Below are 71445 nucleotides of genomic sequence, written 5' to 3'. Positions count from 1 at the left end.
CTTCTCAACTTGTACTTCATTAGCAACACGAGGATGAACTGGACGAAGACTTTGCTCTTGCTAATCATTGTCATCATTGGAAGGATTTTCTTCAGGCTGAGCATTGTCTTCAGGTTGATTTGAAGCTGCTGCTCCTGTCCGCCCCTTGATTTATCACCGCTTTGGTCTTGAAATGATAAGTTCCTCTTCAGGCTATGCTTCAGTAGGCATGATTTCTCCAGTTCCCATTAGCTTGATAGATTCATTTGGTGGAGCTTCGTCTAGTGTACTTGGCAGGAGTTCTCTTTGTGAACCATTGGTTTCATCAAACCGTACGTCCACAGTTTCGACGATTTTGTAAAGATAGAGATTGAAGACTCTGTAAGAGTGTGAGTCCTTTCCGTATCCGAGCATGAAGCCTTCGTGAGCTTTTGGTGCAAATTTTGACTTGTGATGGGGATCCTTGATCCAGCACCTTGCTCCAAATACTCTGAAGTAACTGACATTTGGCTTCTTGCCAGTGAGGAGTTCATAGGATGTTTTGTTCAGAAGCTTATGGATGTAAACCCGGTTGATGATGTGACATGCTGTATCAATAGCTTCGGCCTAGAACCTTCTTGGTGTCTTGTATTCGTCGAGCACCGTTCGAGCCATCTCGATGAGGGTTCTGTTCTTGCGCTCTACGATGCCATTCTGCTGAGGTGTGTAAGGGGCAGAGAACTCATGAGTGATTCCCATTGTATCCAGATAAAGGTCAAGTCCGGTGTTCTTGAACTCAGTGCCGTTGTCACTTCTGATATGCTTGATCTTGACTCCATAATTTTTCATGGCTCGATTCGCAAACCGTCTGAAGACATCTTGCACTTCAGTCTTGTAGAGTACTATGTGTACCCAAGTGTATCTTGAGTAATCATCAACAATGACGAAGCCATAGAGACAGGCTGTGGCAGTGAGCGTCGAATAATGAGCAGGGCCAAATAAGTCCATGTGAAGCAGCTCGAAAGGTTGAGATGTCGTCATGATTGTCTTCGTGGGGTGCTTGGCCCTAGTGATCTTCCCAGCTTCGCAGGCACCACACAAGTGATCCTTCTTGAACTTGACGTCCTCGATGCCTATGACATGCTTCTTCTTGGCGAGTGTATGTAAGTTCCTCATGCCAGCATGCCCTAGCCTCCGATGCCATAGCCAGCATTCAGAAGCTTTTGTGAGGAGACATCTTGCAAGTTGTGGTCCTGCGGAGAAATCTACTACGTACAGATCACCTTTCCGGTACCCTTCAAAGACTAGAGACTTGTCAGATTCCATTAGTACAAGGCATCGATATTTTCCAAATAGCACAATCATGTTTAAGTCACAAAGCATTGAGACAGACATTAAGTTGAAACCAAGGGATTCAACAAGCATGACTTTATCCATGTGCTGATCCCTCGAGATTGCAACTCTACCTAGACCCAATACCTTGCTTTTACCAGTGTCAGCAAAAGTGATATGACTTTTATCAGATGGACGTAAAGTTGAGTCCATGAGAAGACTTCGATCACCAGTCATATGATTAGTGCATCCGCTGTCCATAATCCATTCTGAAGCAGGAAGTGTCATAAAGTGTGATATTTCAGCTCAAACCCATCAACCATCATACTGACCCTATGCCATGTTTCTACTGCAGCAATTGGCTATCCTATGGAGTGTCAAGGCGCAGCGGAACCTCTTTGTGGCCCTCATCACCAAACTGGCAAAGACAAAGGAAAGCCCCACCGTTGGTCGGTGTCGCTAAGCACTAGAGTTGGGCCTTTTGCAGTTTCTTTTGCACCAGTTTTGCAACCATGTAGTGTTTGTTAGCAAGGGGGTCTTTTGGTGACGATGATCCTGTACAAACCTCTAGTGTTGGCTCTGGTGTCCTTTTTTATTGTTGCTTTGAGTCAACCCAATAGAGATTGAGCAACCAGTAGCCATCTTCTCAGGGCTCTGGATGAGTTATGGAAGCAATATGTTGCTGGAGCACCATGACATTTTGTTTCAAGGTTGCTTTACCTTGCTGTACAGGATTGTTGTAACTTTCAGAGCCGCAAAATGGTAGCAGCATTGTTATGGACATGTGGATAAATGTGACAGTGAATGTATGTATAAGGTTGATGAGAAATATTGTTTGCTATGTGTTTGAAAGACGCAATAAAAACAAATGTTGATGATCTAAATTAATAAAAGACTTGTTGATCACGTATGTTTCTAGTTTGTCCTTTGATTGAGGTTCCATTCATGCCTATGGATATAATTCTTGTGAAATATAAGAGAAAAGACATTGGCCTGAACACTAGCAACATAAAAATTAATAAACTCAGAAATAATAGAGCCCTTTGTTTGAGGATCCATTCGTATGGATGGAAGGATTGATATGTTACCGGATCCAATTGCTTGTAGTGAACTCTAGCTAAGCTTGTGCTAGCTTCTTGTATAATTCTTGCGAAATATATAAGAGAAAAAAGATTGGCTTGAATGTTATTAGAAACATAGAAAAGAATAAACTGACAAACAAGCGAGCCCGTCTTTTTTCGACACACTCAAACAAACCTGAATAGATAGCTTGTTGTTTATCAAAAAAGAAAAGAATAGATAGCTTGTTGGCAGGTTTGGAACGTTTGCTATTAAAAATGAGAGGAAGTTGAAGAAGCGATTGTAAAAGCTGTGAGTGAGAAACCCGTGCCCCGTGATAATTGCCTTGCCTTTCCTAGAAACATAAATGAACACATCATAATCATGGCATTTCATTAAAACGCCCTAGGGATGCCCATCAGGGGTCTGGATTGCGCCACCTCACTGATCCTCGGCCTCCTTGTTCCCTTCTCCTCACCATGCCTTGTTCTAAGTAGCTATGTCTCTATATATAGTAGAAAGAGTCCAGCATCCGCGTGCAGGGTGCGTGTGCGACTTGGACTTGGGGCTTGGGCGAAGGAGCGGAGAGGGCGAAGAAAAAGATGTGACCTTTGTGATTCCGCACGGCGTTGTGACCCTGTGAGGATTGATTTTTGTCCTTGTGGATAGGTAGCAACATCGACCACGAAGGAAGGAAGGAAGGAAAGGAGGAAGGAAAAGCAGCTTGCCCTGGATGGGTTGGCGTCCGTCTTGGTCAGCAGCGACGTATGGATTCCAAGCGTGCGGTTGGTTCTCCCGGCGGCGTTCCGCGGCAAGGAAGGAAGGTACGTGGGAGGAGAGAAGAAATCAAGATGCGGTTGTCTTTAATTTAATATAGTATAATTTTTGCGGCGGTGCAAGGCGTGCATGCAGCCGTGGGTGGAGAGCCGGCCGGCGGCGACCTCGCCGGGAAGGACAAAGGCCATCACCGCCATGGCCGATTAGAGTGGATGCCGTCCGGCGTCCGTCCGGTGAGGAGGAGGAAGAAGAAAGAACAGAAGGCCGCGCTGAGTCACTCGGGGTCCTCGTCTCGTGACATGATTTGTGCCCGAGTCAACAAGACAAGTACGAGTATGCGTGCGTTTCAGCGATTTTTTGTTTGAGAGAGAGAGAGACACGATGGTCAAGGGACGCGAGCCAGCCGACCGAGGGAATATCTTCCTTTTGGCCAAACGAAACGGCAGGAAATCAATCAACAAACCCCCATCTTTCTGCGAATCAACCTGTGGTTGAGTTGGTTAGGTGGACAGTGGTATCCCCAACACATCAGGATTCAAATCCTGGTGCTCGCATTATTCCTGGAAATCTCAAGATGATATGCCGGCTCAGTCTCTCGGAGGTGCTCATAGGGGTAGAGTGTGCGTGTGTGCGTTCATAGGGGTGAGTGTATGCGCGTGTATATGAGCGCTTGCGTTCATAGGGGATTAGCTCAGGCAGGTTCACGTACAGGATCGGAGTCTCAGGTTAGTTACACACATAGGAAATCAATCAAACTACAAGTTTAGACAGCTTTGCATGGCAAGCTACATGTGTGTATTTTGCTGCTGGCAAAAACGAACGAGAAGCTAGAAAACCAACAGTCGAGCACCATTTTCCCATCTTCCCTGCATCCTCTAGCTGTTGCAGTAGCTACCCCGGGTGCTCCAAATCTCCTTGAACAGTTTAAACCTTATCTAGTTGCATCTCCGAATCCAACAGCAGATGTCTCAGCTGGTGGAGAGACAAGCTCTCAAACAACTTCTTCCTCATGGTTCCTCATGATCCGTCGAAATCTTACATAGCAGATCGATACAACAATATGTCCACATCTTACATAGCCCATCGAACACTTGGACAAACAAACAACGACAGGCAAAACAGAGAAATAGATAGATATAAGTGGGCAGTGGGTATCCGTATCATACTTCATAACATTCACGCCTGAGCAATATCAAACATATATCCCTCTCACGGAATAACCTTGTTGCTTCGAAGAATAGCTGACCAAGCAATGGTAATCTCCACCTCAGATCCGTTGAGGTCACATATATGCTGACTTATGCCACAATACTGAGGCCTGAGCTTGACATGAGCTTGCGCGGCAATATCGCCAGACTCTGAGTAGGCTTGTATGACAACTTTCAGGGTTTCCTCCAATTCTTCGGAATACTGCCTCACAGGCTTTAGTTCAACGGAAACTACATGCCTTGACAGATCAAGGTATCCGTCTTCTTCGCCAATTGGAATATTCCCACCATCACAGTCATGAGAATTGAGCAACACAACATGGGTTGACGGACGATCAATAACTTCCGTGACTATGCCTTGGCTATCCATGACTAGGACTTCGTCGGGTGGTGAGGAGCAAGCAACTCGGCCTCCATGAATGAAAGGGGTTGTACTGCCTTTAACAAAGCCACCAACACGCAAAAAAGTTGCTTGGACTGATTGACGGTATAGTTGTTGAAGGCTTAACTCTATTGTGCAAAGACAGTTCTTCAAGGTAAGAGCGTATAAACCATTATCGGTATGATAGCCACTGTACTGGCATCGTTTAGTGATCAACACTCTGTCTTCAGGCTCTGTTGGGCCTTTAAGTTTTAGTTGGACTTCGAGGTTAACAGGGTCCTTAGCCAAAATTGCACGAGTTGGGCCAGTCAAGCTCAAGAAGGGTTTCTGCAGGCATCATCATTACACATGCTTAATTGCAACCGAACCAATGGATCAACAAACTAAGACGTATGAGACAATGAGGAGATAAAAGCAAATTTAATACAACACGGCAGGCGCTTACATCTTGGGTGATCTCTTGGAAGTTCCCCCTTTCCCTCAAAAAGAGAATATTGCGTCTACGATCCACATTGTCTCGTGCGGCGACGACGCCGTACACTTTAAGTGGCCATTCCAGGAGTGGCCATCTCAGGTCCAAATCGATGTTGGCAATTTTGAAAGAAAAGATCTGCAAGGTAGTCCCGTAGGTAGCAAGATGGTGTGCCATCTGTCTGGGCGTGCAGTGTGTAAAGTGCATGGGGCTCACTAGGGCTGCACAGTTTTGTCAACAAAAATAAGTTAGCGTACATCGATCCTAATAAACCATGAATCGGTACTTGCTACAAGGAAGGAGGGAATCTGCTGGTTGGCAATTAGAGAAGGAACAAACAAACACTGCTGTGTGATTAATTATATAGGAGTCAAGGAGTGTTGGCCATATCTTACTCGTGAATTCAAAGTGTTCAACTAAAGATGTCAAGCCTTGACAGTAGCCCTCGAAGTCACTCACGTCGAACTCCATCTCCCTCCTTGCCTTCTCCTTATTATCCATCTTCTCATACTCCTGCCTGAACTTGAGCCTCTTCTCCCTCTCCTCTGAAGAAGTCAGCACCTTCTCATAAGGGTACTTGTGCCGGAAAGGGGCCAGTTCCGATTTGAGCTTGGACATGTCACGCCGCATATCAGCTAGCCGCTGTAAGATGCCGTCGATCCCCGACTGCGGCACCTTGTCTTCCTCATCTTTTGGCGTCTCCTTGGTGGTGGTGGTGCTGCTGCAGTTAAGTGGGGCTGATGGTATGATCCTGTAATTCATAAAAGCGACCATCTCTTCCATCTGCGCACAGAGGTCCTTGATCTCCTGCTCGGAGACGATCGAGTTTGATTTGCCTAGGTCCATCTCCACCTCCCCTCCCCCGGGGTCGTCTTGTTCTCGATCTGCTGATTTGATTTACCTGCGTTCATCTTGTCCTTCTGAAGCTCCTCGTGCACAACCTCGCCACACTTGAATTCGGTGATCTCATGCTCACCGCGTACCTCATCCGAATCCACCCGCTCGCCGATCTTGCCGTCCCTGGCAGCCATGGCCTCAGTCTGATCCTCAGCGTCAATTGAACTCGTACCCGAACCGCCCAGCTTGTGGATTTTGGATGGCGGAGGGCTTACCGGACAAGGCCTCCCCTCCACCACGTCTCCCCCACCGCCGTCCGACGCCGTGGTTATTGTGGTGGTGGGGATGGGGGTGTTGACTGTTGAGATCGCTATACTCGCCGCCGCCTCAGGCCTTTTTTTTAGCATCACCTGGCAGTAGTAGGATACGGCCCGGCCCAGAAGATCCGGCCGCATCCATCGGCTCCACTGGAGAGGATACTGATGGTTACTCAAAAAAAACAAAAATGGAGGATACTGATGTCTCACAAAAAAAACTAGAGGATTGTTCCGTCAAAAAAAACTAGAGGTTAGTGAGTACTACTAACTAGTACTTTGCTCCCAACCTTCACTTTTTTTCTCTCAAAAGAAAATTTCACTTTTTATAACCACAGACAAATGGAAAGAGAAAGGAAGCCTCTAGGTTCCATCACCTTTTTTTTACCCTCAAAAAAATACAAATACTAAAAAGAAACTTGTAGATTTTGCATCACGGCGATGATTTCGCTTCCTCTCTCCAACTCCTTTTAATGCAGGTCTTTGTTTCGACTTCGATTGGTTTTCCTCCACGTCTAGATCACTCATGGGACATTTCAAGAGTTTTAGGGCCTGAGGTCAAAGAGAAATAAGCCCTTTATCTGGTGGCACGATCGGCTTTGCATCGTTCAATGTACTACAATGGCGTCGACTAAGGTTGATACATTGGTGTGTATGCTGATGTTATGTAAACATGGTGGCCACCATGTGAGTTGTCGATCGGTTCGTTGCTCCATAGGTTTGTCAGAAAATTGGTCATGTGGAGCTGGAACATTATGCAACATGATTCATAGATGCGGTCCATCAGATGATCGAGAACCGAGAAACTCGTCACAACTTCAAGATGATCCTCTTAAGTACTTGTGGGCACTTCATAGTACTAATTGTTGTGCTTTTATCTTTTATTTGTAGTTTTACTTCATTTGGGTCATATGTTGTGTTTGAATTTGAATATTTGAATTTGGAAACATTGAGGAGACATCAGATCTGCCTTCTTGGCTTGAGGGCGTCAAGGGCATTGCACGCCTCCTCCCCCTTAATGGCAGTGGCGGATCAGGGCGGAGAATGGGGCAGTGGCCACCATGCATGTTCACATGCACGACATCAGCATACACACAGGTATCATCCTTAGTCGAATCCATTGTAGCAAATCGAACGGTGCAAAGCCGGTCGTGCCATATGACCCGACTCTGCACTTTTTTATTTTTCATGTTTCCTGTTTTGATAAAGGGCCCCCTGTATTTCTATTACGCCTCAGGCCCTAAAACCTGCCCCTGGAATGATCTAGACGCGGAGAAAACCAGCGATGCTACAGGGACGGGTTTTTTTACGGATTGAAAGCTACGGACAGCGGTGTCATTATCTGTTTGGGAAGGGGGGGCACCTAAATTCAGGGAAAAGGAGTGAATTGCGAGATCACATAGTCCTGGCCATCTCCGGCCCGGCCCTGTTGACCCACCTAGGCCTGGCCCTAAAATCCAGGGCCTAGGCCCGATTTGGGCTTGCCCGTGGGCCGGGCTTGGGCCTGAGTTTTGAGCCCACCAGCAGGGCCTGGATGGGCTTGGGCTTGGCATATTGGCCTTTTAAGGAAGAGGCCCGGTCCACGGCCCTAAGCCCTAAGGCACGAACAGCCCTAGAGTTCGTACTAAAATAACACCATATGAAAACACATCAATCTGTTGGGGAACGTTGCAGAAAATTAAAAAATTTCTACGGTTTCACCAAGATCCATCTATGAGTTCATCTAAGCAATGAGTGAAGGGAGAGATGCATCTACATACCACTTTGTAGATCGCGAGCGGAAGCGTTCAAAAGAACGGGGTTGAGGTAGTCGTTCTCGTCGTGATCCTATCACCGGAGATCCTAGCGCCGAACGGACGGCACCTCCGCGTTCAACACACGTACGGTCAGCGTGACGTCTCCTCCGTCTTGATCCAGCAAGGGGGAAGGAGAGGTTGAGGAAGATGGCTCCAACAGCAGCACGACGGCGTGGTGGTGGTGGAGCAGCAGTACTCCGGCAGGGCTTCGCCAAGCACGTGACGGAGGAGGAGAGGTGTTGGGGAGGGGAGCGGCTGCGCCTTGGATGTGTCCCGCAGCCCTCCCCTCGCCCCTCTATTTATAGGGGAAGGGAGAAGGGGGGCTGGCCCCTCTAGATGAGATCTAGAGGGGGGGCGGCAGCCAAGGGGAGGAGGCTTGCCCCCCAAGCAAGGGAGGGCGCCCCCCTTTAGGGTTTCCCCCAACCCTAGGCGCATGGGCCCTAAGGGGGAGTGGCGCCCCAGCCCACTTTGGGCTGGTTCCCTTCCTCATACAGCCCATAAGGCCCTCCGGGAGAGGTGGCCCCTCCCGGTGGACCCCCGGAACCCCTCCGGTGGCCCCGGTACAATACCGATATGCCCCCGTACCTTTCCGGTGACCGTATGACAACTTCCCATATATAAATCTTTACCTCCGGACTATTCCGGAACTCCTCGTGATGTCCGGGATCTCATCCGGGACTCCGAACAACATTCGGTAATCACATATAAGCCTTCCTAATAACCCTAGCGTCACCGAACCTTAAGTGTGTAGACCCTACGGGTTCGGGAGATATGCAGACATGACCGAGACTCCTCTCCGGCCAATAACCAACAGCGGGATCTGGATACCCATGTTGGCTCCCACATACTCCTCGATGATCTCATCGGATGAACCACGATGTCGAGGATTCAATCAACCCCGTATACAATTCCCTTTGTCAATCGGTATGTTACTTGCCCGAGACTCGATCGTCGGTATCCCAATACCTCGTTTAGTCTCGTTACCGGCAAGTCACTTTACTCGTGCCGTAATGCTTGATCCCGTGACCAAACACTTTGATTACATTGAGCTCATTATGATGATGCATTACCGAGTGGGCCCAGTGATACCTCTCCGTCATACGGAGTGACAAATCCCAGTCTCGATCCATGTCAACCCAACAGACACTTTCGGAGATACCTGTAGTGCACCTTTATAGTCACCCAGTTACGTTATGACGTTTGGTACACCCAAAGCACTCCTACGGTATCCGGGAGTTACACGATCTCATGGTCAAAGGAAAAGATACTTGACATTGGAAAAAGCTCTAGCAAAACGAACTACACGATCTTGTGCTATGCTTAGAATTGGGTCTTGTCCATCACATCATTCTCCTAATGATGTGATCCCGTTATCAACGACATCCAATGTCCATAGTCAGGAAACCATGACTATCTGTTGATTAACGAGCTAGTCAACTAGAGGCTTACTAGGGACATATTATGGTCTATGTATTCACACGTGTATTATGATTTCCGGATAATACAGTTATAGCATGAATAAAAGACAATTATCATGAACAAGGAAATATAATAATAATCCTTTTATTACTGCCTCTAGGGCATATTTCCAACAGTTTCCCACTTGCACTAGAGTCAATAATCTAGTTACATTGTGATGAATCGAACACCCATAGATTTCTGGTGTTGATCATGTTTTGCTCGCGAGAGAGGTTTAGTCAACGGATCTGCGACATTCAGATCCGTGTGCACTTTGCAAATTTCTATGTCTCCATCTTGAACATTTTCACGAATGGAGTTGAAGCGACGCTTGATGTGCCTGGTCTTCTTGTGAAACCTGGGCTCCTTGGCGAGTGCAATAGCTCCAGTGTTGTCACAGAAGAGTTTGATCGGCCCCGACGCATTGGGTATGACTCCTAGGTCGGTGATGAACTCCTTCACCCAAATTGCTTCATGCGCTGCCTCCGAGGCTGCCATGTATTCCGCTTCACATGTAGATCCCGCCACGACGCTCTGCTTGCAGCTGCACCAGCTTACTGCTCCACCATTCAACATATACACGTATCCGGTTTGTGACTTAGAGTCATCCAGATCTGTGTCGAAGCTAGCATCGACGTAACCCTTTACGACGAGCTCTTCGTCACCTCCATAAACGAGAAACATGTCCTTTGTCCTTTTCAGGTACTTCAGGATATTCTTGACCGCTGTCCAGTGTTCCTTGCCGGGATTACTTTGGTACCTTCCTACCAAACTTACGGCAAGGTTTACATCAGATCTGGTACACAGCATGGCATACATAATAGATCCTATGGCTGAAGCATAGGGGATGACACTCATCTCTTCTTTATCTTTTGCTGTGGTCGGGCATTGAGCCGAGCTCAATCTCACACCTTGCAAAACAGGCAAGAACCCTTTCTTGGACTGATCCATTTTGAACTTCTTCAAAATCTTATCAAGGTATGTGCTTTGTGAAAGACCTATGAGGCGTCTCGATCTATCCCTATAGATCTTGATGCCTAATATATAAGCAGCTTCTCCAAGGTCCTTCATTGAAAAACTCTTATTCAAGTAGGCCTTAATGCTGTCCAAAAGTTCTATATCATTTCCCATCAAAAGTATGTCATCTACATATAATATGAGAAATGCTACAGAGCTCCCACTCACTTTCTTGTAAACGCAGGCTTCTCCATAAGTCTGCATAAACCCAAACGCTTTGATCATCTCATCAAAGCGAATGTTCCAACTCCGAGACGCTTGCACCGGCCCATAAATGGATCGCTGGAGCTTGCATACCTTGTTAGGATTCTCAGGGTCGACAAAACCTTCTGGCTGCATCATATACAGTTCTTCCTTGAGATAGCCATTAAGGAATGCCGTTTTGACGTCCATTTGCCATATCTCATAATCATAGTATGCGGCAATTGCTAACATGATTCGGACGGACTTTAGCTTCGCTACGGGAGAGAACGTCTCATCGTAGTCAACCCCTTGAACTTGCCGATAACCCTTAGCGACAAGTCGAGCTTTATAGATGGTAACATTACCATCCGCGTCCGTCTTTTTCTTAAAGATCCATTTGTTTTCTATCGCTCGCCGATCACCGGGCAAGTCTGTCAAAGTCCACACTTTGTTTTCAAACATGGATCCTATCTCGGATTTCATGGCTTCAAGCCATTTGTTGGAATCTGGGCCCGCCATCGCTTCTTCATAGTTCGAAGGTTCACCGTTGTCTAACAACATGATTTCCAGGACAGGGTTGCCGTACCACTCTGGTGCGGAACGTGTCCTTGTGGACCTACGAAGTTCAGTAGTAACTTGATCTGAAGTTTCATGATCATCATCATTAACCTCCTCTCTAAACGGTGGAGGCACCACAGAAACATTTTCTTGAGCTGCGCTACTCTCCTGTTCAATAGGTAATACTTCATCAAGTTCCACTTTCCTCCCACTTACTTCTTTCGAGAGAAATTCTTTCTCCAGAAAGGATCCGTTCTTGGCAACAAAGATCTTGCCTTCGGATCTTAGGTAGAAGGTATACCCAATGGTTTCCTTAGGGGTATCCTATGAAGACGCATTTTTCCGACTTGGGTTCGAGCTTTTCAGGTTGAAGTTTCTTGACATAAGCATCGCATCCCCAAACTTTTAGAAACGACAGCTTAGGTTTCTTCCCAAACCATAATTCATACGGTGTCGTCTCAATGGATTTAGACGGAGCCCTATTTAAAGTGAATGTAGCTGTCTCTAGAGCGTATCCCCAAAATGATAGCGGTAAATCGGCAAGAGACATCATAGACCGCACCATATCCAATAGAGTGCGATTACGACGTTCGGACACACCGTTACGCTGAGGTGTTCCAGGCGGCGTGAGTTGTGAAACGATTCCACATTTCCTTAAGTGTGTACCAATTTCGTGACTTAAATATTCTCCCCCACGATCTGATTGTAGGAACTTTATCTTTCGGTCACGTTGATTCTCTACCTCATTCTGAAATTCCTTGAACTTTTCAAAGGTCTCAGACTTGTGTTTCATTAAGTAGACATACCCACATCTACTCAAGTCATCAGTGAGAGTGAGAACATAACGATATCCTCCGCGAGCCTCAACGCTCATTGGACCGCACACATCAGTATGTATGATTTCCAACAAGTTGGTTGCTCGCTCCATTGTTCCGAAGAACGGAGTCTTAGTCATCTTGCCCATGAGGCATGGCTCGCATGTGTCAAACGATTCATAATCTAGAGACTCTAAAAGTCCATCAGCATGGAGCTTCTTCATGCGCTTGACACCAATGTGACCAAGGCGGCAGTGCCACAAGTATGTGGGACTATCGTTATCAACTTTACATCTTTTGGTATTCACACTATGAATATGTGTAACATCACGTTCGAGATTCATTAAGAATAAACCATTGACCATCGGAGCATGACCATAAAACATATCTCTCATATAAATAGAACAACCATTATTCTCGGATTTAAATGAGTAGCCATCTCGTATTAAACGAGATCCTGATACAATTCATGCTCAAACTTGGCACTAAATAACAATTATTGAGGTTTAAAACTAATCCCGTAGGTAAATGTAGAGGTAGCGTGCCGACGGCGATCACATCGACCTTGGAACCATTCCCGACGCGCATCGTCACCTCGTCCTTCGCCAGTCTCCGTTTATTCCGCAGCTCCTGCTGTGAGTTACAAATATGAGCAACGGCACCGGTATCAAATACCCAGGAGTTACTACGAGTACTGGTAAGGTACACATCAATTACATGTATATCAAATATACCTTTAGTGTTGCCGGCCTTCTTGTCTGCTAAGTATTTGGGGCAGTTCCACTTCCAGTGACCCTTCCCTTTGCAATAAAAGCACTCAGTCTCAGGCTTGGGTCCATTCTTTGACTTCTTCCCGGCAACTTGCTTACTGGGCGCGGCAACATCCTTGCTGTCCTTCTTAAAGTTCTTCTTACCCTTGCCTTTCTTGAACTTGGTGGTTTTATTGACCATCAACACTTGATGTTCCTTTTTGATTTCTACCTTCGCTGACTTCAGCATAGCAAATACCTCAGGAATGGTCTTTTCCATCCCCTGCATATTGTAGTTCATCACAAAGCTCTTGTAGCTAGGTGGAAGCGACTGAAGGATTCTGTCAATGACCGCCTCGTCTGGGAGGTTAATGTCCAGCTGGGACAAGCGGTTGTGCAACCCAGACATCTTGAGTATGTGCTCACTGACAGAACTATTTTCCTCCATCTTACAACTGTAGAACTTGTCGGAGACTTCATATCTCTCGACCCGGGCATGAGCTTGGAAAACCATTTTCAGCTCTTGGAACATCTCATATGCTCCGTGTTGCTCAAAACGCTTTTGGAGCCCCGGTTCTAAGCTGTAAAGCATGCCGCACTGAACGAGGGAGTAATCATCAGCATGCTGCTGCCAAGCGTTCATAACGTCTTGGTTCTCTGGGACGGGAGCATCACCTAGCGGTGCTTCTAGGACATATTGTTTCCTGGCAGCTATGAGGATGATCCTCAGGTTCCGGACCCAGTCCGTATAGTTGCTGCCATCATCTTTCAGCTTGGTTTTCTCTAGGAACGCGTTGAAGTTTAGGTTGACATTAGCGTTGGCCATTTGATCTACAAGACATGTTTGCAAAGGTTTTAGACTAAGTTCATGATAATTAAGTTCATCTAATCAAATTATTTAATGAACTCCCACTCAGATTAGACATCCCTCTAGTCATCTAAGTGTTACACGATCCGAGTCGACTAGGCCGTGTCCGATCATCACGTGAGACGGACTAGTCATCGTCGGTGAACATCTCCATGTTGATCGTATCTTCCATACGACTCGTGTTCGACCTTTCGGTCTCTGTGTTCCGAGGCCATGTCTGTACATGCTAGGCTCGTCAAGTTAACCCTAAGTGTTTTGCATGTGTAAAACTGTCTTACACCCGTTGTATGTGAACGTAAGAATCTATCACACCCGATCATCACGTGGTGCTTCGAAATGACGAACTTTAGCAACGACGCACAGTTAGGGGGAACACTTTCTTGAAATTGTTATGAGGGGTCATCTTATTTACTACCGTCGTTCTAAGTAAACAAGATGCAAAAACATGATAAACATCACATGCAATCAAATAATAATAGTGACATGATATGGCCAATATCATATAGCTCCTTTGATCTCCATCTTGGGGCTCCATGATCATCTTGTCACCGGCATGACACCATGATCTCCATCATCGTGTCTCCATGAAGTTGCTCGCCAACTATTACTTCTACTACTATGGCTAACACGTTTAGCAATAAAGTAAAGTAATTTACATGGCGTTTCCAATGACACGCAGGTCATACAAAAAATAATGACAACTCCTATGGCTCCTGCCGGTTGTCATACTCATCGACATGCAAGTCGTGATTCCTATTACATGAACATGATCTCATACATCACATATATATCATTCATCATTCATCACAACTTTGGCCATATCATATCACAAAGCACTTCCTGCAAAAACAAGTTAGACGTCCTCTAATTGTTGTTGCAAGTTTTACGTGGCTGCAATAGGGTTCTAGCAAGAACGTTTACTTACCTACGTGAAAGCCACAACGTGATTTGTCAACTTCTATTTACCCTTCATAAGGACCCTTTTCGTAGAATCCGCTCCAACTAGAGTGGGAGAGACAGACACCCGCCAGCCACCTTATGCAACTAGTGCATGTCAGTCGGTGGAACCGGTCTCACGTAAGCGTACGTGTAAGGTTGGTCCGGGCCGCTTTATCCCACAATACCGCTGAAGCAAAATAAGACTAGTAGCGGCAAGAAAGTTGACAACATCTACGCCCACAACAAATTGTGTTCTACTCGTGCAAAGAGAACTACGCATAGACCTAGCTCATGATGCCACTGTTGGGGAACGTTGCAGAAAATTAAAAATTTTCTATGGTTTCACCAAGATCCATCTATGAGTTCATCTAAGAAACGAGTGAAGGGAGAGATGCATCTACATACCACTTTGTAGATCGTGAGCGGAAGCGTTCAAAAGAACGGGGTTGAGGTAGTCGTTCTCGTCGTGATCCTATCACCGGAGATCCTAGCGCCGAACGGATGGCACCTCCGCGTTCAACACACGTACGGTCAGCGTGACGTCTCCTCCGTCTTGATCCAGCAAGGGGGAAGGAGAGGTTGAGGAAGATGGCTCCAACAGCAGCACGACGGCGTGGTGGTGGTGGAGCAGCAGTACTCCGGCAGGGCTTCGCCAAGCACGTGACGGAGGAGGAGAGGTGTTGGGGAGGGGAGGGGCTGCGCCTTGGATGTGTCCCGCAGCCCTCCCCTCGCCCCTCTATTTATAGGGGAAGGGAGAAGGGGGGCCGGCCCCTCTAGATGAGATCTAGAGGGGGGGCGGCGGCCAAGGGGAGGAGGCTTGCCCCCCAAGCAAGGGGGGGCGCCCCCCTTTAGGGTTTCCCCCAACCCTAGGCGCATGGGCCCTAAGGGGGAGTGGCGCCCCAGCCCACTTTGGGCTGGTTCCCTTCCTCATACAGCCCATAAGGCCCTCCGGGAGAGGTGGCCCCTCCCGGTGGACCCCCGGAACCCCTCCGGTGGCCCCGGTACAATACCGATATGCCCCTGTACCTTTCCGGTGACCGTATGACAACTTCCCATATATAAATCTTTACCTCCGGACTATTCCGGAACTCCTCGTGACGTCCGGGATCTCATCTCGGACTCCGAACAACATTCGGTAATCACATATAAGCCTTCCTAATAACCCTAGCATCACCGAACCTTAAGTGTGTAGACCCTACGGGTTCGGGAGATATGCAGACATGACCGAGACTCCTCTCCGGCCAATAACCAACAGCGGGATCTGGATACCCTGGCTCCCACATACTCCTCGATGATCTCATCGGATGAACCACGATGTCGAGGATTCAATCAACCCCGTATACAATTCCCTTTGTCAATCGGTATGTTACTTGCCCGAGACTCGATCATCGGTATCCCAATACCTCGTTCAGTCTCGTTACCGGCAAGTCACTTTACTCGTACCGTAATGCATGATCCCGTGACCAAACACTTTTATTACATTGAGCTCATTATGATGATGCATTACCGAGTGGGCCTAGTGATACCTCTCCATCATACGGAGTGACAAATCCCAGTCTCGATCCGTGTCAACCCAACAGACACTTTCGGAGATACCTGTAGTGCACCTTTATAGTCACCCAGTTACGTTATGACGTTTGGTACACCCAAAGCACTCCTACGGTATCCGGGAGTTACACGATCTCATGGTCAAAGGAAAAGATACTTGACATTGGAAAAAGCTCTAGCAAAATGAACTACACGATCTTGTGCTATGCTTAGAATTGGGTCTTGTCCATCACATCATTCTCCTAATGACGTGATCCCGTTATCAACGACATCCAATGTCCATAGTCAGGAAACCATGACTATCTGTTGATTAACGAGCTAGTCAACTAGAGGCTTACTAGGGACATATTATGGTCTATGTATTCACACGTGTATTACGATTTCCGGATAATACAGTTATAGCATGAATAAAAGACAATTATCATGGACAAGGAAATATAATAATAATCCTTTTATTACTGCCTCTAGGGCATATTTCCAACACAATCAACCCTAATGTCACCTATATACTCCAATGTCATCACAAGTTTCCGTGTGTCAATTATATGATATGCATCAAACAACTTCAGATTCATACTATTCAATCCAACACAAAGAACTTCAAAGAGTGCCCCAGGATTTCTACCGGAGAAACAAGGACGAAAACGTGCATCAACCCCTATGCATAGATTACCCCAATGTCACCTCGGGAATCCACGAGTTGAATGCCAAAACATACATCAAGTGAATCAATAGAACACCCCATTGTCACCACGGGCATCCACATGCAAGACATACATCAAGTATTCACAGATCCATAAAAGTATTCAATCCGATAATAGTGAAACCTCAAAGGTAGAAACTCAATTCATCACAACAAGATAGAGAGGAAGAAACACCATAAGATTAAAATATATTAACAAAGCTCGCGGTACATCAAGATCGTGCCAAATCAAGAACACGAGAGAGAGAGAGAGAGAGAAAGATCAAACACATAGCTACTGGTACATACCCTCAGTCCTGATGGTGAACTACTCCCTCCTCGTCATGGAGACCGTCGGGATGATGAAGATGGCCTCCGATGATGAATTTCCCCCTCCGGCAGGGTGTCGGAACAGGGTCCCGATTGGGTTTTCGTGGCTACAGAGGATTGCGGCGGCGGAACTTCTCATCTAGGGTTCTTTTCGGGGGTTTGGGTATTTATAGGAATTTTTGACGTAGGTTTCACGTCAAGGGGGTCCACGAGGCAGCGACAAGCTTGATCCAAGCGCCCTGGGGGGTAGGGCACGCCTAGCGAGCTTGTCGTGTCCTCGTGGGTCTTTTGGTCCTCCCACGAAGCTTCGGTGGTCTCTTTTGGTCCACAAAAAATCACCGTAAATTTTCAGCCCATTCCGAGAACATTTATTTCTGCACAAAAAAATGATACCACGGTAGTTCTGCTGAAAACAGCGTCAGTCTAGTTTACTTCTAATAAAATCATACCAAAACCATATAAAATTGTTGTAAACATGGCATGAATACTTCATAAATTATAGATACGTTGGAGACATATCAGTATGTACCAGTAGCTATGTGTTTGATCTATCTCCCTCGTGTTTTTGATTTGGCAAGATCTTGATGTACCACGGGCTTTGTTAATATAGCTGGATCATATAGTGTTCTTCTCGCTCTATCTTGTTGTGATGAATTCAGTCTTTCCCTTTGAGGAAATCATTATTATCGGATTGAATATTTTGGATTCGAGAACACTTGATGTATGTCTTGCATGTGGATACCCATGATGACAATGGGGTATTATATTGAGTCACTTGACTAATCAACTTGCGGACTTCCGAGGTGTAAAGGGGTAATCTAGGCACATAGGTTGATACACGTTTTCGTCCTACTTTCTCCAATAGAAACTTTCGATTACTCTTTGAAGTTATTTGTGTTGGATTGAATATTATGAATCTGAAATTGTTTGATGCATATTGAATAATTAAGTCACGGATACTTGTGGTGACATTTTAGTATCTAGGTGAAATTAGAGTTGATTGATGCGTATCATATGGTGTTATTTTAGTACGAACTCTAGGGCTGTTTGTGACACTTATAGGGATGGCTCAATAGATTGGTCTGAAAGGATAACTCTGAGGTGGTTCGCTACCTAAAACAATTTCATCTTATGTTTTCCGCTATTTATAATAACTTTGGAGTGATTCTTTGTCGCGCATTGAGGGATAGTTATATGATTCAATTATGTTAGCACTGTTGAGAGATTGCACTAGTAAAAGTATGAACCCTAGGCCTTATTTCCAAGCATCACAATAGTGTTTGTTCTCACTTTTACTACTTGTTACCTTACTGTTTTTATTGTTTTAGATTACAAAAACCTATTTCTACTATCCATCCTACACTTGTATCACCATCTCTTCGCCGAACTGGTGCACCTACACAATTTACCATTGTATTGGTGTGTTGAGGACACAAGAGATTTTCTGTATTTGATTGCAGGGTTGTTTGAGAGAGACCATCTCTTCGGCGTGGGAATCGTTCCAGCCAAGGCATAACATAGTAGCACAGACGACGTAAGACTCGGATATGCGATAGGATAGATGAGACAGGCTAAGGAAGAAACGAAGATGGGGCACTGACCTTTACTAGCCGTAGACGCTTCCTTTGGCCACCGACGTGCGCCCTCGTTCTGCCGCCACCACAAGTCATGACTCACAACTTACCAGATAGCCCAAGGTTTTTCTTTTGTTCGGTAAGGGGAGAGAATGAGGGGAGGGGATGGAAGAGGTGGGCGTACGAGGGAGAGGTTGGACGAAAGGAGAGAAATGGGAACCTTATTCTTTTTGTAGAAATAGCACATTGCCCGTGCGTTCCTACAGGCAAACGATGAATAACGTGTCCAAATCCTGCCTATCTGGTGACAACTATATGACTCTCTAATCTGTTGGCAACGTCAACTACGTGAGCTGGCTTTAATTTTCAAGACCAAATGAAAAGGTCAAATATAAACACTGTTGAAGGTCTAAACATAAAGTAACCAAAAAATGAGATCATATCTACTAAGTAGGTCTAACAATTTCGAACAAGGATACAATATGATCAGGACCAGGACTAATTGTCTCAAGCAAAATAATATTGTGTCAAAGTTCATTGTATAGTTCGTGCAGTAGCGCCAGAGGAGAGAATTAGAGATAGCTGGTGGACCCTTCATATTTCGTTTTGAACGTTCACGAGCAAAGTGCATGACCGTAGATTAATATCTATATCCATTTTTCAAGTGAAGTCAGAAGCAACCAGGTCCAAATATGGATCAATCCTTAAGGCATACCCCGACACGTCGAACATAGATATAGATATTCCCCTTAAAATTTTGATTATGTCTGACAGTGATAAAATAATCTATGTAGCAAAAAGGCATTTAATTGACAATTTATGCGGGAGGGTAAACTGGAAGAGATCAATATAATTTGTTGGGCTAAATGGAATGGATACTATAGTAACTATGTCCAGGTCGACTGAAGCTTTGTTAACAAGCGGAAATTATCGCATATGTCAGATTCCAGCGCGTGCAGCATCTGTGGCGCCCCGGACTCATGGAGACACTCCCTCTTGGAATGCACAATGTCAAGATGTACATGACCCCTCGTGGATGATGATCTGGCACAAACCTTGGCAATGAACACAGAATCAAAGGCAAAACAATGGCTCTTTACCCTCATGGGGGTATTATCGCATGAGTCGTTCGTGAAGCTCTCAGTTTCTCTGTGGGCTATATGGGCGGTGCGCCGGAAAGCGATTCATGAAGGTATATTTCAAAGCCCCCAAGCCATCAATGGTTTCATTAACAGGTATCTCCAGGAGCTTAATATACTGGCTGCACCAACTCCTAACCCGAATCAGCGTGCCGTTCAGGTGACCAGCGCAATTATCCGCCCAAAAGCGCCACCGGCGGGCCATGCAAAGATTCACGTCGATGCTGCTTGCCGAAAGGGACTAGGAGGCACAGCGGCAGCTGTTTGCCGGGATGAAACAGGAGCTTATCTGGGAAGCTCAGCCCTAGTGATTGCAGGCGTCAATGATCCGGAGATTCTGGAAACAATTGCTTGCAGGGAGGCGTTAGCATTGGCACAAGATCTTAATATTCAGAACCTACTTGTAGCTTCAGACTCCAAGGGAGCAGTCGGAGCGATCAACAACAGAAGTCGTGGATCGAGTGGTGCCATCGTCTCGGAGGTTCATAGAATAGCTGTTAATTTGAGTTGTAATTTTACTTTCGAAGGACGTGCCGTTAATGTCGAGGCACATAGTTTAGCCAAGTATACATTTTCTCTAGGTCCGGGGCGCCACATTTGGCTAGTCAACCCCATGACCAAAGATGTATCCCACTATCTGTGGACTTTGCTGAATAAAAGCTTGGAGTTATCGCTCAAAAAAAACAAGCGGAAATTATAGCTACATTGACAGCTCTTAGTTAAGACCCAACTGCACCGTAACTGAAATCAAAGATCTCATGTTCACGAATAAGCACGTTCAGAAACAGCGCCATAATCAGGCCTAGCAACAGTGGATAAAGAATAGAGCTCATGTACGCATGGTTTTGGGTACCGCCCGAGAAAAACGGATACCGGGTGGTTACCGAGCTTCTCGTTGCCCCACGAAAAACACGTATCCCGAGCAAAAAATTCCGATTTTTTTGAATTTTTACGTGAAAAGTACACTACAATAACATAGCATCTCCATGCTTTCATTAAACGTTGCTGTGGCGTGGTGGTCGCCGTCTATTTCCCTCCTCGAGAGGTCACTTGTTCGAACCCCCACTTTTGCACAAACTTTTATTTTTTATTTTTCAGAAGGCGTAGGTAAAAACCAAGGACCGGGCAGGAATCGAACCCGCGACGTCCTCATTAGCGAGTGCACGACGCTCCACTGTGATTCGAACCCCCACTTTTGCACAAACTTTTTTTTTTTCAGAAGGCGTAGGTGTTTTTTTTCAGAAGGCGTAGGTGATAAAAACCAAGGACCGGGCAGGAATCGAACCCACGACGTCCTCATTAGCGAGTGCACGACGCTCCACTGTGATGCTATCAACTTTGTGCTCAATGTAGTTTGAAGTCTTGTGTATATCTAGTTTAAAAGAATTTGAATTCAAAATTCAGTTTTAAATTTCGTCCGAAATATGTTCGGTAATTCTCGGTAACCGTGGTAACCGAGAATCTCGCCCCCCCCCCCCCCCCCCCCCCTCACGAGAAAATTCGTCCATTCGAAATCCAAAACCTTGCATGTACGCACCTCAAAAGATGAGACATGACGTCACTGTTGCATCTGCCCGAACTCCCTTGCCGCTTGCACCCTGTTCCGTTGTGCATGTGGCCCGACAACGCGCACGCGAGTGCCGCCGTCGCCCAAACGCGAGGCGGCGGCGTCCAGGCATGCCGCCGCAGGGCCGGCCCTGAGGGGAGGCAGGGGGGCGGCCACCCCGGGCCCCTCAAATCCAGGGGCTCCCTCTGATCAAGTATGTCTTACGTAGCAGAAGGTCAGATCTGGTCGTAGGTTGCCATGTTTTCATCGTTCCAATCACACAAAGAAGGTAACCGACGATCACGCAAAACGTTGTCATGTTTTCATCGTTGCCATCCATCCCTCTTGCTGATACTGGACCTGGCCCAATGCTTGGGCAGCATTAGCTGCCGAGGCCCTAGGTAGCGCAAAACGCCCTCGTCTTCTTTTTTTCCATCATGGATGCCCATCGATTTCGCCCGCCGCCGACGCCCACAGCCGATGCTACGATGGTGGCGAGGGAGGAGGAGCACACAAGTACGCTGGTCTTCTTGCCCGATCGCTTCGCTCTTTGTTGATCGAATCTTGTGGGACTGTATGGATTTTCAGATTTCTCCCCTTCCTTCCTCTCGATGGAAAGAAATAGTCACCATGAGTAGGATTTAAGTTTGGCATTCAGAAATAAGGGTCATGAGTTTACTGTTTGATTTAGAGAAATTGTGAGGAGGAGATGATGTCTACTGATGCACGATTAACCATTAAGTTACGTGAAACTCTGTATAAGACTTGTCTGTTCAATTAACTTGTTGATCAATTTTATGGTTTTGTAGTGGATGTGCAAAATCACCTTTTCTCAAAAACATTCAGAAGGCTCCTTTCTTTCAGAAAATTTCAACATATATCTCCAGGACCAAAGTTGATCAGAAAAATGATTCCTTTTGGATCTGGAGATGATATCTAGTAATATACTGAATCTTCTGCTCATCAGTTTTCTCATATAGTTTTTGACATTCAACTCATTATCCATGTTATTTCTAGAGCATAGAAGATGGTTCGAATGCTTCAAGAACAATTTGTTTATCAAGGACATGTATAAGGAGGCACTGGATGTGTGAATGATGGCCAAGGTATGCTGCCTTATGTGATGGTTATTGTCATTCTTTTAAATAGCTATATAGTGAGTAGAAACGATGTGAGGTTTGTAGATTTCCAAGGGAGCTTAAATAGTTTGGTAACTTTAAAAATTATTGAATGAGATTTATATTGATACCATAATAAACATAATTGCATCTAGCAATGTTAGAGGTAAATTTTAAGGTAAAATAAAAATTATTGATTTTGGATGCATTTTACTATATTGTTTATTTATAATATATTGAATATTATTGTGATGTTTAAATTGAGGGGCCCCAGATTCTAGTCTCGCCCCGTGCCCCAGAAATCTCAGGACCGGCCCTGTGCCACCATCGTCCGAGGACGAGGAGACACCGGCCACGCGAGGTGCTTGGATACATGTGTGCGGGGCAGCAACCGGCTTCATCCAGATACGAGTGGTGGCGGCGGCGAGAGACGTGAGGGCGTTTTTTTGTTTTTTTTACACAGTACAGACGCAAGCGCTCATATACACGCGCATACACCCACCCTTATGAACGCACACACGCACACCCTACATATATGAGCATTTTCGAAAGGCTGAGCCAGCATATCATCTTGAAATTTACGAAGTCACGGTATGCACCTCGTCGTCGACGGGAACGTCTCCTCCCACTGAATGCGCATCGGCGGAAATCCTGAAATAATCAAGGAATAAATGCGAGCATCAAGACTTAATCTTGATGGGCTGGGATACCACAATGCCTCTAACCATCCAATCACAGATTGGTTCGCAAGACGTGAGGCCGTTGATTAGGAAAGCACCCACGTGATTTTTACGGAACGATCTGTGTGTGATTTGGTGTTTTTTTAGATTGGATGGATGGAGAGACATGCAGACCGGTTCTCTCTTTCTACTTACTATTCGTCGCCGGTTTTTTCTACTACGAGGGACAAAAAAATCGGTGGGCGAGGAGGTGGGACCAGGGGCGATTTCCTTCTATCGATCGGACGCGAGACAGTCCATATAGACTCGATTCAATCGAACGCAACCGGACGTTGCCCTCAAACCGGACCAACGGACCGGAGCAAGCAGAGGAGCCGGCCAATTGGTGGGCACAGGATTTAATAAAAGAACAAAAACGAGACGAGACTCTCATATGTCACGTACGTTCCAGCGATCGCACGTCTCTCGTGTCATCCGACTGCACGACCGTCTTATATATTTCAATCAATACATAAAATACAATAAAATAAGAAGGACTGCACGTCCGTTTCCGTATCGATCCACACGCCCGAGTCAAACTCCATCTGCAATCAGCAGATCGAGAACAAGACGACCACGGGGGAGGTGGAGATGGACGGAAGCAAATCAAAATCCGTCTCCCAGCAGCAGATCGAGAGCACGACGACTCAGGAGGGGGTCGAGATGGACCTAGGCAAAACAAGCCCCATCATCTCCGAGCAGGAGATCGAGCGGCTCTGTGTGCAGATGGACGAGATGGCGTCTTTAATGAGATACAGGATCATACCATCAGCCCCACTCTGCAGCAGCAATGAGACTGAAGATCAGCCCGTGATCGACGGCATCCGAAAAGAGTTGGCTGATCTGCAGGGCAGCATGTCCAAGCTCAAATCGCAACTGAAGCCTTTCTGGCACAAGTACCCGTATGAGAAGGACTATGTGGCGCCGGAGGAGGAGAAGGATCCCAAGGAGAGGGCAAGGAAGGAGATGGAGGAGGAGCAGGAGGTCTTTGATTCCTACCGTCAAGGCGTCGAATCTAAAGTTGGACACTTTGGATACAAAAGTAAAATACTCCTACTTTTTTGGCCAACACCAGTTCATTACTACACTAGTTAATTGCTTTCTATGATTCCTATCAATGCAGCAGATTCCTTCCTTGTAGCAAGTATTAATTTTTCTTGACAAAATTGTGCGTGCAGCCCTAGTGAGCCTCATGCACTTTACACACTACACACCCAGACAGGTCCCATCCGATTATACTACCCGCGGGATCACCTTGCAGATCTTCTCCTTCAAGATTGCCAAGATCAGTTTGGACCTGGAATGGCCACTCCTGCAATGGCCACTCAAAGTCTACGGCGTCGTCGCCGCACGAGACAATGTGGATCGCAGACGCAACATTCTCTTCCACCGGCGAAGGGACAACTTCCAAGAGATCACCCAAGAAGTAAGCGCCTGTCGTATTCTGTAAACTTTCCTTTTATCTCCTCTTTGTTGCATGCATGAGTCTTTATCTATTGATCCATCGGTTTGTTGCAATTCATTCATTCAGTGTGTGTAATGATGACCTTGCAGGACCCTTTTCTGTGCTTGACTGGCCCATCCCGTGCAATCTCAGCCGACCGCCCTCTTGAGTTTGAAGTCCAACTAAAACTTAAGGGCGGCGCAACAGAGTCTGAAGACAGCGTGTTGATCAATAGCAGAAGCCATTACAATGGTTATCATACCCCTAATGGTTTATATACTGTCACTTTTGACAACTGTCTTTGCACAACCGAGTTAAGCCTGCAGAAACTATATCATGGAGCAGTCCAAGCCACTTTCTTGCGTGTCGGCATTGTTAAAGGCAGTCAAAGCCCTTTCAGTTATGGAGGTAGAGTTGCTTGCTCCTCACCACCTCAGAAAGATGGTAGTGAAGCCCCTGGCACTCCCACCCAAGTTGTATTGCTTGATTCTCGTGATTGTGCTGACGGGAAGATGCCAATAGGCGAAGAAGATGGTTACCTTGATCTGTCAAGGCATGTTGTTTCTGTTGAATTACGAACAGTGACTGAAGATTCTGAAGAACTGGAAGAAACCCTGGAAGTTGTCATAGAAGCCTACTCTCCTGGTGGTCCTGTTCAAGCTCCTATCATGGTCAGGCCTCAATACTGTGGCATAAGTAAACATAAATGTGACTTCAACGGCTCTAAGGTGAAGATAATCATTGCTTGGTCACCTATTGTTAGCAGTGCTAGCACAAGAAAGGTTATTCTGTGAGAGGGATATGTTCGTTGGTGCTCATGTATTTGATCAGCTATGTAAGATGTGAACATATTGCTGTATCGATCTGCTATGCAATATGTTTGACTGTGTGTATCGACTCTGTTTTATAAGCCAAGTCTAGATGGTGTATTTCTTACATTACTGCTATAACTTGCAAGTCATGTTGTAGGAAGTATTTCTGGTCTGACCGTTAAGCAGCCACATTACGCATAGTGTCTGAATGTTTTTTTAACACATGCATGTTACTCTCTCTAGAGTAATAGAGTAGATGCTTTCATTCTGTTACAAGACACTTCATTTTTCTTTGTCTTGCTTACTAGAATCTCTGCCCAGTTGGTAGAAGGAGAGCGCTTCGGTGCCTTAAGGCACCTGCCTTTGGATCCCTGGCATGTGGGCCAGGCAAAGCTGCGTCCTTGGTAGAAATATGATAAGTGAGCTCAGTTCCCACCGGTGACATGACGTCAGTTATACACATCGCGGTTAGCGTACTTCACGGAAGGGCGATCGCGGGGCGATCCGATCTCGCTAGGGTTCCCGTCGTCCGTCTGGGCCGCCGCTCGCCGCCCTAAATCGCATCCCGTCCCGTCCACCATAGACCTTCCGCGAGCTAGGGATCGCGGTCGTACACCACTAATCAGTCCCTAGGGTTTCCAGTTTCGGGTGAGTTAGCTAGCGGGGATGGAGGATGTTGAAGGGCTGATGAGGGGCTTGAAGTTGTCGGCAGCGGAGAGAAGAGGTCTGAAAATCAGGGAAGTGGAGAAGGGGAAGTCAAATGAGTGGACAGCGGATGATCCTCAAGCAGTAGGGAAGTTGTTTGCGGAAAAACTAGCGCATGCAGGGGTAGTAGGCCAAACCTTGGGAAGAATTTGGTGTCCGATCAAAGGGCTAGATTGCAAAGAACTGAGGGCCAACACCTTTTTTTCACCTTTCGGCAGGCATCAGGGTGGAGGAGAGCCTTGGAGGAGGGCCCATGGTGGTTCGACAAAGAACTACTTGTCATGGAAGAGTTTGACCCGGACAAAACAGTGGAGGAGTATGAGTTCATTCTCATCCCTATGTGGATTCGTGTATTCGGTCTGCTGCTCGGGTATATGAATAGAGCTATGGGTGAGCGGATTGGGGATGATTTTCATGAGCTGGTGGATGTGGATGTTGGGAATAACAACAAGGCGGTGGGGAAATATCTTCAGGTCAAGGTCAAGTTGGACATCACTGAGCCTCTCATGAGGGGTTTTGTGCTAGACAGAGACAGGAAGGAGGCAAGTAAAGGAGGAGCAACTATGGAGGTAGACAAGAAGGATCTACTTTGGTGTCGCTTTGAGTACGAATGTATGCCTGATTTTTGCTACACATGTGGTGTGATTGGACATGGTGAGAAGGAGTGCAGGAAGAAATCTATTAGAGGAGAGGCGCCGCAATACGGACCGTGGATGAGAGCAGAGGAGAGTAACAAAAGGGGGAGGAGGGTGCTAAGGGGAAGTGGCAGGAGTCTAGGGGTAGTCATGATAAGCAGTGTCTTAGTGGAGGTAGGGGTAGTCAGGGGGGAAGAAGGCAATACAATTGGGGGAAGGGGTCGGGAGGCTCAGGCAGCAACGCGCAATCATGGAGGAAGGATGACTCGGCCTCCGGAAACAGTGGCAAGAACACAGGAGGTGAGGAGAAAGAGGTCACAAGCCCACTTAAAATAACTGACAAAACTGAGGAAATACCAGCTAGCAAGGCATCAAAGACTCTCCAGTTTGGGTCACCTCCAAAGGACCGTAAGGAAGGGGAGCTAAAGAATATGGACGTTGACCTACCAACCAAGGTGAGTACTCAAGCGGGAAAATGAACAGGCAAGGAAGAAGGAGAAGGAGACGAGGTGGCAAAAGTGAATATTAAGGACGACGGTGGGAAGGGTGAAAGGAAGGGGATGCAGGATGGTACTGATGAGAAAGGGAAGAATGGGAGAAAGTTCAGGAGAAAGACACGACCGGAGGGAATTATCTCACAGGGAAATTTAGAAGTGAAGCTTGGGAAGAGAGGCAGGGAGGAGATGGAGGTGGATGATGGAACCAAGGTCAAAAAGGGAAGGGGTGGAGGAGAGGCTGGTCAAACAATGTTACAACCGGAGACAGTAGGGGAGGCTGTCAGCATAGTTAACAATACCCACTCAAACATATCGGCCGGGCTGCCAAGGTAGCCCCGCCGGGAGCAATGAAAGTTATCAGCTGGAACTGCCGGGGGCTCGGGAATGGCCCGGCAGTTTGCTCTCTTCTCGAGTTGGTAAGAGTGGAGGATCCCGATATGTTGTTCCTATGTGAGATAAGATTGAAGGAGAAGGTGTTGGGGAGGCTTAGGTGGTCATTGGGGCTTGCCAACATGATAGCGTGGAATGATGAGGGAAGTGGCAGAGGAGTAGCTATGTTTTGGCGCAGAGGTCTTGATGTTTCATTGAGATCGTATGAAAGGAGGCATGTGGATGTAGATATTGCACAGGAAGATGGCTTGGTCTGGTGTTTAATGGGAGTCTATGGTGAGTTTGCTATGGACAGGAAGAAAGAGACATGGAAGCTGCTCAGAAATCTGAAGCAACAACACCAAACTGGAAGGCCGTGGCTATGCATAGGAGATTTTAACGAGATTCTGACAAGCAATGAAAAGATAGGGGGTGCGGACCGGCCACAACACTATCTTGACAATTTTTGCCAAGCATTGGACTACTGTGAGCTTCATGACGTTGGTTTTGAGGGTGATATGTATACATGGAGAAATCATAGCAAAGAACTACGCCCTTACATCTGTGAGAGGCTAGACCGGGCTGCCGCAAATGATGACTGGTGTGAAACTTTCCCAAACTATGTGGTGGTTAATGGAGAGCCATGTCACTCGGATCACAGGCCGGTCGTTGTGTACCTTGACGGAATGGACAGGGGATGGAAGAAAGTGGACCGGATCTTCCGGTTTGAAGCCAGTTGGCTACACGAGGATGGTTGCGAGGATGTGGTTAAGGAGGCATGGGAGAGTAGCTATAGAGAAGGTGTTGGAGGTGTAACCCAAGCGCTTAAAGGAGTAGCAAGGAGGATGACTACCTGGAGTAAGGAGGTGGTGGGAGAGCTTGATGGTAGAATTAAGAAGACACGAGGTGACCTGGAGAGATGCATGCATGAACTGGTCTCTGAAGTAAAGATCCATGAGGAAGCAAGGCTAAGGTGTGTTCTAGAGGACTTGAAAGAGAAAAGGTACACACGACAAAAACAACGGGCACACATGTGGTGGTTGCGGGGCGGCAACAGAAATGTCAAGTACCTGCAATCGGTAGCGTCGGCAAGGAAGAGATCAAATAGGCCGAAGGATATAAGAAGGGAGGATGGCAAGACGGTGGAGGAAGGGGCCGCTTTAACTAATTATGTGCATTCTTATTTTCAGGATCTATTTACTTCGTCCAGCGCACACAGGCTCTCTGAATTGATTGATAAGGTTCAACCACGAGTTTCAAGCTCTATAAATGCAATTCTGGAAGCAGAATACACTCGTGAGGAAGTGAAAGCTGCATTAGACCATATCGGTGACCTCAAAGCCCCTGGACCTGACGGCATGCCCGCAATCATTTTTAAACGCCACTGGCATTTCATGGGTGACCAGATCATGGAAGAGGTGTTGGCTGTGCTAAACGGAGGCGATTTTTCGAAAGGCTGGAATGATACAATGGTGGTGTTGATCCCTAAAGTAAAGAATCCGAAGAGGATCAAAGACCTAAGACCAATCAGCTTGTGCAACGTAGTTTACAAGATAGTCTCCAAGGTTCTTGCAAATAGACTTAAGTTGGTGCTGCCAGAGGTCATCTCTGAGAATCAGAGTGCATTCGTGCCCGGGAGACTAATCACAAACAATGTTCTTATAGCATATGAGATCTCCCATTACTTGATGAACAAGAGGAATGGAAGAAATGGTGTTGCGGCGATCAAGGCGGACATGAGCAAAGCGTATGACAGAGCTGAATGGTGCTTTCTAGAAGCTATGTTATGCAAAATGGGGTTTAGGAGGAGTTGGATTGACCTCATCATGAAATGTGTTAGGACTGTACGGTACCAGATTAAGGTCAATGGAGAGCTCACTCATCAGTTTAGTCCGTCACGAGGATTGAGGCAGGGAGACCCCATCTCTCCCTACATGTTCATCATTTGCGCGGAAGGGCTGTCTACACTATTGTTGGACACTGAGGAAAGAGGCATCATGCACGGAGTAAAATTTTGTCCGAGAGCGCCATGTGTGTCTCACCTCCTTTTCGCTGGCGACTTCATGCTCTTGATCAGAGCGGACCAGCAAGAAGCAGCAGCGTTACATGATGTTCTCCAGCTATACGAAGACTGCTCCAGTCAGTGTATCAATACAGAGAAGTCTGCTGTCATGTTTAGTCCTAACACCTGCGATAATGATAGAAATTCAGTCAAGGCAACGTTAGGCATTCAAAGTGAAAACTGGAACGAGAAATACCTGGGCCTGCCTGTTCATGTGGGATGGTCTAAGAAGGCATTCAACTACATCAAAAGAAGTATGTGTGGCCGAGTATATGGGTGGCAAGAGAAGCTCTTGGCAAAGGAAAGTAAAGAGGTCCTGGTTAAGGCAGTGGGACAAGCCATCCCGACATTTGCCATGTCCTATTTTAATCTTACTAAATCGTTTTTCTCGGAGCTAAACACTCTTCTTGGCAAATTTTGGTGGAGCCAGCAGGATAAGCAGAATGCCATGCACTGGATAAGTTGGGAAAAATTGTCTCAGCCAAAGGCCCTGGGAGGTTTAGGTTTTCGGGACATGCACATATTCAACTTGGCGATGTTGTCGAGGCAAGGCTGGCGACTAGTGCAAAATCCAACCAGCCTTTGCGCTAGAGTTCTGAAGGCACGGTACTTTCCGAACTGTAGCGTCCTTGAAGCTGTAGCCCATGATGGAATTTCCTACTCATGGCGGAGCATACTACATGGTCTCGACCTTGTTAAATAAGGATAAATATGGAGGATTGGAGATGGCTCAAAGGTTAACATTTGGCTGGACCCATGGATACCTAGGTCCTGGTCACGTCGGGTAATTACCCAGAGAGGGGCCAGCTTGCTAACACAGGTCCAAGAGCTAATCTGCCCGCTGACCGGTGATTGGGATGAGCAACTTGTCAGGGACACTTTATATGCGGAGGATGCGCGCCATATACTACATATATTCTGTTGGGGAACGTAGCAGAAATTCAAAATTTTCCTACGTGTCACCAAGATCTATCTATGGAGAGACCAGCAACGAGAGGAAGGAGAGTGCATCTACATACCCTTGTAGATCGCTAAGCGGAAGCGTTCAAGTGAACGGGGTTGATGGAGTCGTACTCGTCGTGATCCAAATCACCGGAGATCCTAGTGCCGAACGGACGGCACCTCCGCGTTCAACACACGTACAGCCCGATGATGTCTCCCAAGCCTTGATCCAGCAAGGAGAGAGGGAGAGGTTGAGGAAGACTCCATCCAGCAGCAGCACAATGGCGTGGTGGTGATGGAGGAGCGTGGCAATCCTGCAGGGCTTCGCCAAGCGCCACGGGATATGAGGAGAAAGAGAGGGAGGGCTGCACCAACAGGCAGAGATCAGATCGCGCGTTATGGGCAGCCCCAGGCCTCACTATATATAGGGGAGAGGGAGGAGGGTGCGCCCCCTCTAGGGTTCCCACCCCTAGGGGGGGCGGCAGCCCTAGATGGGAAAGGGGAGGCGGCCAAGATGGGGAGAGAGGGGGGCGCCCCCTAGGGTGGGCCTTAGGCCCATCTAAGCCTAGGGTTTCTCCTTTCTCCTCCTTTGCTGCGCCTTGGGCCTTGTGGGAGGCGCACCAGCCCACTTAGGGGCTGGTCCCTCACCACCCTTGGCCCATGCAAGCCTCCGGGGCATGTGGCCCCACTTGGTGGACCGGTCCGGGACCCTCCCGGTGGTCCCCGTACGTTACCGATAAACCTCGAAACTCTTCCGGTGATCAAAACAGGACTTCCCATATATAAATCTTTACCTCCGGACCATTCCGGAACTCCTCGTGATGTCCAGGATCTCATCCGGGACTCCGAACAACATTCGGTAACCACATGCAAACTTCCTTTATAACCCTAGCGTCATCGAACCTTAAGTGTGTAGACCCTACGGGTTCGGGAGACATGCAGACATGACCGAGACGTTCTCCGGCCAATAACCAACAGCGGGATCTGGATACCCATGTTGGCTCCCACATGTTCCACGATGATCTCATCGGATGAACCATGATGTCAAGGACTTAATCAATCCCGTATACAATTCCCTTTGTCTATCGGTACGATACTTGCCCGAGATTCGATCGTCGGTATCCCGATACCTTGTTCAATCTCGTTACCGGCAAGTCTCTTTACTCGTTCCGTAACACATCATCCCGTGATCAACTCCTTGATCACATTGTGCACATTATGATGATGTCCTACCGAGTGGGCCCAGAGATACCTCTCCGTCACACGGAGTGACAAATCCCAGTCTCGATTCATGCCAACCCAACAGACACTTTCGGAGATACCCGTAGTGTACCTTTATAGCCACCCAGTTACGTTGTGACGTTTGGCACACCCAAAGCATTCCTACGGTATCCGGGAGTTGCACAATCTCATGGTCTAAGGAAATGGTACTTGACATTAGAAAAGCTTTAGCATACGAACTACACGATCTAGTGCTATGCTTAGGATTGGGTCTTGTCCATCACATCATTCTCCTAATGATGTGATCCCGTTATCAACGACATCCAATGTCCATGGTCAGGAAACCGTAACCATCTATTGATCAACGAGCTAGTCAACTAGAGGCTTACTAGGGACATGGTGTTGTCTATGTATCCACACATCTATCTGAGTTTCCTATCAATACAATTCTAGCATGGATAATAAACGATTATCATGAACAATAAAATATAATAATAATCAATTTATTATTGCCTCTAGGGCATATTTCCAACATATTCCACTAAGGTAAGTGGTGGACGACATCAATGCGTGGCACTTCGACAGCAAGGGCAATCACTTTGTGAAAAGTGCCTACAAACTACAAATTGAGTTGGGTAAGTAGGAGAAAAATGGAGCACCTAGCTCGAGTACTTCGGCTGCTGGGCAGCTCGATAGATGTATTGACCCATCTTGGAAGCGCATATGGAAATTGCCATGTCCAACAAAACTACAAATGTTTGTATGGCGGATCAGACATGAGTCTTTGGCCTTATGCAATAACCTAGCGAGGAGAGGAATGAATCTGGAGTCCTCAAACTGCTTCATGTGCGGCAAAGGAGAAGAGGATGGTGGACATCTATTTATAAAATGCAAACTCATTAAGGAGATATGGCGGGAACTTGGACTGGAACAGGATCGTACAAAGCTAGAAAAGATTACATGCGTGGATGCTATGCTTGACTCCTTGTGGGAACTGGATGAGCAAAAGAGGGTGCTGATCATAACCTTCTGGTGGCATTGGTGGAACAACAGGAACAGTGTCCAGGAGGGTGAACTCCCGCTGCAGCTGGCAGAGCTTGTCAGGCGTATTAGAAGCAATGCTCTGGAGTACGAACAGACTTTCAGGCTGACAAAGGTTAAAGGGCGCCCCAGGAAGTGGCACCACCGGACACCGACGTGATCAAGTTCAACCTCGATGGGGCATTCACCCCTGGGAACTCCTACAGGGGCTGGGGAGTCGTTGCTCGGGATAATGCTGGACAGGTAATTATCGCTCGCGCTGGCCGGGAGGAACACATCCATGATGCCTTTGGAGCGGAAGTCAGCGCCATGGCTGCGGCGGTAGCGACAGCAGCAGATCTTGGTTTTACTAGAGTTGCCTTTGAAACAGATTCAGCACTGCTTGTTGATGCAGTGGATATCCGGAAGGCAGACGCCTCACCATTTGCAGCGGTCATTGAAGATATCAAGTTTCAGCTCAAGATGTGGTTCTCCAAGTGGAGTGTGACTGCGTGTTGCCGATCTATGAATTCTGTAGCGCATGAGCTTGCTCAAATTAACTGTAGAAGTTTACCAAATGGTTATATGGAGTGGAACTCTAATGTACCTCCCAATGTGACTGTTTGCGTTTCCGGTGATATGCCAAACGTAGTTAATCTATAAAGCTTTGCTTTGCCTTCAAAAAAAGTTATACACAGTATGTAGGCATGTTAATTAACTTACTCCTGAACTACTGAGCAGTCTTGTTTAACTTGTGATCAACTTGGTGCACAAGCTATGCTGCAGAACGTTATGACGGAAGAATGTTATTTCCTCCGTCTCAAAATATAAGAAAGTTTTTTACACTATGCTAGTGTCGAAAACGTTTTTATATTTTGAAACAAAGGGAGTATGAAGTATCAACTTTTTGTGTATGGGTCAACTATAAATTGGTAAGTTGTCGTAGAAGCCTACTCAGATTCTCCTCCTGATGGTTGTGCGCAAGTTCATGTCATGGTTAGGCCTCAATTTCGCTGCATAAGAGCATCTCCAGTCGATCCCCTAATAAGAGCATCTCTAGCCAATCTCCTAAAGGGCTACAGAGGAGTAAAATTTTGGTTTTACTTCTCTAACCCACGCTTAGCCGAAGTAGTGAAGTAAAAAAATAGCTCCGCCTCTTAGTGGACTCCTGTTTTTAGGCGGCCGCCCACCGCTCGAGCAAAAAATACGCTCCCGTACCCAACCCACCTCCGCGCCGCATCTACTGCGCCACCCTTCCCACTACCGCTGGCCACCCCCCACCACCGTCAACACTTCATAGGACCCGCCGCGTCCTCGCCCACCTGGAATTGGGCCTCTCTCACCGTTGTCGGCTCATAAATCAGCATATCTACAGTCGTCGTCGCTGTCGCCGGATTTAATGCATATGACCGTCATCGTCGTCTTTGTCATGGATTGACCGGCTACTAAACCGCGCAGCCCTACAACGATTCTACACCGCACCTAGGTATGACCTCCTCTTCTAGCCACTCGGATCTCACTCGTCGACGGACCACCGGCAAAGACATGCCCAACCCTCTGCCAGTCTCGGCACTAGCCTAGCAGCTCATTGGCTCCCCGTTGCCGGTCATCAAGTGTGACGACTACCCGCAACAGGTGGTGCGCCGAGTTTCGACCATGCCGCAACATACCGGATGGGTGTTCTTCACGTGCAAAAAAGATGGGGTGAGGCCCTTTTTGTCGGGTTGTTCATCGGATTCGTCGTAATTTGTAGCTTATTGTTTGCTCGAAATTGTGTAGGATGGATGCAAGTTTTGGTAAGAGTACATCGATCTATTGATAGTGAGAAATTTGATAGATGTGTGTGCACTCCTCGCTAGAGTAGAGACTAGAGATGAGACTAGAGGTGGTGCAATGTCGAACCGAAGAAGAAAGAAGTGTACAATCTCGAAAAGCCAATTGAGAAAATATTAATCCAACTAGTGGAAGCAGTTATAGAAGTTGAAATTTCAATTGAAGTGTCTAATTGTGGTTCTTGTTTTTCTGGATCGGATCTCTTAGCGAAAAATTGGTGAATTATGTACTCCGGTGTACCAAGATGTCGCTCAATAAAATAAAGAATTAGTGAAATTTGTCTTGGCAGCCCAAAGTGAAATGAATTTGATAAATAAAAAAAGATTTACTCCACTAAATTTAGATCGGCTAGGTTCGGCCAAAAAATATTGGAGTAAAAATAGTCCACTAAGTTTTACTTGTCGAATACTTCACTATTTTTTAAGGATCGGTTAGATATGCTCTAAGTAAGTATAAATGTGACCTCAACGGCTCGAAAGTAAAGATTACCATTGCTCGATCAGCTACTTTTAGCGGTGCTAGCACCAAAAAGGTTATTCCATGGGAGGGATATGTTTGAATGTTTGATGGTGCCGAGACGTTATTTTATTTATTTATTTATTATTTTTTGAAAATGGGGCGGCTCTTGTATTATAGCAGTGATTCGCATGATACAACATCCTGGATACAACCAGGTACACAATGTCGATAAACCAAACGAGCAGAGATCTCACTCGACCTAGCTAGCAGATGATCACAACAAAAGAGATTGGACAACGAATTGATATCGGCGACAATAGCACCCACTTGAGACCGGTACATCCTAGATACAACCAGGTACACAATGTCGATAAACCAAACGAGCAGAGAGCTCACTCGACCTAGCTAGCAGATGATCACAACAAAGGAGATTGGACAACGAATTGATATCTGCGACAATAGCACTAACTTGAGACAGGTACATCCTGGGTACAACCAGGTACACAATGCCGATAAACCAAATGAGCAGAGAGCTCACTCGACCTAGCTAGCAGATGATCACAACAAAAGAGATTGGACAATGCGACAATAGCACCCACTTGAGACCGGTACATCCTGGATACAACCAAGTACACAATGTCGATAAACCAAATGAGCAGAGAGCTCACTCGAACTAGCTAGCAGATGATCACAACAAAAGAGATTGGACAACGAATTGATATCTGCGACAATAGCACCCACTTGAGACCGGTACATCTTGGATACAACCAGGTACACAATGTCGATAAACCAAACGAGCAGAGAGCTCACTCGATCTAGCTAGCAGATGATCACAACAAAAGAGGTTGGGCAACGAATTGATATTTGCGACAATAGCACCCACTTGAGACCGGTACATCCGGAATACAACCAGGTACACAATGTCGATAAACCAAACGAGCAGAGCGCTCACTCGACCTAGCTAGCAGATGATCACAACAAAAGAGATTGGACAACAAATTGGTATCTGAGACAATAGCACCCACTTGAGACCGGTACATCCTGGATACAACCAGGTACACAATGTCGATAAACCAAACGAGCAAAGAGCTCACTCGACCTAGCTAGCAGATGATCACAACAAAAGAGATTGGACAACGAATTGATATCTGTGACAATAGCACCCACTTGAGACCGGTACATCCTGGATACAACCAGGTACACAATGCCGATAAACCAAATGAGCAGAGAGCTCACTCGACCTAGCTAGCAGATGATCACAACAAAAAAGATTGGACAATGCGACAATAGCATCCACTTGAGACCGGTACATCCTGGATACAACCAAGTACACAATGTCAATAAACCAAATGAGCAGAGAGCTCAGTCGACCTAGCTAGCTAGCAGATGATCACAACAAAAGAGATTGGACAACGAATTGATATCTGCGACAATAGCACCCACTTGAGACCGGTACATCTTGGATACAACCAAGTACACAATGTCGATAAACCAAACGAGCAGAGAGCTCACTCGACCTAGCTAGCAGATGATCACAACAAAAGAGATTGGACAACGAATTGATATCTGCGACAATAGCACCCACTTGAGACCGGTACATCCTGGATACAACCAAGTACACAATGTTGATAAACCAAACGAGCAGAGGGCTCACTCGACCTAGCTAGCAGATTATCACAACGAAAGAGATTGGACAATGAATTGATATCTGCGACAATAGCACCCACTTGAGATCGGTCGCTTTCCTTTGTTGGAATTTGCTAGTGGGCCTTTGGCCCAAAGCCCAACTAAAATTCTGAAATTCTCTTGGCCCATTCATGCACACATATGAGTGGTGTGAGTGAGACTAATATTTAGTCCCACCCCGAAAGTTGAGTGAGATTTGCACCTCTTTATAAGGTGAGCTCTTCTACCAATTGTATGAGCATGAGAAGAGGAGACCTACACGCGCGCTCCTCCTCCTCGCTCACCTCGCCACGTCACGCCTCATCACGACATGTCGCGGGTTGCGGGAATGAGTCGAGCCGAGAACCGAGCTATGCGCGTTATCTATATTTTTGCTGCTCAGGAAAAATTAATGAGTCATTAATTAATAATTAACGGGCGCGTTAATTACTGAACCGTTTCCGATTCTTTTGGATCGTGACGACTCGGACGTGGGGTTTACTCCCACGACCTACCCGGCCCGCACTATATAGTCACGCAGACGTCTACCCTAGTTGCCGTCGTATCGCACGGTTTCGCACCACCGTTCCAGGTTATTGCGCCGCCAAGCAAGTATTCTCCATCCCTCCTTTCGGCGTGCACCGGGAGAAGAGACAGTAGGCCTTCGGAACCCCACCTCTCGTGATCCTGTACGTGAGAGGGGCGATCAGGTTTTTGGGGAGCGCACTCGTGTGACTGCTGGCAGCGACGACTTTACCAACGACGACTTCTTCCCCGACCTCGGAAACCTCATGGGCGACAACGTCAACGCCGGCGGTGCTGCTCACGCTGCATAGTATGTGACTCTATCCTTCTTGTTCGAGATCGTGGTAGAATTCATGTTTTTGTATGTGCCCTAGATGTGATATGTTCATCTACTATGGTAGTTCGCATGATTAGTTTAATCTCTGCTAGTGATGTCATGATTTGTCTTCTGTTTATTCGGATTAAATCTTGTAGCAATTTGCGCATATATTCAACAATCCAAAAACCTGATTATAGGCAATTTACTTTGAGTGGTTTTGCTGCGCATCTGAAGCCGCCTACCTTTAAGGGGGTGCAATATAAGAGGTGGCGCAAGAGAGCAGTGTACTAGTTCCAGACCATGTACTGCTATGACGCAACCAAGGGCAAGCTCGAGTGTGATATTAATCCTGCACAGCAGGAAGCTTTGAGAAGATCGATACCCTCTTTAAAGGCGCCCTTTCGAGTATTCTTGACGATTCTATTGTGGATTCATATATGTCGTTTGACAACGGCAAGGACATGTGGGTTGCACTCGAGGCCAAGTTTGGGGCCTCGGACGCTGGCAACGAGTTGCATGTCAAGGAACAATTCTATGACTACAAGATGATTGATGAGCGCTCTATTGTCCAGCAGGCTCATGAGATACAATCGCTCGCAAAAGAACTTGAGTACTTTTCAAGTGTGTGTTGCCGGACAAATTTGTTGCCGGAGGCATCATTGCCAAGCTTCCACCTTCGTGGAACAATTTTGCTACTTCCCTGAAACACAAGAGAAAGGAGTTTTCCGTTTTGGATCTCATTGGTACTCTTGACGTTGAAGAGAAGGCGAGAGCAAAGTACACACATGCTCAAGTTGCTGAGGGAGCTTCTAGTGCCCACATGGTACAGAAGAAGAACTTCCAGCCCAACAAGTTCAAAAACAACAAGAACAACACTCAGGGCAAAGGCAAGTTTGATACAAAGAACAAGCCGTCACCTTCTACCTATTTTAAGAAGAATTCTCATAAGAAGGGGAAGGGACTTTGCCATGTCTGCGATGATCCTAATCACTAGGCTCTGAAGTGTCCTAACCGCTTTGAGGAGCGCGAACATGAGAAGAGTGGCAACTCCGCTAATGTGTCATTGGTGATACTGATATGAAGGAATCTGGGTATGGTATTCTTCCTACCGTCCTTTCAGTATTTCAATCTCCTGATTGTTTAATTGACACTGGTGCCAATGTACATGTTTGTGCTGACGCCTCCATGTTTTCTTCTTACCAGGTCACAGGGACTTCTCCCGTGCTGATGGGGAATGGGTCACATGCCATCGTTCGAGGTGTTGGTACGGTCAATCTGAAGTTTACTTCGGGGAAGACCGTGCGTCTGAAGAACGTTCATCATGTGTCGTCCATCAATAGAAATCTCGTTAGCGGTTCCCGTTTATGTTGAGATGGTTTTAAGTTGGTTTTTACATCCAATAAAGTTGTAATTTCTAAGTATGGACAATTTGTTGGAGAAGGCTATGAGGGCGGAGGCTTGTTCCGCCTGTCTTTTTCAGATATTTGCACTAAAGTTATTAATAATGTTTGCCACAATAATGAGTCTGATATTTGGCATTCACGACTTTGTCATATTAACTTTAGTTGCATGACGCGGCTAGCCAATATGAATTTAATTTCGAAAATCTCTACTGTCAAAGGCTCCAAGTGCCAAGTTTGTGTGCAAGCTAAGCAACCTCGCAAGTCCCATGAGACTGCAGACGCAAGAGACTTGGCGCCAGTAGAGCTTATACATTCTGATCTTTGTGAGATGAATGGTGTGTTGACAAAAGGTGGAAAGAGATACTTCATGACGTTGATTGATGACTCCACTAGATATTTTTATGTGTATATTCTAAAATCAAAAGATGAGGCTTTAACTTTCTTCAAAAACTATAGAGCTGAAGCAGAGAACCAACTTGATCGAAAAATTAAACGGCTTAGGTCTGATCGTGGTGGAGAGTATTTTTCCAATTAATTTGATTTGTTTTGTGTGGAACATGGTATAATCCATGAGAGGGCGCCTCCCTACTCATCTCAGTCAAATGGGGTAGCCGAAAGAAAGAACCGAACTCTAACTGATATGGTTAACACCATATTAGACACATCGGGTCTCTCCAAGGAATTGTGGGGGGCGCTAATGACTGCGTGTCATGTCCTAAACCGAGTTCCCACAAAGCATACGACCATGACTCCATTTGAGGAATGGGAAAGGAAAAGGTCGAAACTCTCTTACCTACGTACTTGGGGTTGTTTGGCGAAAGTCAATATACCAATTCTCAAGAAGCGTAAACTTGGACCAAAAACCGTGGATTGTGTTCTTCTGGGCTATGCTTTTCATAGCATTGGTTATAGATTTTTTTATAATAAAATCCAAGGTATTCGACATGCATGTTGGTACAATTATGGAGTCGAATGATGCAACTTTCTTTGAGGACATATTTCCTATGAAGGATATGTCAAGTTCATCAAATCAAGAGATACCTACTCCATCTAGTGAGGAATTCACTGTAATTCCTGAACCCACCATTGCGATGGAACACGTTGAGAATCCTGTTAAGGGTGACAATGGAACTCCTGTGAGGAGTAAGAGACAGAGGACTACAAAGTCCTTTGGTGATGATTTCATTGTGTACCTCGTGGATGATACACTCAGGACTCTTTTAGAAGCCTATGCATCTCCTGATGCTGACTACTGGAAGGAAACTGTTCATAGCGAGATCTATTCCATCTTAGCTAACGAAACCTGGGAGATCACTGACCGTCCTTATGGGTGCAAGGCTGTAGGATGTAAGTGGGTGTTCAAGAAGAAGCTTAGATCTGATGGTACGATTGAAAAGTACAAGGCACGACTTGTGGCTAAGGGTTATACCCAGAAAGAAGGTGAAGACTTCTTTGATACTTACTCACCCGTGGCTAGACTGACCACAATTCAGGTGCTACTATCACTGGCTGCCTCACATGGTCTTCTCGTTCATCAAATGGACGTTAAGACGGCTTTCCTCAATGGAGAGTTGAAGGAGGAAATTTACATGGATCAACCAGATGGTTTTGTAGTACTTGGTCAGGAAGGAAAGGTGTGCAAGTTATTAAAGTCTTTGTATGGCCTTAAACAAGCTCCTAAGGAGTGGCATGAGAAGTTCGAAAGAACATTAACTGCCGCCGGCTTTGTAGTAAAATTCTTTGTCTGTATGTCGATGACATACTGATCTTTGGAACCAAACTTGATCTAATCAAGGAGGTTAAGGATTTCTTATCTCGTTGTTTTGAGATGAAGGATCTAGGAGTAGCTGATGTTATCTTAAACATCAAGCTATTGAGAGATGAGAATAGTGGGATCACACTGCTTCAGTCTCACTATGTGGAAAAGATCTTGAGTCGTTTTGGGTATAGCGACTGCACGCCTTCTCCAACTCCATATGATGCTAGTGTGTTGCTTCGAAAGAATCGACGGATTGCTAGAGATCAACTGAGGTATTCTCAGATTATTGGCTCGCTTATGTATTTGGTGAGTACCACGAGGCCTAACATCTCTTTTGTTGTGAGCAAGCTGAGTCGGTTTGTGTCAAAACCGGGAGATAATCATTGGCATGCGCTTGAGAGGGTTATGCGCTATTTGAAAGGCACTACGAGCTATGGGATTTACTACACCGGGTATCCAAGGGTACTGGAAGGAAATAGTGACTCAAACTGGAATCTGATGCTGATGAGATTAAGGCCACAAGTGGTTATGTTTTTACACTTGGTGGTGGCGTTGTTTCCTGGAAGTCTTGCAAGAAGACCATCTTAACGAGGTCAACTATGGAAGCAGAACTCACAGCATTAGACACTGCCACTGTTGAAGCAGAATGGCTTCGTGAGCTCTTGATGGACTTACCTATAGTTGAAAAAACAATACCCCCTATCCTGATGAACTTTGATATTCAAACTGTGATCGTCAAGATAAACATTTCTAAGGATAATATGAAGTCCTCAAGGCATGTGAAGAGGAGACTAAAATTTGTCAGAAAATTGAGGAACTCCGGAGTTATTACGTTGGATTATATCCAAACGTCAAAAAACTTGGCAGATCCTTCACAAAGGGTTTATCACGTAATGTGATAGATAATGCCTCGATGGAGATGGGTTTGAGACCCACCGCATGAGTTGTCCATAGTGTAACCCACTCTATGTGATCGGAGATCCCGTGAAGTAAGAAGTGGGAGACAAGCTATAGGTCAGCTGAGAGAAGAGTATCCCTATTTCAATTATCCCACTCCATGAAGATGCAATACTCTCCTGATCTGCATGGCGGGTTGATATTTATCTTAATGTGTTCCAAGTGGCTTATTTGAGTAAGCAGAGATGTTGTCCTACAGAGCATCTCCTGTGGAACACACCTATATGAATTTGACTGTTAACATTGCAGTCTGTGAGAATTGGGTGTTCTCTAATAAATTCATGAAAGGCCCTGGAGTATGACGTATACGCTTCACCCGCGGGCAGCCTTGCGGCAGCCCAGTATCGGTCAAGAATTTGTGTGAAACTAGTCTCGCAGAAAACTTGTAGTTCAAGGCATAGTCCACTATTTAGTTGTGATCTAGTGTAGCATAAAACTCTAAGTGGAAGTTCAACTTCACAGTCTCCACTAAGCGCCGGTATATAAACAATGCTTTGGAACCAAATGAGATGTGCCAATGAGACTTTGCGGGGGATTGTTGGAATTTGCTAGTGGGCCTTTGGCCCAAAGCCCAACTAAAATTTTGAAATTCTCTTGGCCCATTCATGCACACGTGTCAGTGGTGTGAGTGAGACTAAAGTTTAGTCCCCCCCCCCCGGAAGTTGAGTGAGATTTGCACCTCTTTATAAGGTGAGCTCTTCTACCACTTGTATGAGCATAAGAAGAGGAGACCTACACGTGCGCTCCTTCTCCTCGCTCGCCTCGCCACGTCACGACGCGACGCGATGCGGGTTGCGGGAATGAGCCGAGCCGAGCCGAGGACAGAGCTATGCACGTTGTCTATATTTTTACTGCTCGAGAAAAATTAATGAGTCATTAATTAATAATTAACGGACGCGTTAATTACTGAACCCTTTCCAATTCTTTTGGATCGCGATGACTCGGACGTGGGGTTTACTCCCACGACCTACCCGGCCCACACTATATAGTCAGGCAGACGCCTACCCTAGCCGCCGCCGTATCGCATGGTTTCGCAACACCGTTCCAGATCATTGCGCCGCCAAGCAAGTATTCTCCATCCCTTCTTTCGGCGTGCACCGGGAGAAGGGACAGCAGGCCTCCAGAACCCCGCCTCTCGTGATCCTGTACGGGAGAGGGGCGATCAGGTTTTGAGGGAGTGCACTCGCGCGACTGCTGGCAGCGACGACTTTGCCAACAAGGACTTCTTCCCCGACCTCGGCAACCTCATGGGCGACAACGTCAACACCGGCGGTGCTACTCCCGCTGCACAGTATGTGATTCTATCCTTCTTGTTCGAGATCGTGGTAGAATTCATGTTTTTAGTATGTGCCCTAGATGTGATATGTTCATCTCCTATGCTAGTTCGCATGATTAGTTTAATCTCTGCTAGTGCTGTCACGATTTGTCTTCTGCTTATTTGGATTAAATCTCGTAGTAATTTGCGCATATATTCAACAATCCAAAAACCTGATTATAGGCAATTTACTTCGAGTGGTTTTGCTACGCATCTGAAGCCGCCTACTTTTAAGGGGGTGCAATATAAGAGGTGGCGCAAGAGAGCAGTGTACTGGTTCCAGACCATGTACTGCTATGACGCAACCAAGGGCAAGCCCGAGGGCGATATTAATCCTGCACAGCAGGAAGCTTTGAGAAGATCGATACCCTCTTTAATGGCGCCCTTCTGAGTGTTCTTGACGATTCCATTGTGGATTCGTATATGTCGTTTGACAACGGCAAGGACATGTGGGTTGCATTTGAGGCCAAGTTTGGGGCCTCGGACGTTGGCAATGAGTTGTATGTCATGGAGCAATTCTATGACTACAAGATGGCTGGTGAGCGCTCTATTGTCCAGCAGGCTCATGAGATAGAGTCGCTCGCAAAAGAACTTGAGTACTTTTCAAGTGTGCGTTGCCGGACAAATTTGTTGCCGGAGGCATCATTGCCAAGCTTCCACCTTCGTGGAACAATTTTGCTACTTCCCTGAAACACAAGAGACAGGAGTTTTTCGTTTCGGATCTCATTGATACTCTTGATGTTAAAGAGAAGGCGAGAGAAAAGGATACACGTGCTCGAGTTGCTGAGGGAGCTTCTAGTGCCCACATGGTACAGAAGAAGAACTTCCAGCCCAACAAGTTTAAAAACAACAAGAACAAAACTCAGGGCAAAGGCAAGTTTGATACAAAGAACAAGCCATCACCTTCTACCTACTTCAAGAAGAATTCTCATAAGAAGGGGAAGGGACTTTGCCATGTCTGCGGTGATCCTAATCACTGGGCTCCGAAGTGTCCTAACCGCTTTGAGGAGCGCGAACATGAGAAGAGCGGCAAGTCCGCTAATGTTGTCATTGGTGATACTGATATGAAGGAATCTGGGTACGGTATTCTTCCTACTATCCTTTCAGTATTTCAATCTCCTGATTGGTTAATTGACACCGGTGCCAATGTACATGTTTGTGCTGACGCCTCCATGTTTTCTTCTTACCAGGTCACAGGGACTTCTCCTGTGCTGATGGGGAATGGGTCACATGCCATCGTTGGAGGTGTTGGTACGGTTGATCTGAAGTTTACTTCGGGGAAGACCGTGCGTCTGAAGAACGTTCATCATGTGTCGTCCATCAATAAAAATCTCGTTAGCGGTTCCCGTTTATGTCGAGATGATTTTAAGTTGGTTTTTGAATCCAATAAAGTGTAATTTTTAAGTATGGACAATTTGTTGGAGAAGGCTATGAGGGCGGAGGCTTGTTCCGCCAGTGTTGGTTTTCTCTAAACCCAGTCAGTGCGGCACGCGTGTGTGAACTTGAGGTCGTGGGATGGCGTGATCAATCCGGATCACGACGGGCTGGCCGGGGTTTGTTAGCTAGGCTTTCGGTTGTACCAGGAATAAGGGAAAAGGAATGGAACAAAAAACGTGGCGTTGTTAGCTGCGGCACAAAGACTTTCCTCTCTCGCCTGTGTGTGTCCTCTTGAGCTCAGCGTTCTTCGCTCGATCGGATAATTGGCAACGACACTTCCGCCATCTCTGGCATGGTAACTCCTTAAAAAGATTGACAGCAAGCTATCAAACATTGTCCCATGTGGTCTCGGAATAGAGTTAAAAGCAGAAAACCACCGTATTTGTGGCTAGGGTTGCACAAAACCATCTGGTCCCTAATTTTGTGCAAAAGCCATCGCGTTTTCAGTAGACTTCTTTTTGCAGACAGCACTCATCGGTCGCTTTGCCACGTTTGATCGTGTTTCCCACAGATGGGGCCGTTGTTAGGATCTGACTTGGCAAAAAGTCGCCACGTGTGTGCGTCTTGACTATTGTCAGTACTAGCGCACTGACGACAGCCAAGAAGCAGAGACCAGGCAAGAACAGCGCCAAGCAGAAGACAGGAGAAGAGAGCGGGTAATTCAAAGTGGCGAGTTGGCCGTGAGCGTTGTGTTGGTGTTGGGTCATGGGCCGGCCCGGTCTTGTAAACGACACGTGCATATATAAGCAACGGTCGACTACTGTAGCAAATCACCTATGAAATGAAAAAGCATTCTGAACCTCTCGTTCGCTCTTATCCCCTTGCTGCCTTCTTCTACCTTCTGACCTCCTCCCCAATCTAGATCCTCTTCTCCACCTCCGATCCACTCTCCGGCGAACCTGGCCGCCCCTAGGGCGTGACAACTAAGTCTTCCTTCTCCTCTCTTCCCCTCTCACACACATTACAACAAACACGTTGAGGGCCAGTGGCCGGAGCCCACCACCACCAGTTGGACGACGGCCACGCCGTCGAGCAGCCGCAGAAGGTGTCCTACTTCAACTGGTGGAATTGCGCACTGCCGAACTCTGCTCAGGGGTGCTGCTTGGGGTCACCGTCGTCGTCTACATCCAGGAGCGGTTCGGATGGGGTGCCGCCACCGTGCTCCTCGCCGCCGTCACGGGCTGCTCACTCGTTGTCTACGTCGCCGGGTGGGCGGACCTACCGGTACAGGGTGCCGCTACTGCGCGTTGTCGTGGCCGCGGTCATGAAGCGGCACCGTCAACTACCAGCTGATGACACCGACGAGCTGTACGAGGCGGACGGCAGGGAGAGGCTGCTCTCCGGTGTCTCGACAAGGCAGCGATTGTGGAACATGAAGATGAGGGGCGTTGCGGCTGGCAACGGTGACGCAAGTGGAGGAGACGAAGCTGGTGGTGGCGATGGTGCCCATCTGGGTGGCCACGCTCGATCCCGTTCGGCATCGCAGGTGTCCACCTTCTTCATCAAGCAGGCCAGCGCCATGGACCGCCACCTCGGCCCACACTTGGTGCTCCCGCCGGCGGCGCTGGGGGCGTCAGGAGCATCGTAGCCGAGTGCGCACGCGTCCTTGGACCTCCACGAGATCCCCGTCCACGCCCACATGGCCGACGGCATGGACCTAGCCGCCGCGAGCATCCAGGCTCAGCACGGCCTACTCCCACACGGTGGCGCCTGCCACGAGCCGCCGTGGCCGACGGCAGGGCAGCGCCATCTCGGCCGCTCCTGCCAGCGACTGCGACCTCGGCCCCTGCACGCCCGGCAAGGGACATACTTTTGCTTCATTGTTCCTGACATCATTGCGTGCCTCCCGCCGTGGCATGAAAGCCCGTACATCTATATATACAGCAAGTCAAAGAGCCATTGATGCATATTCACTAGATTTTTTCTTTTTTTTTTCATGAATACGCAAAGCTTGCGTATCATTTCATTGATAGAAGAAGTTAGAACAAGTACAAGGCGAGATACAACACATGACACGGACGCAACAGGCGTGACCATGGTGTCCGAAGCTGAGAGACATGGGATGCCGGGTCCAAATAAGAAAAACACAGGTAAACTCGTCATCCTAAGAAGTAGCTCGGACCAACAGCACGATAACCAACATTTCCAGACCCGAGGACGCCACGAGTAGCCAAGATAGCGCCTTCACGAAGGAGTATGGCGCCGAGACGCCTTCGCCGTCCGGTCCGAAAAACCGGACCTAGGTTTTCCCTGATGCTCGAAGAGGGGCCCAGATAGCGACCGTGACAACACCTCCAAGAAGGGAACGGCACCCGTGGGTGTCGCCGCTGCCAGCATATAATGCAGGGATTTCTCCTTGGCCAGAGTCCGAGCAATTCCAAGCCGTTGGAGTACAGGTCGGAAAAGAGGAAGTCGGGCATAGGTCGGAACCACGACCACAGGAAGGGGAGCCACGTGCGCCGACAAAGAGGCAACGGGCGCCGCTAGACGCGCAAACAACGGAGCAGGGGAGGGACAGACAGGGCACGAAGGTGGACGGCTGGGCGAAGTGAGGGGTGTTGAGGAATGTGATGATGGCCGGATGCCGGCATGAATCAAGATCCGGAGGGTAGCGCAGATCTGGATCACCGGGACCGGAGCAACAAGGATGCCGACGAGCCCAAGGAGCCTGAAACCCGGAGTGCACCGGAATCAAAGATGTGACGATATGGACGGCCACAAAGGACACCAGCAGGGTGAGGGTGCGGAGGCACCAAGGCACCGGCGAGCCGAAGGAGCCGGAAAGGTCGCAGCCTCCGAGGCACGCCGGGTCCGGAGCCCCCTGGCCAACCATGGACTCAGGGGGGTGTCCACGGCCTAGTCCCGGCAAGCGCGCTGAAGGGGCGTTCCAGCTTGACACCATATAAGCTCCCCAGGCAGACTCTTGTCGCAAAATGACAGTTAATAAAAACAATGTTCAATTCCTTCTTCCCTGCCACAGAAACGACTTAACGGACGACCAGGAATATGTCTTCCTTGCAACTGAAAACCCGTCGGCAGACAATCATGTGCTGCACCTGCACGCCACAAAATTATCTTCATCTTGTTGGGAGCCACAATCGACCATAGTTGCTCCCACTTCTTAGTTTCCTGCTCTAAGTTTGACACAATGCATGCCACGACCAGACTCACTACTAAAGTTCGAAAAGGATGGTGTTCGAGCCAGCAAAGGTGTCCTTTAAAGCAGCATTTTGAATTTGTAAACAAGCCACGACACATTCAGTGCAGTGAGGACCAAAGAAAACTGAGGATTTGGATAACTTATTAATCTTCTGTCCAGACCCATTACAGTACAACAACAAAGTATTTTTTATACGTAATGTTATGAAGTATGATAACTACTTTGCCCAAGTATATCTATCTGTTTCTCTGTTTTGCCAGTAAGTTATTGTTTTTTTCCTCAAGTTTTTGTGTTGCCTGATCCATAGCCAGGCATAAGGACTCCCTTTGCTACTGTATGTCCTATCTAGTTACTACAAAAGCAAAATAATCCCTCCGTTCCGATTTGTATATGTCAGCAGAACACAACATTATTTGAGGGCTCGACAAAAGCCTCAGAGAAGAGAAGTTCAAGGAGAAGTTTAATTTAGTTTTAGTTAAAGGAAAAGTTTCATTTAGTTTTATCTGAAAGGAGTACTCAGAGAAGGGAAGAGAGGAAGAAGAGAAAATAAGAGAGAGAAAAGATGGCAAGAAGAGTACTTTCATTTACTGAAAAGTTTTAGTTAAATTCAGTTAAAGTTTTAGTTAAATTCAATTAAAGTTTCAGTTAAGAAAAGGAAAAGGAAAAGAAGAGAGAAAAAAAAGAGCAAGAGGAGTATCTGAAAGGAGTGCTCGGAGAAGAGAAGAGAGGAAGAAGAGAGAAAGAAGAGATAAAGAAGAGAGCAAGAAGAAAGAAAAGGAAAGGTTTCATTTACTGAAAAGTTTCAGTTAAAGAAAAGGTTCCAGTTAATTAAAATTAAAGGAGAAGTTTCAGTTAATTAAAATTAACTGAAAAGTTTATGTTAATTAAAATTAACGAAAAAGTTTCAGTTTATTAAAATTAACTGAAAAGTTTCATTTAGGGCTACTGGATTTAGGGCTCATGTTGTTTCACTATTGTAAGGAGTGCATTACTGCACTATTGCTCATATTAACTGAAAAAGTTCCAGTTAAGTACTCCTAGCACTATTGCACTACTACTGCAAGTACTCCCCTGCAAATTGTACTCCTACTCTCCTACACAAAACTTGCAAGCAGTACAGCAAATTTAAGCTACAACAGCAACAAGCTACTCCTTTAAGCACAGAAGCAAGCAACAGCAGGAGTAGTTTCATTAAGAGAAGAGAAAGAGAAGAGAGAGAGAAGAGAAGCTGCACTGTACTCCTTCAAACTACTCCTGCTACTGGAGGAGTACTCCTGAATGCCTAAATGATTGGCCTATTCATTTGTTAACTGAAATAGGTTTAAGTTAATTGAAGTAAAAGGTTTCAGTTTATTTTAATTAATACAAAAGGTTTTAGTTAATTTTAATTAACTGAACAGGTTTAAGTTAATTAAAGAAAAGTTTCAATTTATCTTAATTAACAGAAAATTGTTTCAGTTAAAACAGAGAAGAGAGTACTCCTACAGTTTACTGAGAAGTAAGAGAGGAAGAGAGGACACTGCTGCACTTGCTACAGAGAAGAGAATAGCAAATCGGCTACTGAAACCATGCTGAAACTTTACTGAAACTACTCCTTGCAAGCAAACTGGAATATTTATAATGTTTTGTATTTGTGTCTTGGAAGGAGTATTGTGTGCACTTACTGCTACTGATCTTGTCTGTAGGGGACAACTACTCAAGCAGTGCAAGCAAGCAAAATTGCCAAGTTACTGCACCAAGTCCAAATTCAGTTAAAGCAAGTTCTTCCTGCTCGCTGCTGCTGCTCCCCCCTCTGCTCCAGTGCTCCACACGCTCTGCTCCGGTCCAGCACCACCATCCTCCTCCCGCTGCTCCGGTCCAGCACGGATCGAGCATCGCCACCCACGGATCGAGCACCACGGCTGTAAAAATGTCAGCTTTGACCAAGACCTAGCAGGCGGGGTGCTAGGGTTAGGGGTACGAATTCGCGGTGAGGAAGACACCGACGAGAGGGAGGTAGAGCGACTGGCAGCGAGCTATCTATTATATACCAATCCTATTATGAGTAGAGCAACTCTCCCTCTCCGTATGGGGAGGGAGAGTTTAGATATGTGTGTGCTTTCGATCTACCATCGGAGACGCAGATGCAGACAAGATGAGTAGAGCAGCATGATACTTTACTTTCACCAATCCTATTATATACCAATATAAGTAGAGGCATTAGTTGTGTGTCTATTCAAGGTTCTCTTGGATTTCAAAAAGCATCGCTGCCCGCATGCTGAAATTGCTTACAGCATCTCCAGCCGCGCCCTCAACAAGGCTTCCCAGGCGACTTTTCGGCCGCCGATGCCAAAAAATCGGCCCAGTCGCGTCCCGAAGGGCCCAATTTTCGCCGGCTCGGGCCAAAATTGGCGCCGGCGGACCCAACCCGAACCCGGCGTGCTGGGGGGCGCTCAGGGGCGCCGGGCGAATCGTTTTTGGCGTGAGAGAGCCGCGGGCCCTCCTTGCCAGCGACTCGTCTAGCTTCTCGCTGCTTCATCGTCCTCATCGCCTCGTTTCCCGCGGTGAATCAATGCCAAAGCTGCCGCCCGCTGCCGCGCCGGTCAGCCTCCGCCATTGATGCCTCACAGGCGGCGCAGTAAAGGCGTGACGACGCGCGTCCCCGCGCATGCCACGCGTAGACGCGGCGGCCACGCGTGCTCGCGGCGCCTCCGCCTATATAAGCTGACCCCAGCGCGCCGGTGGCACGCACACAGTCTCCACCGCCGACGCGCCCTCTCTCCACCTCCGACGCGCCCTCCCTCTCCCCCCGTCGTCCAGTTCAAAGAAAATGGCCGAAAGATTCCCAGGCGACGGCGCGGTGGCGAACGGCTTCGGCCGCCGACACCTTCACGAGGATGAAGTTCGGCTCCTCTTCGAGGCCGAGTACCCGGTCCCGCCGGACATGCGGGTGCCCGGGGCATGGAGAATCAGCGCCGGCGGGGGTCTCGGTGCCGCCACCACCCACTGGGGCGGCGCGGCGTGCGGAGATCGCGCGTATCCGCGCCTCCCTGCCGCGGGCGGCGAGGGAGGGGGCGCGCTACGTCCCCGACAGCCCGATCTGGGAGGCGTGCTTCCGCCGCCGTCACGCCGAGCAGCTCGAGGCCACCAACGGCGTCGTGCCCTCCGGCAGGCTCAACTCCGAGGGGCAGCGCCGATGGTGGGGCGTGCCCGGCCGCACGCTGGAGGCCGTCCTCGAGTACATCGAGGGCGGCAACACGCCGAGGCTGGAGTACCCCGAGCCCCCGTCCTTCTCTTGCCGCCGTGGGAGCTCGTGGACGCCGAGGCGCATGGACCCCGAGGCGTCCTCTTCCTCGTCCGGTCGATCGTCCTCTCCCTGTCTCCGCCCCGTCAAGCCGGAGCCCCAGGACACGCCTGTCAGCCGGCGCACCGGCAGCTCCGGTGTCCGCATCGCCGACTCCACCCCCGCCTCTGGCCGCCTCGTCCTCGTCAGGCCCAAACCGGAGCCCAGCCTCCCCCCGGAGTACGAGGAGATAGCCTGGCGCGGCTTTTCCGACGAGGACGCCCTACGGTGGGCGCGCGACGACTACCTCCGGACTGAGATGGTCCAGCAGACCCGGGCCCTGGAGGAGATCGCCGCCCGCAACCGTGGGCGCGAGGACGAGCACGGCGTCGTCATCCTCGACAGCGACGACGACGAGGACGCCACCAGAACGTTCAACCCGCCGCGCCAACCGGGAGAGGGTTGCAGCAGGGACGGCGGCCGCGGCGGAGGCGACGACGACGACGACGGCGGCGGCGGCGACGGCGACTACACGCAGTTCTACAGCCTCCTCGGCATGTAGAACGGCGACGAGCGGCGAGGCGAGGGAGACGGCGGGCCTAGTTGTGTGTTTTTTCCTTTTTTGTAAAATATTTTAAATATGTATGAACTCTCGCCGTGTTTCGTTGAATTTGGTTTGAACTTGCCAAAATATGTATGAACTCGTCGAAAATGGTTGAATTTGCGCCATGTTTGTGCCACACTTTTAATTTTCACAAAACTCCGTGGGCGCCGCAACTGGGTGGCATCACGCCCCCAGCGCGTGTTTTGCGCCGGTGTGCCTTCAGGGGGCGATTTTTAGCGCCTCCTGGGGGGCCAACGGCTGAAGATGCTCTTAAATCTAGGAATCCAATAACTCCCGAATGTTCGGATTTTAAGCATTTCGGCCCGAACATTTTTACATGGCAACTTTAGTTGATAGGGGATGGCAACTTCGTCATTTTTACATTTCGGGTTGCCATACTTAACTCCCGAACGTTCGGGAGTTATCATTACCAAAAATCTATTGATGAATTCCACCTCTTTCTTGGGGCATAGGTGAATCTATAATAAATTGATAGTAGAGCGTGTTGGCTAAATCCCCAACCCTCATGATGCACTTCGTTTGATTCCTATATTCTTATCTTGGATGCAACACGTATTCCTATATTCCAAGCGTAGCAGATCACACCCACTCCGATATTACTACATACACTTATCCGTGCGATTCTTACTCTGCAACCAATTCCACGACAATGCGCGCTTGCAGGGCTGGCTCACATTACATTCGGTTCAGAACACCAAGTTGGAGGAGCTTTGGCTCATCCATTCAAGGTTACTAAGTGAACTGGAGCCCCTCGTGTTCCAGCCTTGCCGGTTTATCTGCAACCTTCCTGTTTCCCGCCGGTCATCCCACCGTTCGTCCTCTGCTGCGCAGCCGGGAGATCTCTGCTCTTGTTTAAGTTCTCAAACATGTTGTCGTGTGGAACCGCTGTTATCTAGTGCTTGGGGAGGGAGACCGTTAGACCAAGCAGACACGACACAAGTCAGTGTCTGAAAATAATGAATGAATGGATACTGACTCATATCTCTTCTCGCCTTCTCTCCCCAATTCAGGAGAAACCCGACTCGTGGTGGCTTCAGGTTAGGGTCTCCTGGAGGAAGCCTCTCAGACATTTCTTTTACCTGATGATTATTGTATTGTACGGTTTTAACAGGTCACTAATGTGGAATGGTGCAAGGAAAAAGAAGAGACAAAAGTCTCAAACTATCGACCTGATCCATGGACAAGCATAAGAACACCTTTCCCCATTTCTTTTCAGCTATTTCAAAAGTAAATATATAGGACCAAGCATACCTCTTCTTTCAGTTTCTGAACCTCTTGCTTCAAAAGTTCATTAGCATCCTGGAAAGAGGCTGTGCCTCTTGCGAGTGAACTTTTGGGTGCCGTGTTTACCACTGTAGTAACAGTTACCTCTTCTTTCAGTTTTTGAACCTCTTGCTTCAAAAGTCTCAAACTATCGACCTGATCCATGGACAAGCATAAGAACACCTTTCCCCATTTCTTTTCAGCTATTTCAAAAGTAAATATATAGGACCAAGCATACCTCTTCTTTCAGTTTCTGAACCTCTTGCTTCAAAAGTTCATTAGCATCCTGGAAAGAGGCTGTGCCTCTTGCGAGTGAACTTTTGGGTGCCGTGTTTACCACTGTAGTAACAGTTACCTCTTCTTTCAGTTTTTGAACCTCTTGCTTCAAAAGTCTCAAACTATCGACCTGATCCATGGACAAGCATAAGAACACCTTTCCCCATTTCTTTTCAGCTATTTCAAAAGTAAATATATAGGACCAAGCATACCTCTTCTTTCAGTTTCTGAACCTCTTGCTTCAAAAGTTCATTAGCATCCTGGAAAGAGGCTGTGCCTCTTGCGAGTGAACTTTTGGGTGCCGTGTTTACCACTGTAGTAACAGTTACCTCTTCTTTCAGTTTTTGAACCTCTTGCTTCAAAAGTCTCAAACTATCGACCTGATCCATGGACAAGCATAAGAACACCTTTCCCCATTTCTTTTCAGCTATTTCAAAAGTAAATATATAGGACCAAGCATACCTCTTCTTTCAGTTTCTGAACCTCTTGCTTCAAAAGTTCATTAGCATCCTGGAAAGAGGCTGTGCCTCTTGCGAGTGAACTTTTGGGTGCCGTGTTTACCACTGTAGTAACAGTTACCTCTTCTTTCAGTTTTTGAACCTCTTGCTTCAAAAGTCTCAAACTATCGACCTGATCCATGGACAAGCATAAGAACACCTTTCCCCATTTCTTTTCAGCTATTTCAAAAGTAAATATATAGGACCAAGCATACCTCTTCTTTCAGTTTCTGAACCTCTTGCTTCAAAAGTTCATTAGCATCCTGGAAAGAGGCTGTGCCTCTTGCGAGTGAACTTTTGGGTGCCGTGTTTACCACTGTAGTAACAGTTACCTCTTCTTTCAGTTTTTGAACCTCTTGCTTCAAAAGTCTCAAACTATCGACCTGATCCATGGACAAGCATAAGAACACCTTTCCCCATTTCTTTTCAGCTATTTCAAAAGTAAATATATAGGACCAAGCATACCTCTTCTTTCAGTTTCTGAACCTCTTGCTTCAAAAGTTCATTAGCATCCTGGAAAGAGGCTGTGCCTCTTGCGAGTGAACTTTTGGGTGCCGTGTTTACCACTGTAGTAACAGTTACCTCTTCTTTCAGTTTTTGAACCTCTTGCTTCAAAAGTCTCAAACTATCGACCTGATCCATGGACAAGCATAAGAACACCTTTCCCCATTTCTTTTCAGCTATTTCAAAAGTAAATATATAGGACCAAGCATACCTCTTCTTTCAGTTTCTGAACCTCTTGCTTCAAAAGTTCATTAGCATCCTGGAAAGAGGCTGTGCCTCTTGCGAGTGAACTTTTGGGTGCCGTGTTTACCACTGTAGTAACAGTTACCTCTTCTTTCAGTTTTTGAACCTCTTGCTTCAAAAGTCTCAAACTATCGACCTGATCCATGGACAAGCATAAGAACACCTTTCCCCATTTCTTTTCAGCTATTTCAAAAGTAAATATATAGGACCAAGCATACCTCTTCTTTCAGTTTCTGAACCTCTTGCTTCAAAAGTTCATTAGCATCCTGGAAAGAGGCTGTGCCTCTTGCGAGTGAACTTTTGGGTGCCGTGTTTACCACTGTAGTAACAGTTACCTCTTCTTTCAGTTTTTGAACCTCTTGCTTCAAAAGTCTCAAACTATCGACCTGATCCATGGACAAGCATAAGAACACCTTTCCCCATTTCTTTTCAGCTATTTCAAAAGTAAATATATAGGACCAAGCATACCTCTTCTTTCAGTTTCTGAACCTCTTGCTTCAAAAGTTCATTAGCATCCTGGAAAGAGGCTGTGCCTCTTGCGAGTGAACTTTTGGGTGCCGTGTTTACCACTGTAGTAACAGTTACCTCTTCTTTCAGTTTTTGAACCTCTTGCTTCAAAAGTCTCAAACTATCGACCTGATCCATGGACAAGCATAAGAACACCTTTCCCCATTTCTTTTCAGCTATTTCAAAAGTAAATATATAGGACCAAGCATACCTCTTCTTTCAGTTTCTGAACCTCTTGCTTCAAAAGTTCATTAGCATCCTGGAAAGAGGCTGTGCCTCTTGCGAGTGAACTTTTGGGTGCCGTGTTTACCACTGTAGTAACAGTTACCTCTTCTTTCAGTTTTTGAACCTCTTGCTTCAAAAGTCTCAAACTATCGACCTGATCCATGGACAAGCATAAGAACACCTTTCCCCATTTCTTTTCAGCTATTTCAAAAGTAAATATATAGGACCAAGCATACCTCTTCTTTCAGTTTCTGAACCTCTTGCTTCAAAAGTTCATTAGCATCCTGGAAAGAGGCTGTGCCTCTTGCGAGTGAACTTTTGGGTGCCGTGTTTACCACTGTAGTAACAGTTACCTCTTCTTTCAGTTTTTGAACCTCTTGCTTCAAAAGTCTCAAACTATCGACCTGATCCATGGACAAGCATAAGAACACCTTTCCCCATTTCTTTTCAGCTATTTCAAAAGTAAATATATAGGACCAAGCATACCTCTTCTTTCAGTTTCTGAACCTCTTGCTTCAAAAGTTCATTAGCATCCTGGAAAGAGGCTGTGCCTCTTGCGAGTGAACTTTTGGGTGCCGTGTTTACCACTGTAGTAACAGTTACCTCTTCTTTCAGTTTTTGAACCTCTTGCTTCAAAAGTCTCAAACTATCGACCTGATCCATGGACAAGCATAAGAACACCTTTCCCCATTTCTTTTCAGCTATTTCAAAAGTAAATATATAGGACCAAGCATACCTCTTCTTTCAGTTTCTGAACCTCTTGCTTCAAAAGTTCATTAGCATCCTGGAAAGAGGCTGTGCCTCTTGCGAGTGAACTTTTGGGTGCCGTGTTTACCACTGTAGTAACAGTTACCTCTTCTTTCAGTTTTTGAACCTCTTGCTTCAAAAGTTCACTCGCAAGAAGCACAAATGGGAGCAGTCCCTCGCACTGGGACTGCTCCATCCCAGACACCCATTTACGGTCTGCAGTATCGCCATGACCCAATCTTACATTTGCACCCTTGCCCCATGTGTAAACTTCACCAGCATTTGTCAAAACTGCAACATGATCAAGCTTCCACAAGCTACCTCCTCAACACCACCGCAGTCAGACCTTATCTTTTACTAGGTGTGCATACCTTCCATCATTATTGGGGTTGCCAAGCTGTCCATACACAGAGCTCCCTGAAGTTGTCAAACCCAATCGTAAGAGTATGGCCACATGCAGATTTGTGCCCTGAAGTTGTCAAACCCAATCGTAAGAGTATGGCCACATGCAGATTTGTGCCCTGAAGTTGTCAACCCAATCGTAAGAGTATGGCCACATGCAGATTTGTGCCCTGAAGTTGTCAACCCAATCGTAAGAGTATGGCCAAATGCAGATTTGTGTATGTTGTAGTATATCAGTAAAGAAGACACACGAGTTGGTTTGAGTTTCAAGGACCTGCCACCATGCCCAAGCCAATATTTGTCTCCATCTCCCCATGTAACTAGATTTCCAGATGAAGCATTTGACTGCATCAGCATCATAATAACATCCACAACAGCAGCACTATGCCACACCCCGCATGAAACAGAAATCATCCTCAAATGCTTCAAAGACTCCACTTCCTTTGGATACGAGATAGTTTCTTGATTCCCATGAACTAGGGCTCCAGAGTCCAGATGCACTGTCGCCAAATGTGTACAACAGTCCAGAACTAGTTATCAAAGCTGTATGGCATGTTCCGCAAGAGACAGTCGACACCTGAAGGCCTTACAGAGGACCTGAAACTCTTTTGGGAATCCAGTGACTCACGGTACTACCATGACCAAGGAGTCCTGCATTGTGGGTACCATCTCCCCAGGTGTAAAGATCACCTGTTGCTGTAACAGCACAAGTATGGAATTCACCAGAAGCCATTATTTCAACATTGCCGGTTGACAATGACTCGAGTAGACGTAGTCCAAAAATGCTTGTAGCAGCCCCATGACCAAGCCGCACACTGCATTCTCTCCACATGTAAATACCTCTATCTGTCTTGTGATAAGTGCAGCATGCTTCACACCACAAGCCACGTAACTGACATCAAGCATTACATTTGACTCCAGGGGCTTTGGCACAAGAATATCGGTAGTTGCACCAGGGGAGAGTGTGTTTCCATCAGACGCTGATATTGAAGTGGTGTCACACATGACTTCTCCCCAAATGATTCAGAATCCTCACCACCAGAACCATGGCTGGATGTGCAGAGAGCACTGGAGACACTGACCCGAATGTCTGATGAAGAAACACTTTTCACTTGCATAACTGACATGTCGGTCCTTACTGAATATGCATATTCTCGAGAAGAATGGTCCTTAGAATTTGCTGAGCTTAACTTGTTCTCAAGGGAATCCGTGGTAAATGTAGAAACACTGCTTAGGCTACTTTCCCTGCCACACTGAAACAGAACATAGTAGAAAGTTCAGATAGCACATCATGTTGTAAAGGTGTGGTTCATCTATTTTCTACAGGACTAGCAGCTGGACAAATGCACTTGAAAAGCAGATAAAGAACAAATTCACAGTTTTGCATATCACAAGAGAGCAATTTAGGTAATGGACTAGCACAAGTACAATTATGCTACTGGCAGTCAAAAGAACAACAAATGAAAAGTGGCAATAGAACAAACAAGCAACATTGGGCAGAATCATCGGAACTGTGCTACTGCTGGTAAGAGGTCTTTTAGACGTTATGCTAATTCTCCCATGTCAAACTGCATATTAGTATATGAACCGTGTGCGGGAAATAGTGAAACAATAGTCAACATATAAATATACTAGAGCATGAAAGGTTGATAGTGGACCAATAGTCAATCATAGAACTAAACCTCATGTAAAGAATACTGATAATTTTCCTCTAAAAAAATACTGATAACTTTGCACGAAAACATAACAGCACCTCAAATGATATGACCATATGAAATCATCACTCGAGCAATGGTAAGAGATATATACAGTGCTTAGTAATGGGGAACAAACGTGCATAAAAGTAAGCTATGTTGAAGCAGAGAATTTACATCTAAAGAAAGGGCACCACTGCGCATTTCGTCGGTGTGTTGGGGTTGGGATTTGTGCTTTGCCTGGAGATACCAATGCACTGAGGCATGTAAACCACACCTGTGGTTCAACCTTATCCTTGCAAATCTAGGAAACAACATCAAAACTAACTACATGATATTTTATTCAGAAATGGAAGAGAAAGAGTAGGTCAGATTTGTTTTCATTGTAATACCAGCTCGAGTGACTGCTTGCCGTCTTTATATATGAGAGAGAAGGATAAACGGTCCTTCTCAGCGAGCAGAAAACATTGGAAAACCAGCTGAACAGAACAACAGATGTTGAGACAGCAAAAAGACTTCAAAAGTGAAATATGACCATATTGTTCAGAATGTCTTACAGTTCTTTGTCCGGACAGAACTCTGGAACACAGAAGCTAGTTTTAAACATTTCTCTTAGTTGCTTGAGACCCAAATAAGAGTTGATCCATCCTGTGAAGCATATAGAAGGAACCATTAATACTGTGCATAGAATTCACGTTTTTTTAGTTCTTGTTGTACAAATTCATCCATTAGAATTCAAAAACTCAAACTCGATTGAAAACTACGTTAAGGCAGCACCGTCCTCTGCTCGGCGGTACTGCTCAATTTTGTTTGCTCATTTTCCGGATGACCAAGGGTATTCAGTTCGTAAATTTCCACACTACTATCCAGAGGCTTGTAGCAGTAACAATTCAAATCAGCTGTAATTCGCTACCATATGAAATCAAAACAGATCATTCCAAACTGTTATAAGGTCATACTGGATAATAGAGATCGCAATTATTCTAACTGAACTACACAAGAGTACGTCTTCTGCAGCACAGCACAAAAGAAAAATTTGTTACTCCGGAATAACAAAAAAAAAATTGTGCTCCATGTCTTTTGTTGACATACAACGAAAAACTCGGACAGTTCATCCATGTTAATACAAGACTTGCATCAATTGTCCAACATTAAGATGGAACACTTCATAACAACCCAACTTGCCGGAATTGTAACCAAATAAGAACGACAACTAGACAAATCAGCCAACATCTGGCAACCTAAACCCAAGAGGATTAGTGCAGCAGTTGTTCCCAAGCCTCCTAGGTTGCTTCGGAGCATCCCGTATGTCTGGACATGTCGTTCTCTTATGACCTTATTTTCGACAAATAGTACAGAACCAATTGTGTGCAGCATGTAAGGGACAATCAAAGATATAAACAGAAAGCAAACAATGAATCACTATCGTAATCGGTCCCAACAACAGCTGCTAGCTAGATCGTCAGCCAAGATGCAATGTGTCTGATAATCTTCCAAGTTCTCAGAATCTTCGCTTCAGACATAGGAGAACATAGGAGAGAAGCATTCACATTATGAATTCAATATAGGAAGCAGAGTATAGAAGGGGAAAACATAGTGCATGAAAAGTTTCTAGGAGGCAATTATCAGGTCCTAGGAGGCCATTCAGAACCTGCCCATCAATTGCCTCAAGCTCAGAAGTTGAACGCTAAAAAGTGCCAACTCCTTAAGAGGACGCCCACTGCCAATCACGGTCAATTTCCACAAATGCACCAGCTGCTATTCCATACATAAAGCAAATTGCAAAAGAATACTCCCTCCGTCCAAAACAATGCATGGTGCACATCGCAGACACCAAACACGATCTACCGGACATGAAAATAAACAAATTATTTTTCAATTCCCTCCAACAGAAACCAATGCTAAGGCTCTGCTGAATTCTAAAGATTGTAGTTGTGCTAAAATGGATACTGGTTATGAGCATCTGAAGATGGCTTAACACATTCACTAAAGACCTTATCTTGCCTTAGTATGAGAATAAAAATAGTAATGAAAACCGAGGCTACAGCAAGAGAAAACATAAGATAGAGGACCAAAACATAAGAACTAAACATAGGAACAGAAGATATGGGGGAAATGTAGCTGAATTTCATCAATTAGGTAGCGTGCAGGAGCTCATTCTTCTGTTCCTGGTTAATGGACAATCCTATGAATCTATGATTGCTATTCCCAGTCTCACCTTGAGGTAACATGAGCTGGCCGTCATGCAAGGGATTGAAGAGACCCAACAGGATTTGTTCCATGTCTAATTCTTCTCCATTTGATCTGCAAACAGCAGCTTCTGTTAAGCAGTAAAGATACATCAAGATTACTGAAATTGACTTGGTTTCTCTCACGGATTCCTAAAAGCTAAACTTCATCTGTAAGAGTCCACCAATGAATTCCAAGTATTAAAAACTAAAAGTAGAGAATGAGAACTCACATACACAATTTGTGGTAACCACTCTGTCTTCTTTCCTTTGATCCGCACCGGCATTTTTCTGCTTTCTGAAGAACCTGGCAAGGAAAAGCAAGAAAATATCACATGAATGAGATGTAATGGAACAAAATAATTTTCATGGTTGTTGATGGTTTGACTTTGCTATCAATCTTCTGGAAAAAATCTCAACTGACCTCATGAAAGGTAGGTAGCTATGACAGGTAGGTTCCTGTGTGGGTTCTTTTGATCTTCTCGACAGGATCTCACAATCAAGCAGCATCAAACCATGCCATTAGTCTTTCTTCTGGAAAGATTGTTTGAGATCTCACATTCAGATTTTCATGAATCGATCAAGAAAACCAAGCGTGAAAAACATAGTAAGCTAAACTGATAGTAGAAACGGTGTAGGAAATAAAATAAGAGGGCAAGGCTTCTTCCTCTGATTCAGCTGATGCCGTAAAAGACAATGGATAATTGAATGACATATATTCCATGTAAGCTTCTACAACATAAAAGGAACAAAGGAAACAATATAAAACTAAACAGCAACTAACTAATGCAACTTAAATGAAAAGAATAGTTAAAACAACATAGCTTATAGCTTGGCAATTTGTAGTCGATAGACACACAAAGCTTGGTACTTGAACAAACAAACAACCACCTACTGGAAAAACATAATAAGTAGATAGATATAACTGGGCAAAGGGTGTCATACCATACTTCATAGAATTCTTCTCTTATAATGTTCTGCAGCATAGCTGAGCACCAAGTTTATCACAAGTTAAACAAGACTGATCAGTAGTTCAGGAGCAAGTTGACATGCCTGCATACTGTGTACAACTGATGCCATTTCACCAGTGAAAATAGAACGCACTACCATATTTCTGCCGACTAGGCAGAGGTTTTAAGCAAGACAAAAAGAAAACTAAGCATTTCGCTGCAGCAAGTTCCCACCAGACCACATCCATTTGATTCTAGTTGTAATAGAATGAAAGCATCTATTACTCTAGAGAGAGTAACATGCATGTGTTAAAAAAACATTCAGACACTATGCATAATGTGGCTTCTTAACGGTCAGACCAGAAATACTTCCTACAGCATGACTTGCAAGTTATAGCAGCAATGTAAGTAGAAATACACCATCTAGACTTGGCTTATAAAACAGAGTCGATACACACAGTCAAACACATTACATAGCAGATCGATACAGCAATAAGTTCACATCTTACATAGCTGATCAAATACTTGAGCACCATCGAACATATCCCTCTCACAGAATAGCCTTTTTGGTGAAAGCACTGCTAATAATAGGTGACCAAGCAATGGTTATCTTAACCTTAGAGCCGTCGAGGTCACATTTATGTTTACTTATGCCGCAGTACTGAGGCCTGACCATGACAGAAGCTTGCACAGGACCAACAGGGGAGTAGGCTTCTATGACAACTTTCAGGGTTTCTTCCAATTCTTCAGAATCTTCACTCACTGTTCGTAATTCAACAGAAACAACATGCCTTGACAGATCAAGGTAACCATCTTCTTCGCCTATTGGCATCTTCCCGCCAGCACAATAACGAGAATCAAGCAATACAACTTGGGTGGGAGTGGCAGGGCCTTCACTACCATCTTTCTGAGGTGGTGAGGAGCAAGCAACTCTGCCTCCATAACTGAAAGGGCTTTGACTGCCTTTAACAATGCCGACACGCAAGAAAGTGGCTTGGACTGCTCCACTATACAGTTTCTGCAGGCTTAACTCGGTTGTGCAAAGACAGTTGTCAAAAGTGACAGTATAGAAACCATTATGGGTATCATAACCATTGTAATGGCCTTTTCTATTGATCAACACGCTGTCTTCAGACTTTGCTTTGCCGCCCTTGAGTTTTAGTTCAACTTCAAACTCAAGAGGGGATCCGGCTGAGATTGCACGAGATGGGCCAGTCAAGCACAAAAAGGAGTCCTGCAAGCACCATCATTACACACACTGAATTACAACAAACCGATGGATCAACAAATTAAGACACATGCATGCAACAAAGAGGAGATAAAAGGAAAGTTAACAGAATACGGCAGGCGCTTACCTTTTCGGTGATCTCTTGGAAGTTGTCCCTTAGCCGGTGGAAGAGAACGTTGCACTTGCCATCCACACTGTCTCGTGCGGCGATGACGCCGTACACTTTGAGTGGCCATTGCAGGAGTGGCCATTCCAGGTCCAAACTGATCTTGGCAATCTTGAAGGAGAAGATCTGCAAGGTGATCCCACGAGTAGTATAATCGGATGGGATCTGTCTGGGCGTGTAGTGTGTAAAGTGCATGGGGCTCACTAGGGCTGCACGCACAATTTTGTTAAGAAAAATAGTCAACATGCGATCGATCCTAATAAACCATGAATTAGTACTTGCTACAAGGAAGGAATGAGCTGCATTGAGAGGAATCATACAAAGCAATTAACAAGAAAAGTAGTTAACATGCGATCGATCCTAATAAACCATGAATGGGTACTACTTGCTACAAGGAAGGAATCAGCTGCATTGATAGGAATCATCATACAAAGCAATTAACAGTAATGAACTGGTGTTGGCCAAAAAAGTATCTTACTTGCGTATCCAAAGTGTCCAACTATAGATCCAAGGCCTTGAAGGTAGGAATCATAGACCTCCTGATCATCCTCCATCTGCTTCCTTGCCTTCTCCTTGGGATCCTTCTCCTCCTCCGGCGCCACATAATCCTCCTCATACGGGTAGGTGTGCCAGAAAGGTTTCAGTTGCGATTTGAGCTTGGACATGCTGCCCTGCAGATCAGCTAACTCTTTTAAGATGCCGTCAATCACGGGCTGCGCCTTGTCCTCATCTTTCGTCTCCTTGCTGCTGCTGCTGCTGCACAGTGGGGCTGATGGTACGATCCTGTGATTCATAAAAGCGACCATACTGTTCATCTGCTTGCAGAAATCCTTGATCTCCTGCTCAGAGATGATGGAGTTTGATTTGCCTAGGTCCATCTCCACCTCCCCCTCCCCCAGTGTCGTCTTGTTCTCAATCTGCTGCTCAGAGATGATGGAGTGTCTGCCTAAGCCCATCTCGTCCTTGTGAACCTCACCGCATGGGATCACCGGATGCATCAGATTAATGAAGCCCATGTCGTCATTCCCCAAGTGCTCCGGACGCATCGAATTCATCTCGTAGTGGCTGGCAGGCATGACCTCAATCTGATCCTCAGGCCCAATTGAACTCGTACCTGGAGCACCCAGCTTGTGGATTTTGACCAGCGGAGGCCTCGCCTCCATGACGTCTTCCCCGCCGCCATCGGCCACCGCGGTTCTGATTTTGACCGGCGGAGGCCTCGCCTCCACGACGCCTTCCTCGCCGCCATCCGCCGCCGCCGCCGCAAACGCATCTGGAGCACTCAGCTTGCGGCGGATTTTGAACGGCGGAGGGCTCACCAGACAAGGCCTCCCCTCCTCGATGTCTTCACCGCCGCCATCCGCCGCCGCAGTTCTTGTGGGGGAGGTGATAGGGTTGTTGAGATTGCTATACTCTCCGCCGCCGCCGACGCCGCCGCCGCCATCCGCCATCGCAGATCTTGGGGATGGGGATGGGGATGTTGGCTGTTGAGATCGCCGCCGCCGCCGCCATAGGCTTAGGGTTTCTATCTACGGAACGGCCGGTTGATTGCTTCCGCTTTTTTTTTTTTTGAGGTGTGATTGCTTCCGCTTGTGTTGGCTTGGACAGGGCACAGCAGGCCAGGCTTATTGTATAAGACGCGCTCGTCTCACAGCCCAGCTACGTTGTTGTGTCACGTTCGTGATCGGACAGCCCAGCTACATTGTTGGGGCGTTTTGTCTCACATATTTTCCTCCTTTTCGTTATTTCTTTCAGATCTCCTTTTCGCTATTTTTTTAGAAATGTGTTAAAAAACCATAATTGTAAAAAAAGGCCAATGTGTATTTGAAAAAATTCTTCAGGCAACTTAAAAAAACTTCATGCATTTTAGTAAAAAATCAATGCTTAAAGAAAAATTACCAATAGAAAAATTGTAGTACCAAAAAACGTCTTACATTATTGGATGGAGGGAGTACAATTCAAAAAACATGTTCACACATTTACAAAATTATTCATGATATTTATAAAAGTTTCGTGCCATGTAAAAATGTGTTCACGCAATTTAGATAAAGTGTCCATGATATATAAAAAGGTATTTGTAACCATTAAAAAATGCATGTTTTAAAAAATTGAGATTTTAAAAATATGTTTATGACACTTTAAGAAAAGTATATGTAATTTAAAGTTTTCTTCGCACAATTTTATAAATCATCCATAACATACTGAAAAATATTTGTGAAATTTATAGAAAATGCTCATAACATTTACGGAGGTGTTTGGTTCGGGTGAAGCAACGGAAGCGTAAACGTAATCAAGATATGGCGTTAGTGTAAACGCAATCGAAGAAAAAATGGTAAGTTGTTTGGTTAGCAGTTATAAAGCTATCGCTTCCCGACTCTTGCCCTCGATGCCATCTCCCTCTTTCTGGCACTCTCACACAGCGAGGCCTTCACCGCCGGTGCGACGCTGCTCCGGAGACCACATCACTGCCCTCGTCACTGAAGCGTCACGCTCCATCGCATGCAGTTCGTGCGCCCGCCCGGCCATCTCCAGGCCGCTCCCGGACGCCACAAGTAGAATACCCTGTAAGTACAGCTACTAGGCTATTGCCTAGTCCTCACGATGATATATAATGTATCATATCGTGTAACTTCCTTTCTTTACATGTCTGGGGTATGCTGGTTTTCAATAGTGTGGAGAAGAATAGAACAAAATAGTAAATAAGCACCCGCAGAAACTTGTCCATTGTTCTTGTGAGCCTTGAGAACTCAATGTAATATGTGCGATTGGCATCATGTTTTTCATATCTACAAATTCTAGAGTTAACATAATAGAAAGAGAGTCCCGCTTCGGTACAACCCCCCACATAAAATGTATAAAAGGGTAATCTGGACTTTTCACATGGTATACCCATTTTGGACGTATGATAAGTTGTATGTACGCTGTCGCACCTAGGGCAGCGATATAATAATCGCTAAAAACGGAATAAAGAGTGACCTCACAATGATTCGAACTCTGCGCCTCTAGCTCAAAAAGTCCAGCAGCTAACCAGCTAAGCTGACATGCGTTGTTGACAAATAAAGGGCGGGTCATTTTAAGAACTAACTACAATGGAGAATCCGGGTAGTTTTTGGACTTCTTATATTGTTCTTGGAAAATCATGATTTTTTTAAATGAGTAATGTTTGAAAATCCAACAATTGTTTCAACAACTCTAACAAACTTTGAAAAATCATGTTTTTAGAAACAAGCCTTTTATGACAAGAACCATTTTTTAAAATCCTAAACATTTTCTGAAAACATGCTGACATTTTTGGAATTTACAGAACAAAACTTGTTAACGGGAGTATTTTCGAAATTCTGAACAATTTTTCAAAAGCGCGAACATTTTTTGAAATTCCCAAACATTTTTTGAGTTTTGAGAAAAAAATTCTAAACGGGAACATTGTGAATAGTTTTCACAAAACAATAACCTTTTCTGAAATAGACAATTTTCGATGGATGGTGTTCGGGTAGGCCAAAAGGGTCCGTATGGGAGCACGTTTTTTTCGCATTGTCAAATGACCCCAATAATTTTTCATGAACATATATAACCAATTCGAGACACCATGCCAACTTGTTTGAGTTTTCAATTTTTCTGCATTTTCTGGAGTTTTCTCGGTGAAAAGCGACCAATAAATGGACGGAGGTGACGCAACTTGCATAAGGTGTCAAAAATCATTCAAACCTGACATGAATGCCTATCATGTGCATGCCCACTCGATAGAAAAAGTTGGAGTCATTTCATGCATGTCCAAAAATAAACCATGTTTAACAGTTGTTCCGGCAGGCGAGAAGGGTCTGTATGAGAGTACGGGGACATTTTGTGAAATTCCAGATCAATTTTTATAATTTATATTGAAAAAAAACTTAAATGGCCAATTCAAGGCATCATGCCAAGTTGTTTGAGTTTTGACAATTCTTGCATATTCTAGAGTTTTCTTGTTGAAAATGACTGATAAATGGTCGGACGTGATGCAACTTGCATATTGTGTCGAAATTCGTTCAAACCTGGCATGGATCCCTACCATGGGCATGCTCACCTGTTGGCAAAACTTGGGGTCTTTTCATGCATGTCCGAAAATATACCATGTTCAATGGAGGGTGTTCAGGTAGGCCACATGGGTCCGTATGAGAGTAATTTTTTTGGCATCTTCAAATAATCTCAAATTTTATCCATGATCTTATATGATCAATTCAAGGCACAAACCCAAGTTGTTTATGTTTTTGACAATTCCTGTATTCTCTGGAGTTTTCTCAGTGAAAATGATTGATAAAATGGCTAGACATCACGCAACGTGCATAAGGTGTCAGAATTAATTCAAACCAGACATGGATGGCTACCATTTGCATGCCCCTCTGGTAGTACAAATTGGTGTTATCCCAAGAATGTCCAAAACTAGACCATGTTCAACGAAAGATGTCAGTGTGAGCCCAAAGAAAACGTGTCCAAAACTAGACCATGTTCAACGGAAGTTTTGGTGGCTCTTCATATTTCTTTAAAAGTGTTCAAAATGTTGTTCGAAAAAAAATCTTAACATTTTGAACTAACATATCTCCTTCAGTTTTTTGAAATGTTCATGCTTTTAAAGAATGTTGTTCAATTTTTTTGAAAAATGTTCATGCTTTTATGCAAAATGATTTTTTTCAAAATGTGTTCAAGTTGTTCAAAAAATGTTGGATTTCGAAACATTATCCAATTTTTAAAAATTCATTCAGAATTTTCAACAAAAGTTCAAAAAATTGAAAAGGTGCCTGGATTTTACGTTTTTGTATTCTACCTTGGTGTTACTCCCTCCATTCGGTTTATTGGGTCCGAGAGCCAGCAAAAGTCGTACTACCAATCTACCATGTTTATTATTCTCAAAAAAAATTTACCATGTTTATTAGGCTGCTGCATAGTTTCTAAAAAAAAGGCTGTTGCATTTAGGCACGTCACTTTATTCCCTTGATTCCAGGGTCTCTCCATGGAAGCTAGCGCACTGGGCTCTTTGATTGGATCAGGCAGTAGGCATTGCATGTACAGCTAGTTAATAGGCCTAATTAATAGCGGCAATTAGCTAAGAGATTTATTTCCAATTTCTCTGGCTGTGTAATTTTTTTGGTCTTCCAGTTTCGGCTGAATTCTTAAGACTTTACGCTCCTATTGATTCACAAACACTAGTCAGCTCGATTGGTGAGCTACTCAATTTTATGTGCAAGAGGTGCGTGGTTCGATTCTTAGCGGGTGCAGGCACTTATTTTGAGACTTTTTACATCTCCCGTGGCGTATATGTATGTTCAGGACTATTAGCCAAAAAAATGTATGTGTTTAGGATGTATTTTAAAGGAAGACAATCCTATCCTTTACTATGAAGGGATATCAAGAAATCTCGTGTGTTGATGTGTTTAGGGGGTTGTACCGAAGAAGAAGTGATAGAAAGATGGTTTAGTTTTGCTTGATAAGATTTGCCTTTAAATCAATTTAACACTATCTAATGATCTAAAATAATCGAATGTTCCAGTGACTGTTTCATTTGCTGGCAACGGAAGCCCGTTAAGTAGCATTCAAATTAAAGGTAAGAGGATGTGAGCATTAAGAAGGTGAGAACATATCCTCCAATTCACAGATTCACTTATTTTCTTCAGCAGAGATATGTTTCTCAGCTTCTCCGAGCACCGTGTGACATGAATGTATGATTGAATATCATGAGATCAAGGACAATGTATAAATCTAGTGTTCAATGTCTTACCTGACTGGAAGGTCAGGGAACTGTACCACCGAGCCCCACGCCAATCATTTTTACCATCTCTACTCCTAATGGACGAATTGGTTTAATAGTCCCCCCCACTTTCAACCGGTTTTTTTCCGTCTCCCCTTCCACCCCTTTTCTATGGGTTTACTTTCCTCTACACAGTTTCCTTATAAACCAACACTTTCCTAACGTATAAAAGATCACAGGTCTAACTTTCCTAATTTACCTAAATCAATCAATTCCTCCCATCAATGCAATTTGCTTTAGTAGGAAATAAAATAACGAATTGGAAGGAAACAAATAACAGAATTTAAGGACACTTTCCTAACGTATAAAAGATCACAGGTCTAACTTTCCTAATTTACCTAAATCAATCAATTCCTCCCATCAATGCAATTTGCTTTAGTAGGAAATAAAATAACGAATTGGAAGGAAACAAATAACAGAATTTAAGGACACTTTCCTAACGTATAAAAGATCACAGGTCTAACTTTCCTAATTTACCTAAATCAATCAATTCCTCCCATCAATGCAATTTGCTTTAGTAGGAAATAAAATAACGAATTGGAAGGAAACAAATAACAGAATTTAAGGACACTTTCCTAACGTATAAAAGATCACAGGTCTAACTTTCCTAATTTACCTAAATCAATCAATTCCTCCCATCAATGCAATTTGCTTTAGTAGGAAATAAAATAACGAATTGGAAGGAAACAAATAACAGAATTTAAGGAAAAAAATCCCCCCTCCCGGAATCTCTCCCTCATCCATGAGCAACTGCCCTGGCCATAGTGCGTCGGTTGCCTCCCTCCCCCAGGCATCGACCACCTCCCTTCCCGCATAGCCGGTCGCCTCCCTCCACCGGTTGCCGGCCTCCTGCTTGCCCTGCGCTGGCCACCAACATCCCTGCCGCTGTCCAAGGCCTTCCACCATGCGACGGCCGCATCTGTGCTGCCGCCGCCTCCATCTCTCTCTCTCCACCGCACGCCACCGCCTCCATCCTCTCACTCCACCGCACGTCGCCTGCTGGATCTCGTTGTCGAGCACATCGGCCACCTAGGCCACCAACCTCGCAATTGGCCATCTCGACCACCATGATCTGCACCGACCACGCCCGGACCCCTACTCTGTGCCATCTACGGCCTCAGACGACGAGGCGCCCCTCCGTTGCATCTATGTATGTTCACCATTGGGTCTACTTTCTCTGTTCCCATCTAATCACACAGCGTGACCACGAAAACATGACGACATGGCATCGGCGAGGGTGGAGAGGAGGCAGAACATGGAGGCCCTTCCTCTCAATGGCTGCGAGGAACGTAGAAGGAGTGGAAGCGCGCCATGTGGACAAGAAGCCGTCGTGACATCCGGTATGTTTGCTTCAGTGCGCCTTTTCTTTTAACATCTATCCCATGGTGTGTGGCTTCAATTGCTTAAACTCCACCGCGACATAGGCTGTGAAGGTGCCCTAGAGAGGGATAATGGATATGAAGGACGTTCATATGAATATTGAAGCAATTCTGACTGAGAGGGTTGGTGAGCCTGCTAAGAAGATATATACTACTAGGAGCTGCAATGGCCTAATTGTCACGGGTCATAGACTGGTGTCAAGATGCTATTGACAAGATTTTGATTTGCATCAAACAGTTTCAGGTTTTTTCTTTAATTTCAATCATGATGTTCATGATGTGCGCTTATAATCGGGTTTAAATATCTGGTGTACATACTATTGTTTCTCCTGTGTCATTTGTTCACATTTGTTCACACGGACATTACAGATTCATCTACACATGAATTTGTGTTAGATCAGTTGACATTTTTAAATTATTTTGGCCTGGTATACCACTTCAACATTTGTGAATTTATTTGAAAAGCCTAAAATATTCATTGTTATTTCTCCAGTAAGATATCCGTCTTTGTAAATTCTGCCCTATTCATTTTCCTTCTTTCAGGAAAGTGGAAGGAATGATGAAGAACTGAAACATAGTTACATTGGGATTTTTTATGGGAACAAGACCAAATAATTTGACATTAACATAATTTTAGTACTAATTCAGGTGTCCTTGATTTTATGTGTTCCTGAATGCATTGGCGGCAGTTTGCGTATTCTTGCAAGTACATTTTCTATTAGCTTTAGTGAGGATCAATTATTTCTGTGTACCACTATAAAGATGGTGGAGAAGAGGCCATTACAGAGGGTAACAAAGCCAGATGCATTATCTACTGGGGGCGATGAAGCTGCTCAGACCTACATTAGTGTTGAATAACGCGGGGAGCTGGAGAAACATGACAATGGTGCTGCTTAATCTTCTTGTTATGCAGGTGAGTTAAAAAAAATCAAACATGTCAACGCTGTTGTGTTTGGACTAACCTTTTTAGTCTAGAATCTTGATCTAAATCACCATGGTTATTTCTGATCCAAGGACATAAAACTGCTCTAATATCTGTTTTGCTAATTGTGCTTTTATATTGTAAAACAACAGATGGGAAACAAAAGGAGAATACGTATATTTGGGCTTCCCCATAGTTGCCGTTTGTTCTTTGATTGTTTAGATCCTCCATAGAATTTCAGGAACCTCTATTAATGTGTTCACAATAATTATATATCTTTTTTTGCGGGGTAATTCTATATCTATTTATTAGAAGTCACAAGTAAAATATGAAGAAGAGCATGTAAAAAGACAGTATGTTTTTAACAGCTTTTCTTTTACGTCATATGTGCTTTTGGAAGTTCAGGATGAGCTTCTCTCAGTACTTCGCTGATGATGAAGCAGATATCAGGGCACTTCATTTTGCCGTTGTCTGATTTGGCTTGCAGTTTCTACCAATGATGTGGGGCTTAGGCTTTGGATAGTGCACTCTTTTATGTTGACCATCTCGTCTTTACGGAAAGTAAGCAGTTTGATATACTCCTGGCCTTTACTTATTTTACAATGAAAATTCTCATGTATGCATGTTTACA

At 45.7% G+C, this 71445-nt stretch overlaps 3 protein-coding genes across 8 annotated transcripts; all 3 read right to left on the bottom strand.

Moving 5' to 3' along the window:
- Positions 1 to 4335: 4335 nt before the first annotated feature.
- LOC125535433 lies at positions 4336 to 5482 on the bottom strand. Its single transcript, XM_048698486.1, has 2 exons — positions 5162 to 5482; positions 4336 to 5043 (listed from the first exon to the last, which is right to left on the bottom strand). Exons 1-2 carry the CDS (start codon positions 5393 to 5395, stop codon positions 4336 to 4338), a joined length of 942 nt encoding a protein of 313 aa, XP_048554443.1. The 5' UTR covers positions 5396 to 5482.
- A 46282-nt stretch (positions 5483 to 51764) lies between these two features.
- On the bottom strand, positions 51765 to 61593 carry LOC125536372 (trichohyalin-like). Of its 6 annotated transcripts, none has more exons than XM_048699579.1 (21): positions 60815 to 61593; positions 60624 to 60697; positions 60381 to 60466; positions 58720 to 58810; positions 58555 to 58641; positions 58340 to 58466; positions 56056 to 57721; positions 55806 to 55973; positions 55556 to 55723; positions 55306 to 55473; positions 55056 to 55223; positions 54806 to 54973; positions 54556 to 54723; positions 54306 to 54473; positions 54056 to 54223; positions 53806 to 53973; positions 53556 to 53723; positions 53306 to 53473; positions 53056 to 53223; positions 52781 to 52883; positions 51765 to 52696 (listed from the first exon to the last, which is right to left on the bottom strand). In XM_048699579.1, exons 7-21 carry the CDS (start codon positions 56260 to 56262, stop codon positions 52665 to 52667), a joined length of 2358 nt encoding a protein of 785 aa, XP_048555536.1. In that variant the 5' UTR covers positions 56263 to 57721; positions 58340 to 58466; positions 58555 to 58641; positions 58720 to 58810; positions 60381 to 60466; positions 60624 to 60697; positions 60815 to 61593; the 3' UTR covers positions 51765 to 52664. The 6 variants fall into 6 exon arrangements, 5 of the variants coding, with proteins under 5 accessions (XP_048555536.1, XP_048555534.1, XP_048555533.1 ...); XM_048699577.1 differs by having other exon boundaries at positions 51767 to 52883; positions 60815 to 60924; positions 61336 to 61593; XM_048699576.1 differs by having other exon boundaries at positions 51767 to 52883.
- Positions 61594 to 61745: 152 nt separating this feature from the next.
- LOC125536373 lies at positions 61746 to 64330 on the bottom strand. The gene is made up of 3 exons (XM_048699581.1): positions 63213 to 64330; positions 62696 to 62943; positions 61746 to 62574 (listed from the first exon to the last, which is right to left on the bottom strand). The coding sequence occupies exons 1-3, from the start codon at positions 64183 to 64185 to the stop codon at positions 61891 to 61893; spliced, it is 1905 nt and encodes a 634-aa protein (XP_048555538.1). The 5' UTR covers positions 64186 to 64330; the 3' UTR covers positions 61746 to 61890.
- Between the last annotated feature and the right edge of the window lie 7115 nt (positions 64331 to 71445).

This window comes from Triticum urartu, chromosome 2, assembly GCF_003073215.2.
Source record: "Triticum urartu cultivar G1812 chromosome 2, Tu2.1, whole genome shotgun sequence".
Classification (NCBI taxonomy): Eukaryota; Viridiplantae; Streptophyta; class Magnoliopsida; order Poales; family Poaceae; genus Triticum; species Triticum urartu.
Note: the sequence above shows the minus strand (reverse complement) of the source record. Positions and strands in the feature narration are given on the sequence as shown.

Bases quoted from the DNA above. Each gene is read 5' to 3' on its own strand.
- LOC125535433 (XM_048698486.1), bottom strand. From the start codon at position 5,395: ATGCACTTTACACACTGCACGCCCAGACAGATGGCACACCATCTTGCT. The intron at 5,044-5,161 runs GTAAGCGCCTGC...TGATGCCTGCAG, and splicing joins TCCAAGAGATCACCCAAGAT to AAACCCTTCTTGAGCTTGAC.
- LOC125536372 (XM_048699576.1), bottom strand. From the start codon at position 56,262: ATGGAGCAGTCCCAGTGCGAGGGACTGCTCCCATTTGTGCTTCTTGCG. The intron at 54,724-54,805 runs GTATGCTTGGTC...TCCATGGATCAG, and splicing joins TTCAGAAACTGAAAGAAGAG to GTCGATAGTTTGAGACTTTT. The intron at 53,974-54,055 runs GTATGCTTGGTC...TCCATGGATCAG, and splicing joins TTCAGAAACTGAAAGAAGAG to GTCGATAGTTTGAGACTTTT.
- LOC125536373 (XM_048699581.1), bottom strand. From the start codon at position 64,185: ATGGCGGATGGCGGCGGCGGCGTCGGCGGCGGCGGAGAGTATAGCAAT. The intron at 62,944-63,212 runs GTAAGATACTTT...TTGTGCGTGCAG, and splicing joins TGGACACTTTGGATACGCAA to CCCTAGTGAGCCCCATGCAC. The intron at 62,575-62,695 runs GTAAGCGCCTGC...TGGTGCTTGCAG, and splicing joins TCCAAGAGATCACCGAAAAG to GACTCCTTTTTGTGCTTGAC.